Raw genomic sequence first — 72,089 nt, 5'->3', positions numbered from 1 at the left:
TTTTATTACACATGTCTCCCTTATTACATGAATACAAGGCCCTGCCTTAAACAAAAAGGGAAGGTGCTTAACATCGGTACATTGTATCCTCAACAGGAATCATCCATAAACATAGCAAGCTCACTGTTTATAGTCATGAATATATTTATTTATTACATGATTGCTGCAAACTTTCGATTACACCATGATAAGTAGCGAACTGAATATCACAAACATGGCTACTTATTCTGATTCTGGAGAGATATAGCTGGCATTGTTCTAGTGACTGCATCCTTGATTGGTTCTGTGATGATGTGATAGGACTGCATAATGCTATCATTCACAGGAGAAGCTTCCTTCTGATTGCTGGTTGAAGCGGATGACGGTCTTCTGCTTGGTATCGCCCTCCGGAGGTTGATTGCCCTTTGCTTGGCCTGGAGTAGGTCGGGGAGAGACACAACTTCTTCCATCGACGACAATTCTTTGCTGAGGCTGTCGGTGCAGAGAATGGTTGGTGCTAAAGATATTGTTGCTATGATTTATTGCAGAGTTAGGTGGAGCAGGAGGAGCATTGGTGTTGTGGATGATATCGTCGATGTTGCTGTTGGAGCTGACTAGCTGACGAGACAATCGTAGGGTCGTTCGTTGGATTTCTGCGGTCTTGGTCAACAACACACTGAGTTGGCAATCCTTGGGCACATGGTTTGTACCTTCGCACAGAAAACATGTGACCTTGCGGGTGGGACACTCCCCTGGTGGATGGTCTTCTTCACAATGAGTGCAGAGCGTGAGACACATGCTAGCAACGTGTCCAATTTCTCCACAACGGGTGCATGCTTTTGATTCCATCTCTTCCTCACCGAGATGTCGGGGAGACTCATCTTCATCATTCGAGGAGACTTGATCTGACCCTTCACTATCAGATACTCTGCCACCATGGCTTAGAAGGTGCTGGGTCAACTGTCGGGCACCTCGGAAGGTATTTCCTCTTTGACGTCTGGGAATAGTTATCCCTGCGGGAGGCCATTCGGTGCTGCTAATAGCCATCTTACGTACTTCTTCTTCAGTTCGCATCGGCGCTTTTCTCTTCTGATTCTTACTCTTCTTGCCTTTGGCTTGCTTAGTACGTGGCCCCACGTGGTACGAAAGGCTAGGAGGAAAGCAATTCCCGGGATTCCATGGATTCTCTCCATTGGGCTCTCTACTTTGCACACTAGGCTGCAAGCTTGTCTTGGTGTGAGGAGGCTGGTTTAGCGATGTCTGCCCTGCTAAACCAAAGGAAGGGGTTTCTTTGGCATATACCCATGGACAATTCAGGGCATAGTGTCCTGGTTCCCTACAATCGTGACAAAAGGGGACATCTTCTTCTGGCATTGGAAGCTCATTGACCTGGGTGGCAAATGCTCGATCAAACACATACTGATTTTGGTCTTACTTCCAACCAATGGTAGCTGTGAACTAAGCGGCATGCTTGGAATGGACCAAGGGTGTGCCCTGGTTAACTCTCTCGAGGCTAGTGATGGATTGAGTTGAAAACTTGAGTTACTTGAGGCATACCCGCTGACATTCTTTCCTTTTTCTCTGTTAAACATCTGTTACAGGGATTGAGGTGAGAGAGGAAACAAGCCAGGAAAGAATAGACCAGAACTAGGGACAGGACCTTAAAGGAACTAACTCTTCTTGCTGATGTGTTGTTTGTTTCACTTATTCTGCAAGTTGATTAAGCAAACAACCTAGCATGGTTACATCACCACCCACCGATGCAAACCACGCGCTACACACACAAGCAAGGAAACACACGACAAACGAAACACTAGAGGGTGGCTTAGGTTCTGCGACGGGTTCCCAAGATCTTCACTCCTTCACAGCTGGCTTCACTGCTTCCTTTGCTTCGCCAGCGGATCCTGCAGTCTTCCGGAGCTTCGGCAAACAACTGATGATGTCTTCTTCTTCACTGACCTGATTATCTAGTACTAGTTGAAATTTGAAGAAGGAAGAAAAGAGTAAACCTTTTGCAAATAGCATTAGGGGAAGGAGAAAAAGAGGAACTTTCGCAAATAGTTTTATTTATAAAATATGTCCTTAGGTTTTATCCACTTGGCTTATCCTACAGTCGAGATGGCTCTGATACCACCTTGTCGCGACCGGGAAAATTGCCTTTTCCCGAACGCTAGTGTATTAATCCCCGTCCCAGGAAAAGCCGGGGTACACCACACAAACATGATATAAAAGACACATCTTAATTATATCGATAATATTTACATTATTACAAAGGCACTTCAGGCCTGACAAACAAAAATAAACAGCAGCGGACTAGCGGGCCTACGGCTCCATCTTCACAGGCGCTCAACTGGGGTATAAGCCAGGACTCCACTTAAGACTTCTTCTCCAAAGCTTCTCTTACTGAAGGGGGGAGAAAGATAGAGCAAGAATGAGTACAACCACAGTACTCAGCAAGACACACCGGAGATGCATAATTAATGCAAGGGGGGGGTACAATGGGATAATAATATAGGGGTTAAGTTTTGCAGTAAACAGCATTTAAAAGTCACTTAGTTGTCCAAAGCCATTTTATAAACACGATCCTAGAGCTATACAATATTATTAATCAAGGTCGTGGACCCACACGAACCTGCCTTAACCCAAGGCCTACGATGATTCAGACCGAACTGGCAACCCGACCCTGGGTCCCAGCTCGTCCCAAGCCAACCCAGGCCAACCATTCCACATTTTAGTTGTTGAGCAAATTTTAAGAATTTGAAACACTGACTTGGGTACATTGCTCGGCTTGCCCATAACCGAGGGCGCGGCTATTCGAATAGATTATACTCTGATCAGAGGTGTACATCTTTACCCACAAGACACATCTTCCTCACGTGCAACCACGTGCCACATACCACCACGGTATACAGACGGAAGACGTGACATAGTTTCCAACCCATCCTAGCCATAGACAAGAGTACCGACCCAATCCCGCCTACGGCTGGAACCCCCGGGACAGGCAGGCAGGACTGAGCCCCAAGCAGCAGGGCACCAACCCTCTGCCACGACATCTCGACTACCGGGCCGCAGCTCGTGTAGCCTTCATTTGCCCTGGAGAATGTCCATCGACCCCCGACTTCATCCATCTCCAATCCGTGTACTTTTGTTTATAACCAGACTGAGCCACAAACTAAGCCTTACCCACTAGACATGTGGAAGTACGGTAGTGCTTTGCAACAGAGGCCCGAGCTTAATCCTTATAGTACCCGAGGTACGACTAGCAAAACCCAACCACGCACCTCGAGCCCAGCCTAAAACCAATTTGGGGATTTTGAATAGAAGGAGCGGTGTGAAGCCAATTCCACAATAACCAAACCATTCCATAGTGTCCAGGTGATATGAATATTCCCAAAGTCTAGAGTTGTAAAACCACCTAATGTTACCTAATTGAATTGCGAAGCATCTACCTAAAATTAAACTAGTGGTGCCATGAGTAGAGTGTCCACTAGTTGGGGTTTTGTTTACTCTAGGGTGAACAAGGAAATAATAACAATAGCAATAATAAGGTCATAACAAAGGTAAATAGGCATGGCTAGATAAAACAGTGATAACGCAGGAATTTAAATAAAGCGATAATGCATTAATTTAAATCAAAATAATTTTATAAACTGGGATTCAATATGCTCAAGGATGATGTGACTTGCCTTGCTCGCTTTCCCAAACGTCGGCTTCAACTTCCACGAAGAGCGGATCTTCCGAAGCTGCAGCGTCTACGCGACCGACGGAAAAGAAAAGGCTTTTACTCTAATAAACTCCATATAACAGCAGAAACAAAGCACAAAAATGGGTTCTTGACTTCTTAAGGAAAAATTAGAGACTTGAACGGTCCAATTCCGAGTTCAAATGGCCAAGTTATGGCCATTTGAAGTTTATATGCTCTTTAAATGGATATTTGCGAATTTCTTCATTTAAATTTTAATTAAAAACTCATTTATTGCGTCAGCCGGGAGAGAGGGCGCGCGGACCGGGTCCACGGGAGTGGGGCCCACGCGTCAGCCTCTCGGTCCACGGTGGACCGGGCGCACGCGGCTGACGCCGGCCGGCGCCGTGGGTCCCACGCGTCAGCCGCACCCACGGGCGCGGGCGGCTGACGGCCGGGCCCCACCTGGCAGCCGCGGGGCGCGCCCGAAGGCGGCCTCGCCGGCACGGCCGACGGGAGGCGGCGCGCCCGCGCCCCGATGGTCACCGCCGGCGACCACCGGCGCGACGGAGCGGCACCCGAGAGAGAGGAGGGAAGGGGGAAGCGTACGGAGCGGTCCACGGCTCACCCCGGTCGACGGCGACGACGGGAACGGCGGCCGAAACGGAGGAAGGCGGCGGCGCGGTTCGGGACGACGAGGACGGCGGTGCTCCGGCGGTCGACGGGCGAAACGGAGGCGCGGACGAGGTCGACGGGGACGCGGCGAAGCCGAAGGAGGCGACGCCGAGAGGGGAGGAAGTCCGGAGCGACGGCGGCGGCGAACCGGAGCTCGTCGGCGACGGCGGAGAGAGAGGACGACGGCGCGGGCACGATTCCGACGGGGAGAGAGAGCGGCGAGCGGCGGAAACGGAGGAGGGAGGCACGGGGAACGATTAAATAGCGTCGGGAGGGGGAGAGAGCGGCCGGAGGGGAAGGAATCGGCCGCGGAAATCTCGGCCGCCATTGATGCGCCGGCGAAGTTTGCGGGAGTGAATCCGGACGAATCCGAGGGAGAGAGAGAGGGAAAAGAGGGGGGAAAGAGGGAGGGAATCACGGGGAACGATTCCCCCCACTTTATGGCGCGCGGGGACGGCGGGAGGCGGCGAGATTCGCGGCGGCGGCGGCGCTAGGGCACGGGCGAGCGGCGGGAGCGGCGGGAGGAAGGCGATGACAGGTGGGCCCCACCCGTCAGCGAGGGTGGCGGGCGGGCCCGCCTGTCAGCGGCGCGCGCGCGGGGGAAGGCCGATGGGCCGCGGGGGAGAGGAGAGAGAGGGAGGGAGAGTTGGGCCGAGCCGGCCCAAGAGAGGAAGGGGGGGGAAGAGGACTTCTTTTAGGGTTTTTCTTTTTATAAAACCTTTTTAACTTTGTTTATTTCTTTTCATTTATTATTTGTGCTCTGAAAATTCCACTAAAATTTGAGGGCTCCTTTTAGACCAAGGAGAATTTAACAAAAATTCTCCGGGCCACATTTGAATTTTTCTTGTACGCATTTTAGTGTTTGCAAATTTCTTTTCGAATTTTAATTAATTCTATTATTCCTTTTAGAGAATGATTTTTAATTCGGGATGAATTTATCAGGACGTGACACCCTTTTTCGGCTACAATAAGGAGGGTTAGCGGCAGCCCGCCGAATATACATCGTTCGCCACTCCCGGCAAACACAAAAAGAAGAAGGGAAACTACAAAAATCTAAGGAAAGGGCACAGGGCCTCACACCTCTGGGTGATCCTGGGCATCACCTCCACCCCCTTTAGCCGCCGCGTCCTCTTCTTCGCACAGGTCTGCCGCCTCTGCCTTCGCCAGTTGCTCCAAAAGGCGCGCCTTGGCAGTGGACTGGCCATCCTTCTGCCAGAACTGTTTTCGCCACGCACGAAGCATGGGCCAAATGTTCTGCGCACTGATCTCCCAGTCCCCCTTCGCATAGTTAGGGAACTCGGTGACGTGCTCACAGCTGAACTGTGGCAGAAGACCCATAGTAAAGGCCGCCGATACGCGCGGACAGCAATCGCCGTACGCAGTGGCGCAGTCCGAAACAGATCCACCAGCCTGCTGGGTCCAGTCAAAGAAGTCGAAGGCCGAGGCATCTTCGGCAGGGACCCCTCGCACTTTTGCACCCATGTCAGTAAGGGCGAGGCGAAACGTTTGGCACGCTGTTCTCGCGGATTCGGTAGTTTTCGCCATCTCCCGTGAAAACCGCTGTGACTCCTCCACAGCGCTCGCTTCGACCTTGCTGACCTCCAGACGAAGAGCCTCCATCTTCGGCTCAGTAAGGTTATAATAATCCGTCAGCACGGCGGAATAGGCCTTTTCTTTCTTCAATTCAGCCTGGAGGCGATCAACCTCAGCTATGGCTTCTCTCCCTTTCTCCAGTTCGGCCTTGAGGCGATCGTCCTCGGCCCTAGCCTCTCTTTCTTTCTCCAACTCGGATTGGAGCCGCTTGTTTTTGGATTTTGCCTCTTTCAGGGTGTTGGCGAGGGCCTCCATCTCCAAGTTCTTGTGGCCTATTTCGTCATCCTTGGCCCGAAGACGGTTCTTAAATCCGTCAAGACGGGCCCGCACGGTTCGCTCTGTCGAACAGTGAGCTGCAAAATAGGAACGGGCGAAGAGAACAAATGTTAATTATGAGACATGTAAAAAAGAAGAGGAAAACCAACAAGAGAGAAAAAGCATACCCGAACCGCCAAGCTTTTAATAGCAGAACACCCCTCATCGAACTCATTCAGTTTGGTGAATAGGCTCGGGGTGCTGGCAGGTAAGACAAGATTGCTTACTCCCTCGACAAAGGGAATAAGGTTTGCCCGGGTCTCGAAATCGCCAGGGGCAAAATGGGGCGCCTCAAGGGAGTACTCTGAGGCAGATGTTTCGACGGCCGCACCCTTCCCGTTCGCCTTGACTAGCGGCGAAACAACCGGTTGACGCAGAGGGCTACCGAAGACCCTCGCCGCAGCTGTCACGATCCGTTCCGCAGAGGCTGAAGCCTTGGCGGCGGTGCTACCACCTGCCCCATCAGCGCCGAGTGAAATAATGGGGGCGGTCGAAAAGTCCAGGCTGCGGCCAGCGGGCGAAGTCGGAGTCTCGTCAGAAGACTCGTCGTCATGCTCTTCGACGTCGTCCGCGGCCTTTTCGGCCACGAGCTCCACCTCCTCCTCTTCCTCCCCTTCTTCCTCGTCGTCATGCTCTTCGACGTCGTCCTCGTCGTCGGCGTCGGAATCAGACGAAATAAGAACCCTTCACTTCCTGGGCGCAAGCTTCACTTGTCCGCGCGTTCGCTTTCGCGAAGGTCCTGCATCATCGTCGGCCTTGTGGGGATTCGCCCGGGGAGGCAATTCGCCGTTGTAAACCCGGTTCGCCCGGCCAGCTGCTTGTCGCATCAGCAGCTAGCTATACTCGATGACCGACACGTCGCTGATCATCCTACGGGCTTCGGCGTCAGCCTGGTCGAGGATCAACACTACAAAAATAAAGGGTGTAGCCACATTAAGCGTTGAACAAAGCAAAATAACAAAGAGTAGTCTTACCGTTCATCCCTTCAGGGAGAACCAACTTCGGCAAACCATCAACCTCCTCACCTTGCTCAACTGCGACTTGCCACGACTGGGAGAGGGGAAAGATGCGAAGCATGCAGAATTCCTCCACCAAGTCGCGGCAGCTAAGGCGGGAGCAGACCTTACACAGTAGAGCGAACCGCGCCTCCATAGCGCCGTCCACGGTGATCTTGGGTTTTCGGTTCGGCGCAATCGCCCTGCGCCGGCACCGAAGGGCTTTCGCGGAGTCAGAACCAACCTCGAAGGGGATGGTGTGGTAAAACCACCTCGCCATCCAATAGCGGTCCTACTTCGACATGGCGGCGTTCACCGGCCAGAGATCGGACCGCTCGGGGCGAATATTAAAGTTTACGCTCCCGAACACTATTTTCTTCGTTCCAGCCGGGGTAATCACCATCTTCGAATTCACGGTGGCGAAGAATATGGCACAAAAGAGTTCGGCGCTAGGCTCAAACCCAGAAGTCCGGCACGCCCAGTCGGAGATAGCAATCCGGACCAGCGCCGACGGGCTCAACTATGGGAGCTCCACCTGGAAAAGTGTCACGCCCAGAAATTCACGAACCAGAATTTCTAAGATGAATGTGCATTAAATCCCTATCCAGGACCAACCAGGGTACACAAACGACAATTGTTGACATACAGATCCACGTCTTAAAAAAATATAAAAGATTACACATGTAGTGGAAAAAGATAAAACGAACTAAACTTGGAAGCTTGACTTCTGCAGCGGGGCGACTCCACTCCATAGGCTATCCTTGACGGCAGCGACGATACCAACTTCAACAGGACAGCTCCCACTCGGAAGATCTTCAGCTCTGGTGTGGGGGAAAAGAGAGCAAGACTGAGTACTACCCACTATACTCAGCAAGTCACACCGAAGAGGAGGTATGGTGCAGGATATAACCAAAGGAGGCTAAGGGTTCATTTGCAATAAAGCAGGCTTTTAAAAACAGAAGTTGAAAGCAGTAAAATAGTTGTAGTAATTAAGCAATATTAACCAATCACTGTACAACACTACACCACGTTGCAACAGGCCCAACCAACCACCTGAACTACACCAGTTCATTAAGCTAAACTAGGGACGAGACTAATCACGGTGAATCTGGTTGATCGCCCATAACCACGGGCACGGCTATTCGAATAGTTTTACTCTGGCCAGAGGTGTACAACTGTACCCACAAGACACGATTCCAGACATGTTGCTATGCCCCGAAGTATCACCATGATACTGCAAAGGGGGAAATCATGACAAGACCCTCCGCATAACCCTCCCCTAACCACCCACACCACGCTAAGGTTTCACCCCCACCCCCAACGGGTAGTGGGCGGTCCCCTCTTGCGCCGCGGTGAATCCGGCAGCTGGACAACCGGACACCCCAGCCGACCCAACTCCATCACGCCCACCCTCACCAACGGTGCCTAGGAAAGGGTCGAGCTATACTTCAGATCAAGCAGTAACCCACTCCCGCTTGTGGTAAGCACGGTAAGTCTCCCAGGGTTTCCCGTGAACCGGTCCTTAATTGCCATGAGTGCGACCAGCAAAACCATGCACCCACAGCCCACCATTCAGTGTATTTTATTTAACTAAAACCATTGCGGTGGCACCAATCCAAAGCTATCATAATAGTCAAAGTCTATGTAATAATGTGATCCCCATTTGTGTACTAGTTGAGCTAAGCATGGATAAGCATTTCCTAAACCAACATCTAGTTATTTTGATACCCAAGTTATCAATGGCGTAGGGTAAACAATATATGGCTGAGTAATAGGACCCATCCCACATGACATTGTAAAAGAATGCAATATTTAATAGAAATGCGGGATATTTGTAAATTGGAAACAATATGATCAAATGTAAAGCATGACTTGCCTTGCTCTCGCACTGATGAGCCCACAGCAACGACTTCGTGGAACCACAGATCGACGAAACGGCCAAAATCTACGCGACAAACAAAGCACACAAGCAAAACATGCTATAAGACTACTGAAACAGGAAGCAAAGCCATTTTTAATGGATTCTAGGGGTTTTTATGAATTTACTGGGACTTGAATGGACTTAAACGGAGCTCGGATGAATTACTTATGAATTTCAGAAGATAAACTGTGTTTTTACTAATAAAGAAAATGCCTTAATTAATTATTGCGCAATAAATCCCAGGTTGACGTCAGCAAGGGGGGAAGCGCCGACAGGCGGGCCCCGCATGTCAACGGCACAAGACGGCCGATCCACCGTGGACCGGGACCACGCGGGTGGTCCACCGCGGGTCCACGGGACCGACGGTCCGGATCGGCCCGAGGCCGATCGGACGGTGCGGGCGGCGGCTTGGCACGGCTCGGCTCGGCACAAAGCCAGCCGGCCGGCCATAAGGGTGCGGCGGAGGCAGCAAGTGGCGATGGCAAGCGGTGGCGCGGGAGGCGGCGGCGGATGGCGCACAGGCCAGCGGCGGTGGCCGAAGGCAATGGCGAGCGCGCGGAAAGCGACGGCGCGCGCGGGAGAGAGGGAAGGAGGGAGGAGAGGGGCTCCTTACCGGAGGGTCGGCGGCGACCAGAGCGGAGGATGGAAGCGGCGGCAACGGCCGGCGAACGGACGGCCTGACGAGCAGCGACGACACCCTAGGAGAAAAAGACAGGGGTTAGGAATAGAGGGAGGAAGTCCACGGCGATCGCCAATGTCGGCCGGAGTGGGAGGGGAGGGAATTCTCATCGGCAACACGAGGGAAAAGGGGCTCCGGCAGCGATTTGCGGCAACTGAGCGGCAGATGAGGAGCGGACGGCACCGGGGATCGCGAAGGCGGCGGTGGCGAGGCTATACGACGGCCCTAGCGGCGGCTAGCGGCTGCCGGAGGCGGCGGTACGCAGCGACGCGTGGGGAGAGCGGTACGGCGACGGCGCACGGCAGGCGAGCGGTGGCCGATGTAGCTTTCACGGCGGCGGAGCTAGCGGCGGCGGCACGCGGCCGGAGATGGGCAGTGGCGGCGGAGCTCGGCGAGCGCGGCGCGACGGCAGTAGGGGTGTGGGAGAGGACGGTGAATGGGGAAAACGAGAGAGAGAGCTCGGGGGAGGATTTTTACGGGCGCTTGAGGGGCGGAAACAGCCGGGGATGGCCCCTATTTGGTCGGCGACGTGGGGAGTGGAGGGAGAGAGAGGGGGTGTTGGGGGATTTCAAATCCCCCACCACTCGCAGGCGCGCGCGCGCGCGGGAGATGCGGGGGAGAGGGCAGCGACGTGGATGCGAGGTGAGGGCGGAGTGGGGGCGCGGAGAAAGGTGGGAAATGGCGGGGGCGGCGGCGGTTGCCGCCGGCTGGAGGTGGAAGACGGGGCTGACAGGTGGGCCCCACCTGTCGGTGACCCGGGGAGAGGAGGGAGGCGGCTTGGGCTGGCCCAGCAAGAGGGAGGGGGCGCGGGAGAGAGATGGGCCGACAGCCCATCAAGAGAAAAAAGGAAGGAAAAGAAAAGAGAAAAAGGAAAAGGATTTTCCTGGGATTAAAATATTGCGCTTGCTCATTTTTAATTGGTTAAAATTATTTCCAAGGCTCTGAAAATTCCAATAAAAATCTTGTTAATGTATTGGAGCATGGGGAACTCAAGAAAAATTCCACCACACCGATTCCTATTATTAATTGCATTTATTAATTACGGATTTAACTCTAGGTTAATTAGAACAATTTCTTCGGACAATTTATTTAACAATTTTCAAAGAAAGAAGAAGGGGAAAACTTCAGGGCGTGACAAACCTATCCTCCTTAAACGGAATCTCGACCCCGAGATTCGGAAGAGCTGGCGAAGAGGTGCCTCTTTCCCAGGTGGCCTCTTCCTCTGAGTGATGGCTCCACTGAACTTCAATGTGGTCCTTCTCTCGCTGGTTTCAAGGATCCGAGTCGGCTTCTCCACATACGTTAGATCTTCCTGAATTTCAATGTGATCCGGACTTGCCTGTTCCTCAGGAACTCTCAAACATTTCTTCAACTGAAAGACGTGGAAAACATTATGAATTCCAAGCATGTTGGAGGGAAGCTCAAGCTGGTAAGCGACTTCACCTCTACGTTCCAAGATTCTGTATAGTCCCACAAAGCGTTTCCCTGACGGTTCTGACTTTTTCCTCTGCCTCGGTTAGCACTTCTGTCCCAAATAGTTGGCGTTCTCCTGTCTGATCCCAGAAGAGAGGTGTGCGGCATTTACGACCATACAACGCTTCGAACGGAGCCATTTGCAAACTGGCCTGATAGCTGTTGTTGTAAGAGAATTCTGCATAAGGCAGACTTTTATCCCAAGCTCCGCCAAAGTCAACTGCACAGGCTCGCAACATATCTTCCAATATTTGATTGACTCACTTGGTCTGACCATCAGTTTGCGGATGATAAGCCGTGCTGAAATTCAAACGAGTCCCCAGTTCTTCTTACAGTTTCTGCTAGAACTTTGAAGTGAATTGACTTCCTCGATCAGATACTATCTTCTTAGGCACCCCATGCAAACACATGATTCTTGAAAGGTAGAGCTCTACCAATCTTTCCCAGTATAGGTAGTGTGCACTGGAATGAAATGAGCAACTTTGGTAACTCGATCCACGACTACCCAGATTGAATCGTGCCCCGATAACGTCCTGGGCAGACCGGTGATGAAATCCATTCCAATCTCTTCCCATTTCCATTCCGGGATCAGAAGAGGTTGTAGCAATCCTGCGGGTCTCTGGTGTTCTGCTTTGACTCGCTAACAAACATCGCAGAGTGCAACGAATTCGGCAATTTCTCTTCTCATGTTGGCCCACCATAATTTCTCTTTGAGGTCCTGGTACATTTTAGTACTGCCGGGATGAATTGAATATTGAGTCTGATGGGCCTCTGTGAGTATCAGGTCTTTCAACTCTTTGTCTTTAGGTACGCACAATCTTTCTCCCAACCAGATTGTGTCGTGCTCATCCTCCTGAAAATCTCAGGCTTTTCCAACCCTCATATTCTTTTGCAGCTCAGCTATTTCAGGATCATTTACCTGAGCTGCTCTGACTTGATCCACGAGCGTAGGCCGTGCCTCTAGGGCAGCCACGTACCCAAGTTTAGACGCTCAAGGTCTTGCTGCAATTTGTCACACATGCCTTCAGTACATAGGGTATTGCAATAGCTCTTTCTGCTCAGAGCATCTGCCACCACATTTGCTTTGCCTGGATGATAGTGTATCCCCATGTCATAATATTTTATTAGCTCCAACCATATTCGTTGTCGGAGGTTCAAGTCAGACTGAGTGAAGATATACTTCAGACTCTTGTGATCAGTGTAGACTTCACTGTCACGACCGGAAATAACCCAACGGGCGTTCCTGACGTGCGTGCATTAATCCTTGTCCCAGGAGGCAAGGTACACCAAAAGTTGATACAATTCAGAGTTTAACAAGCGGAAGCGTAAATAGTTAACTTATTACATGGGCAGCGAAGGCCCAGCACACACAAAGACAAACGAGAAACAGCGGAAGACTAGGGCGACGACCACAGGCGCTTGACGGCAGGCACGAGCTAGACACCAAAGCCTTCATCTTCAAGGAGCTCCTCTTCTGGGCTTGGGAAAAATTGAGCAAGACTGAGTACAACCACCGTACTCAACAAGACACACCCACAAATGCAGAATAAATGCAAGGGAGTACAAGGGAATTATAATATAAAGGGTTAGGGTTGCAGTAAACAGCATTTAAGGACATTTAGTTGCTCAAAGCTATTTTGTAAACACGATCCTAGAACTATACAATGTTATTAATCAAGGCCGTGAACCCACACGTACCTGCCTTAACCCAAGGCCTATGATGATTCAGACCGAACTGGCAACCCGACCCTGGGTCCCAGCTCGTCCTAAGCCAACCCAGGCCAACCATTCCACATTTTAGTTGTTAAGCAGGTTTTAAGAATTAAAACACTAACTTGGGTACATTGCTCGGCTTGCCCATAACCGAGGGCGCGGCTATTCGAATAGATTATACTCTGATCAGAGGTGTACATCTTTACCCACAAGACACATCTTCCTCACGTGTAACCACGTGCCACATACCACCACGGTATACAGACAGAAGACGTGACATAGTTTCCAACCCATCCTAGCCATAGACAAGACTTCAACTTCCACGAAGAGCGGATCTTCCGAAGCTGCAGCGTCTACACAACCAACGGAAAAGAAAAGGGCTTTTACTCTAATAAACTCCACATAACAGCAGAAACAAAGCACAAAAATGGGTTCTTGACTTCTTAAGGAAAAATTAGAGACTTGAACGGTCCAATTCCGAGTTCAAATGACCAAGTTATGGCCATTTGAAGTTTATATGCTCTTTAAATGGATATTTGCGAATTTCTTCATTTAAATTTTAATTTAAAAACACGTTTATTGCGTCAGCCGGGAGAGAGGGCGCGCGGACCGGGTCCACGGGAGTGGGGCCCACGCGTCAGCCTCTCGGTCCACGGTGGACCGGGTGCACGCGGCTGACGCCGACCGGCGCCGTGGGTCCCACGCGTCAGCCGCACCCGCGGGCGCGGGCGGCTGACGGCCGGGCCCACCTGGCAGCCGCAGGGCGCGCCCGAAGGCGGCCTCGCCGGCACGGCCGACGGGAGGCGGCGCGCCCGCGCCCCGATGGTCACCGCCGGCGACCAACGGCGCGGCGGAGCGGCGGCCGAGAGAGGGGAGGGAAGGGGGAAGCGAAGGAGGCGGTCCACGGCTCACCCCGGGACGACGAGGACGGCGGAAACGACAACCGGAGCGGAGGAAGGCGGCGGCGCGGTTCGGGTCGACGAGGACGACGGTGCTCCGGTGGTCGGCGGGCGAAACGAAGGGGTGGACGAGGTCGACGGGGATGCGGCGAAGCCGAAGGAGGTGACACCGAGTCGGGAGGAGGTCCGGGGCGACGACGGCGGCGAACCGGAGCTCGGCGGCGACGGCGGAGAGAGAGGACAACGGCACGAGCACGAATCCGACGGGGAGAGTGAGCGGCGAGTGGCGGAAACGGAGGAGCGAAGCACGAGGAGCGATTATATAGCGTCGGGAGTGAGAGAGGGCGGCCGGATGAGAGGGAAACCGGCGCGGCGATCTCGGCTCCATCAATGACGCCGGCGAGGATTTCGGGAGAGATTCCAAACGAATCCGAGGGAGAGAGAGAGGGAAAAACGGGGGAAAAGGGAGAGGGAATCACGGGGAGTGATTTCCCCCTCTTTATGGCGCGCGGGGATGGCGGAATGCGGCGGATTCGGCGGCGGCGGCGGCGCTAGGGCACGGGCGGGCGGCGGGCGCGGCGCGAGGTAGGGGATGACAGGTGGGCCCCACCCGTCAGCGAGGGTGGCGGGCGGGCCCGCCTGTCAGCGGCGCGCGCGCGGGGGAGGGCCGATGATCCGCGGGGGAGAGGAGAGAGAGGGAGGGAATTGGGCCGAGCCGGCCCAAGAAGGGAAGGGGGGGAAAAGAAGACTTTTAGGGTTTTTCTTTTTATAAACCTTTTTAACTTTGTTTATTTCTTCTCAATTATTATTTGTGCTCTGAAAATTCCACTAAAATTTATTTACGCATTTTAGGCTTTTAGGAAATATACAAAAATCCTCCAAGCCTTATTTGACTTTTAAATTTGCACATTTTAATTGTTGAAGGCTTTCACATGAATTTTAATTATTCTCGGCACAATTTCGAGGATGTATTTTAGAGTCGTTTTGGGACGCGACAAACCTACCCCCCTTAAACGGAATCTCGACCCCGAGATTCGGAAGAACTGGCGAAGAGATCGGGATGGGCTGCCTTCAGCTCGTCTTCACGCTCCCAGGTAGCTTCTTCTTCGGCGTGGTTGCTCCATTGGACCTTGCAAAAACGGATTACCCGGTTCCTGGTCCTGCGCTCCATGGTGTCCAGGATTTTCACTGGCCTCTCCACGTAGGTCAAATCTTCGCGAACTTCAATTTGCTCTGAGTCGGCCTGCTCGGATGGCACTCGAAGACATTTCTTGAGTTGCGACACATGAAACACATCATGCACGTTGCCCAAGGAGGCGGGCAGCTCCAACTGGTAAGCGACTTCTCCGCGCCGAGCAATGATACGGAAAGGACCCACATACCGAGGTGCGAGCTTCCCTTTTGTCTGAAACCTGTGTACACCTCGCAATGGCGTGACCCGAAGATACACAAAGTCATCCACTGCGAATTCCAGGTCGCGGCGACGGTTATCTGCATAACTTTTCTGCCGGGACTGTGCCACCTTTAGATTATCCCGAATGATTCTGACTTTAGCTTCAGCTTCTCTCAGGATATCAGTCCCGAACACTTGGCTTTCTCCAACTTGGTCCCACAATAGTGGTGTCCGGCATTTGCGCCCATACAACGCTTCATAAGGTGCCATTTGTATGCTGGCTTGATAGCTGTTATTGTAGGAGAACTCGGCATAGGGGAGACTCTTATCCCAGGTCTTCCCGAAATCTAGGACACATGCGCGGAGCATATCTTCTAGGATCTGATTTAGACGCTCGGTCTGTCCATCTGTCTGCGGGTGATAGGCGGTGCTGAAGTTTAATCGGGTACCCAGCTCTTCTTGGAGTTTCTTCCAAAAGTGAGAGGTGAATTGGCTTCCCCTATCAGATACGATTTTCTTGGGAACGCCATGGAGACTCACGATCCTAGCGAAGTAGAGCTCGGCTAGCTTGTTCCCTCCATAGGTGGTCTTCACAGGAATAAATCGAGCTACCTTGGTTAATCGATCCACAACTACCCATATAGAATCATATCCGCCTTGGGTTTTTGGAAGTCCGGTGATGAAATCCATCCCAATTTCATCCCATTTCCATTCTGGTACTTGGAGAGGTTGGAGAAATCCGGCCGGTCGTTGGTGCTCTGCCTTGACACGCTGGCACACATCACAAAGGGCCACGAACTCTGCAATTTCCCGCTTCATACTAACCCACCAGTATTTCTCCTTCAAGTCTAAGTACATCTTTGTACTGCCAGGGTGAATGGAGTAAGGGCTCTCGTGAGCTTCCTGAAGTATCAGCTGTTTAAGTTCTCTGTTATCTGGAACGCATACCCGGTTTCCGTTCCATAGGGTTCCGTGTTCATCTTCTGTGAAACCAGCGGCTTTACCCTGTTTCATATTCTTGAGGAGTCCATGCATGTCCGGGTCGTTCTTCTGAGCCTCGCGGATTTGATCGAGCAAGGTAGGCTTGGCTTCTAACGCGGCCAAAAATCCACGACTAACTATGCTTAGGTTCAGGGCTTCCATCTGTTGATTAAGTTCGGGTGGGATGCCACGGACGTTAAGAGTGTTGCAATGGCTCTTTCGACTTAGAGCGTCGGCAACCACGTTGGCCTTACCAGGATGATAGTGAATTCCCACATCATAATCCTTGATGAGTTCTAACCATCTCCTTTGCCGAAGATTCAGATCTGACTGGGTGAAGATGTATTTCAAACTCTTATGATCGGTATATATTTCACAGCGATTCCCAATGAGATAGTGCCGCCAGATTTTTAGAGCATGAACCACCGCTGCTAACTCCAAATCATGTGTAGGGTAGTTGCCTTCATGAGGTCGTAGCTGACGGGAGGCATAGGCTACCACATGACCGTCCTGCATGAGCACGCACCCCAATCCTTGGCGCGAAGCGTCACAATACACCATGAAGTCCTTGCGAGTATCCGGCAAGATTAACACCGGCGAGGAAACCAGCTTTTCCTTGAGAGTTTGAAACGCCTTCTCGCATTGCGGGCTCCACACAAATTTCTCTTCTTTCTTCAACAACTGTGTCATGGGTCGAGCGATTTTGGAGAAGTTCTCGATGAATCTCCGGTAGTATCCTGCCAAACCTAAGAAACTGCGGACTTGAGTAACTGTCTTGGGTTGCTTCCAATTGGTGACGGCGGTCACTGTTTCGGGGTCCACAGCAACTCCTTTAGCTGATATCACGTGCCCTAAGAATTTGACTTCGGACAACCAGAACTCACACTTGCTAAGTTTGGCATACAATTGATGTTCCCGCAACTTTCCCAACACCAGACGGAGATGGTGCTGATGGTCTTCCTCTGATTGTGAGTATATTAGAATGTCATCAATGAAAACCACAACAAACTTATCCAAGTATTCCATGAACACTTTGTTCATTAAGTTCATGAAGAAGGCAGGTGCATTGGTCAAACCGAACGACATCACCGTGAATTCATACAGTCCATACCGCGTGGTGAATGCGGTCTTTGGAATATCTTCTTCACGAATACGTAATTGGTGATATCCGGAACGGAGATCGATCTTGGAGAATACAGTGGCACCTTCAAGCTGATCGAACCGATCATCGATCCGGGGAAGAGGGTACTTGTTTTTGATGGTGACTTCATTGAGAGCTCTGTAGTCGACGCACATCCTCTTCGTCTTGTCTTTCTTCTCTACAAAAATCACAGGAGCACCCCATGGGGAAGTACTCGGACGTATATACCCCTTTTCTTTCAACTCTTCCAACTGTTTCTTTACTTCGGCCAGTTCATTTGCTGCCATACGGTAGGGTCGCTTGTGCAGAGGAGTGGTTCCTGGAGCAAGATCTATTCGGAACTCAATCTCTCGCTTGGGTGGCATACCGGGTAGTTCTTCCGGAAACACATCTCCGAACTCCCTGACGATGGGGATTTCTGACAGTCCTATCTGATGCAGTTCTGAACTCTTGACAGAGGTTGGGGGTGCAAAGAAAACAACCGGTTGTTCCGGCCCTCGGTACAGAGTGACAGTGCGTCTCGCGCAATCCACTACTCCTTGGAATTGAGCCAACCAATTCATCCCAAGAATCACATCCAAATTCTTGGTGTCTAGCAGAATCAGATCCGAGGGAAAAGGAATCCCCTGAATTTCTATAGGGACGGCAGGGCTATAGTACTTTGCTGTCATAACCCCTCCAGGGGTGGTGATGAGCAGAGGGTTTCTAAGCCTTTCTACCCCCAACTGATTTCTCCCCACGAATGGCACAGATATAAACGAGTGGGAAGCTCCAGAGTCGAACAGAATGGTAGCAGGGATGGAATGAACGAGGAACGTACCAACGATGACGTCCGGAGTTGTCAGCACGTCCTCGGCCGCCACGTGATTCACACGACCCCGAATGACATCCTTCCCACCGTTGTTGGGGCGGGGAGGCGCTTGGCTTTGCTGACGCCTTGGCTTCGGGCATTTATCCGCATAGTGCCCGGGCTCGAAGCAGTTGAAGCACAGACGCTGCTGACCTTGAGCGTCCCTGCGGCCTTGACCAGGCTGCACAGTTGGCGTAGGAGGACGGGGCGCACGAGTCCCTTGTTGATTCTGCTGTTGCTGCGGCTGTGGGACGCGCACCACGAATTGAGGTCGAGGCGCGGAGCGAGGTTGCTGTTGCTGCTGCTGCGAGGAGGATCTCCCTGATAGGGATTGGTGTAGCGGACCCTTTGGTTAGCACCCTGTTGATTGCGGAAATTCGCCAAGCGGCGCTTGTGCGACTCCAGCTCCTTGTGCTTAGCTTCCAAGCGGATGCTCTTGTCCACCAGTCGTTGAAAATCCGGATAGTCCCCAGAGACTAGACGGACGGACAGCTCTGGGTCCATTCCTGCCAAGAACTTTTCTTGCTTCTCCTCATCTTCCAGCACATCCTCCGGGGCGTAACGGGCCAGATTGTTGAACTCATGCAAATACTCCATCACGGAGCGGTTGCCTTGCTTCAACTCTCGGAATTCTCTTTTCTTAAGGGCCACGACTCCAGCGGGCACATGGGTTCTCCGGAAAGCGGCGGTGAAGCGGGCCCAAGTGATAGGTTGCCCCTCTGGCTGCGTAGCCTGGAAGTGGTCCCACCAGAGAGATGCGGGTCCCTGCAGTTGGTGGGCGGCGAAGATGACTTTCTCCTCATCGCTGCACTGCACAGTGTCTAGCTTTTTCCCCACGGCATGCAACCAATCCAACGCATCCACGGGGTTGTTGGAGCTAGAGAAGGTAGGTGGGCGGATGCGGAGGAACTCGGCTAGTTTAGAGTGTTGGGGAGGTGGTGGTGGAGCATTGTGCTGTGGCGGATTTTGGAGGTGGTGAAGGAAAGCAGTCATCATGTTGGCCTGCTGGGCGAGGATTTGGGTGAGAATGGCGTTGGTGTCTGGTGGTGGGGGTGGAGGCGGAGGTGGAGGTGGAGGTGGGTTGCCCTGGTGGTTGTGGTTGCTGCCTTCGGGTTGGTTGCCATCACCGGTAACAGCATTTCTCCTGGTCGTCACCATCTGAAAACCCCACACAGAACCAGCAAACAGAGAAAGAGCTAACAATTAAAACTAACCACCCACGACTACTATAATTCTTGAATTTATTACAGCTATTAAATGGGTTCATTAATGTTCAAGTTGCTTAGGCAAATAAAATAAGACAGGCTCCGACATAGTTATACCACACACCGGCATAACCATGCCCCACACAACTCAAAAAGACAAACGAGAAAGAACACACGCACAAACCTACTAACTGCTCGTCTACCGCTGCGACGGGCCAGGACGGAAGGTGAGCAACAGCGCACCCTCCGTGCTACCAACGCCGGAGGCTTCCCCCTCCTGGGGAACCACGGGCGCGGGCTCGGCACGAGGGGTCTCGACGAAGCAAGTCCACGCCAGGGACTGACGAACAAGCTCGGGCCTGGAGGTGCTCTTGCGGGCGGTGATCTTCTGGCTGCGGCAGACGCGGCGACGCTTGGGGCGGCAGACCTCTCCCTGGGCGATCTTGAGCTGATGCAGCTGCGCCTCCACCGCGTCTAGGTCCTTCTTGAGCTGCAGGTTCTCCTGACGCAGCTCCAGGATCTTCATGTTGTTCTCGACCATCCCGCGACGTACCATCTGATGGAAGTCGATACGAGCCGCGTCGTACGCCTCCACCATGCGCGCCAGGTGCACGATGGTAGCGTCATCCTCCGAGCTAGCATCCCGGAAGGTGGCGTAGTCGCGGGCTCCTCCGCGACGAGGGTGGTAGCGGTAGGGCGAGTGCTGCAACTCGTCCGGGTAGCGCTGGTGAAGAGTGCCGATGGCGAGGAGAGCGGCGTTCTGGCAAGCGGCGGGGAAGGAATCTCCACCCGCGGTGACCGCCAGCAAAGTCCGCTCGGGAGAGCCAGAGAGGATCACTGCAGTGACCTCCCAAGCAGCGCGGGGCTCCGCGTCATCACCCTCCTGCTCCGGAAGCGGCCTGGCCTGGTAGTCCACTCCATGTGGATACCCTAAGACCACGCACATGCCCCGCAGCTCCAAGACGAAGCCAGTCATGTCCAAACCACGACGGGTGACGCTGCCGGCCATCTACAAACAAAAACAAAAAGAAAACAACATTTTAAAGGTCAGATTTTGGCGATAAATGAAGCAGCAAGACAGAGAGAGACTAGACAGTTTTCACAAATAACAAAGGATTTTTATTTTTGAAAATATTGCTAAGGCTTGGGATCTACGGCTCGTCCTAGGGTCAAGGGTGGCTCTGATACCAACTTGTCACGACCGGAAATAACCCAACGGGCGTTCCTGACGTGCGTGCATTAATCCTTGTCCCAGGAGGCAAGGTACACCAAAAGTTGATACAATTCAGAGTTTAACAAGCGGAAGCGTAAATAGTTAACTTATTACATGGGCAGCGAAGGCCCAGCACACACAAAGACAAACGAGAAACAGCGGAAGACTAGGGCGACGACCACAGGCGCTTGACGGCAGGCACGAGCTAGACACCAAAGCCTTCATCTTCAAGGAGCTCCTCTTCTGGGCTTGGGAAAAATTGAGCAAGACTGAGTACAACCACCGTACTCAACAAGACACACCCACAAATGCAGAATAAATGCAAGGGAGTACAAGGGAATTATAATATAAAGGGTTAGGGTTGCAGTAAACAGCATTTAAGGACATTTAGTTGCTCAAAGCTATTTTGTAAACACGATCCTAGAACTATACAATGTTATTAATCAAGGCCGTGAACCCACACGAACCTGCCTTAACCCAAGGCCTATGATGATTCAGACCGAACTGGCAACCCGACCCTGGGTCCCAGCTCGTCCTAAGCCAACCCAGGCCAACCATTCCACATTTTAGTTGTTAAGCAGGTTTTAAGAATTAAAACACTAACTTGGGTACATTGCTCGGCTTGCCCATAACCGAGGGCGCGGCTATTCGAATAGATTATACTCTGATCAGAGGTGTACATCTTTACCCACAAGACACATCTTCCTCACGTGTAACCACGTGCCACATACCACCACGGTATACAGACGGAAGACGTGACATAGTTTCCAACCCATCCTAGCCATAGACAAGAGTACCGACCCAATCCCGCCTACGGCCGGAACACCCAGGACAGGCAGGCAGGACTGAGCCCCTAGCAGCAGGACACCGGCCCTGTGCCATGACATCTCGACTACCGGGCCGCAGCTCGTGTAGCCTTCATTTGCCCTGGAGAATGTCCATCGACCCCCGACTTCATCCACCTCCATCCGTGTACTTTTGTTTATAACTAGACTGAGCCACAAACTAAGCCTTACCCACTAGACATGTGGAAGTACGGTAGTGCTTTGCAACAGAGGCCCGAAGACCGGTCCTTATATGGCCGAGGTGCTACTATCAAAACCATGCACCCCGAGCCCAGCCTAAAACCATTTTGGGGATTTTGAATAGAGGGGGAGGTGTGAATCCAATTCCACAATATCCAGACCATTCCAAAGTGTCCAGGTGATGTGAATATCCCAAAGTCTAGAGTTGAAAAACCACCTAATGTTACCTAATTAAACAGCGAAGCATCTACCTAAAATCATACTAGTGATACCATGAGTAGAGTGTCCACTAGTTGGGGTTTTGTTTATTCTAGGGTGAACAAGGTAATAATAACAATAACAATAATAATAAGGTCATAACAAAGGTAAATAGGCGTGGCTAAATAAAACAGTGATAACGCGGGAATTTAAATAAAGCGATAATGCAATAATTTAAATCAACATAATTTTACAAACTGGGATTCAATATGTTCAAAGATGATGTGACTTGCCTTGCTCGCTTTCCCAAATGTCGGCTTCAACTTCCACGAAGAGCGGATCTTCCGAAGCTGCAGCGTCTACACAACCAACGGAAAAGAAAAGGGCTTTTACTCTAATAAACTCCACATAACAGCAGAAACAAAGCACAAAAATGGGTTCTTGACTTCTTAAGGAAAAATTAGAGACTTGAACGGTCCAATTCCGAGTTCAAATGACCAAGTTATGGCCATTTGAAGTTTATATGCTCTTTAAATGGATATTTGCGAATTTCTTCATTTAAATTTTAATTTAAAAACACGTTTATTGCGTCAGCCGGGAGAGAGGGCGCGCGGACCGGGTCCACGGGAGTGGGGCCCACGCGTCAGCCTCTCGGTCCACGGTGGACCGGGTGCACGCGGCTGACGCCGACCGGCGCCGTGGGTCCCACGCGTCAACCGCACCCGCGGGCTCGGGCGGCTGACGGCCGGGCCCACCTGGCAGCCGCGGGGCGCGCCCGAAGGCGGCCTCGCCGGCACGGCCGACGGGAGGCGGCGCGCCCGCTCCCCGATGGTCACCGCCGGCGACCAACGGCGCGGCGGAGCGGCGGCCGAGAGAGGGGAGGGAAGGGGGAAGCGAAGGAGGCGGTCCACGGCTCACCCCGGGACGACGAGGACGGCGGAAACGACAACCGGAGCGGAGGAAGGCGGCGGCGCGGTTCGGGTCGACGAGGACGACGGTGCTCCGGTGGTCGGCGGGCGAAACGAAGGGGTGGACGAGGTCGACGGGGACGCGGCGAAGCCGAAGGAGGTGACGCCGAGTCGGGAGGAGGTCCGGGGCGACGACGGCGGCGAACCGGAGCTCGGCGGCGACGGCGGAGAGAGAGGACAACGGCGCGAGCACGAATCCGACGGGGAGAGTGAGCGGCGAGTGGCGGAAACGGAGGAGCGAAGCACGAGGAGCGATTATATAGCGTCGGGAGTGAGAGAGGGCGGCCGGATGAGAGGGAAACCGGCGCGGCGATCTCGGCTCCATCAATGACGCCGGCGAGGATTTCGGGAGAGATTCCAAACGAATCCGAGGGAGAGAGAGAGGGAAAAACGGGGGAAAAGGGAGAGGGAATCACGGGGAGTGATTTCCCCCTCTTTATGGCGCGCGGGGATGGCGGGATGCGGCGGATTCGGCGGCGGCGGCGGCGCTAGGGCACGGGCGGGCGGCGGGCGCGGCGCGAGGTAGGGGATGACAGGCGGGCCCCACCCGTCAGCGAGGGTGGCGGGCGGGCCCGCCTGTCAGCGGCGCGCGCGCGGGGGAGGGCCGATGGGCCGCGGGGGAGAGGAGAGAAAGGGAGGGAATTGGGCCGAGCCGGCCCAAGAAGGGAAGGGGGGGAAAAGAAGACTTTTAGGGTTTTTCTTTTTATAAACCTTTTTAACTTTGTTTATTTCTTCTCAATTATTATTTGTGCTCTGAAAATTCCACTAAAATTTATTTACGCATTTTAGGCTTTTAGGAAATATACAAAAATCCTCCAAGCCTTATTTGACTTTTAAATTTGCACATTTTAATTGTTGAAGGCTTTCACATGAATTTTAATTATTCTCGGCACAATTTCGAGGATGTATTTTAGAGTCGTTTTGGGACGCGACATTCACAGCGGTTCCCAATAAGATAGTGCCGCCAGATTTTCAAAGCATGAACCACTACTGCCAACTCAAGGTCGTGAGTAGGATAATTGCTCTCATGTGGACGCAACTACCACGAAGCATATGCGACCACTCTGCCTTCTTGCATCAACACACATCCCAGCCCTTGGCGAGATGCATCACAATAGACCTGGAAGTCTTTCGTCTGGTCTGGCGGAACTAGAACTGGTGCAGATACTAACCTTTTCTTGAGTTCTTCAAAACTTTGGTTACACTCAGCTGACCACTTGAATTTTTCATCTTTCTTCAGAAACTGAGTCATGGGCCTGGCAATCTTAGAGAAATTTTCAATGAATCGACGGTAATAGCCCGCAAGTCCAAGAAAACTCTGGATCTGAGAAACTGTCTTTGGTGAGGTCCACTTAGTGACTGGCTCCACATTCAACGGATCCACTGCCACACCTTGAGCAGTAATGACGTGACCAAGAAATTTGACCTCCGATAACCAGAAGTCACACTTGCTGAACTTGGCATATAACTGGTGCTCCTTCAATTTCTCGAGTACCAGACGGAGGTGTTGCTCATGTTCTTCTTCAGAATTTGAATAGATAAGTATATCGTCAATGAACACCACTACAAACTTGTCAAGAAACTCCATAAACACTTTGTTCATCAAGTTCATGAAGAAGGCCGGTTCATTGGTGAGTCCGAATGACATAACCGTGCACTCAAACAACCCATACCGAGTGGTGAAGACTGTCTTGGGAATATCCTCTTCTCGGATTCTCAACTGGTGATAGCCTGATCGCAGGTCTATCTTGGAAAACACTTTAGCTCCTTTTAACTGATCAAGGTCATCAATTCTTGGCCATGGATATTTGTTCTTGATTGTGACCTCATTAAGGGCGCGATAATCCACGCACATCCTCTTCGTCTTGTCCTTCTTCTCCACAAAAATGACCGGAGCACCCCAAGGCGAAGTACTCGGTCAGATGTACCCTTTCTGCAGCTGTTCATCAACCTGCTTCTTGACCTCTGCTAGCTCATTAGCTGCCATTCTGTACGGCCTCTTGTAAATTGGAGCAGTTCCGGGTGCCAAATCAATTCGGAACTCGATCTCTCTCTTGGGTGGCATGGCGATGGTAGTAAGGTCTTTAGGAAACACTTCAAGATACTCTTGTACTATGGGAATATCCTCCAACTTCTTGGGACTTTTCTCCACTATTTCTGTCTGATCCTCAGTAGCAGCCTGATTCAGACTTACTACAGACTTCTGTGGCACTGGACAACGGAAGGTGATCTTCTCTCCTTTGTCGTTGGTTAGGGCGATGGTACGACTGGCGCAGTCAATCACTCCCTTGTGTCTGGTCAACCAATCCATCCCGAGAATGACATCAAGGTCTTTGGATTTGAGAAGGATGAGGTCGGCTAGAAATTGTGATCTTTTGATCTCTATAGTCACTGAGGGGCAGTAGTGTGTTGTCTTCATGTCACTTCCAGGGGTATGAACCCGCATCGGTGTTTTAAGTTCCACTACTGATAATCCATGTGTCCCAGCAAACTTCTTGGAAATGAAAGAATGCATTGCACCTGAATCAAAAAGAACTATTGCCGGATATGAGTTCACTGGAAACGTGCCCAGCACGACCTCTGGTGCTGTCTGTGCCTCCTCTGTAGATGCATGATTGACGCAAGCCAGGATGAACCTGGGTCCAGCGCGCTTCAGCTTCAGACACTTGCCAGCAAAGTGACCGTGCTTGCCACAGTTGAAGCAGGGTCCTGGCTTTATTGCAGACTCCTTCTTGTGTTGTTCTGACTGAGCCGGCATAGCCGGCAGATCTGATTGAGCTGGTGCCATTAGTGGGGGTGGAATTGAGTTTTGGTGGTGCTGTTCACTGCTGTTGTGACTGCCACCGTTGTAGTCGTTGTTGAAGTTATTCGGGTGGTAAGGACGGTGTTGACGGATGATCAGGGTGGAGGGCTCACCCAGCTGTCCCGTCATGAAGCGAGGCTTCTGATTGTTCCCCTGAGGAGTCCTGAACTAAGCTGCCTTTCATTTACGGTCCATTTTGTTGCGTTGCTCTTCTTGACAGATAGCCTTGTCCACAAGCTTCTCAAAGTCCTCATAGACTCCGGAGATCAGCTGGTTAGTCAACTCATCATCAAGGCCAAACAAAAACTTCTCCTGCTTCTCGGCATCGGTGCGTATGTCCTCAAGAGCGTAGCGTGCAAGGCGGTTGAACTCGTGCAGGTACTTTGTAACTGTCCTGGTTCCTTGTTGCAATGCACTAAACTCTCTTTTCTTTTGTGCCATAATCCCCTCAGGAATATGTGCCTTCCTGAAGCTTTGACAAAACTCTGCCCAAGTAACCTCTGTTGCAGCTGGACGGGTTATCACATAGTTGTCCCACCAGGCAGAAGCAGGACCATGCAACTGGTGTGTAGCAAAAGCCACCTTGGTCATTGCATTGCAGAAGGTTCAGCTTCTTCTCAATAGCACGGAGCCTGTCGTTGGCCTCTATTGGGTTGGTAGTGCTTGAGAAAGTAGGTGGCTTGATACGGAGGAAGTCTAACAGTTTGGATAGGTGCGATGGTGGAGGACCAAACTGCTGCTTCTGCTGCGCCTGCTGCAACATCTGATGGTAATGTTGCTGCATCTGTTGCATCATTATTGTCATCATCTGAGTGATCGTTGGGTTCTAAGGCGGTGGAGATGAACTACTGCCAGATACACCACTGGTATGTGCTCCATCGATCTGCTCTTCGCTGCCACTGGCGTCGTTGGAGTCACGAGGATCATTCCTTGTCTTCACCATCTGGAGGGGGATAGGTAGAAATAAGAGAAAGGAAGAAAACAGATGGCTTAGAAACTAATCTTTCTTACAAATTTATGTGCAATTATCTGACTTGAATTAAAACACTAAAAAGGAGACAAGCAACTCCTAATTAAGGCAGTCATACCACTGACACATGATATCGACCGCCGACTAACCCACAAGCAACAAACCTAAACACAGAAACTAGCAAGCAAACAAAACTAAGAAAACGTTAAGGCTAAAGGTGGCGACTCTGAAGCTCGGAGCAGCGCTTGCGATCGAAGAACAGGTCTGACATCTAAAGAGGACAGAGGGATAGGAACCAACGCATGCTCAAATCCAAATTAAACAAAGCAATAAATGACTCAAGAACCTAGCCAAGCATGATGATTTTTATGCATGGAACATTATTCATGATCCCAAACAAAAGATACTAATGACACTGACTAAGCCATAACTTATTGCATGAAATTGATGCATGATAAGAATGATGCGCATAAAGATTACACCCCAACGAACCTAGACACGACTTAGTGCATATCACCTAATAAATTCCCGACTGACCATCGAATAAATTCCAAATAAACCTTCACTAAAACCCTAGACTGCCTCTAGCTGAGAAATCGATTAAATAGCGATCAAGATTTTTCTCCCAAAAATCAAAAGAACGAACCCCAAATTTTCCCAAACAAATCCAAGTGCAAGAGCATATGCAGATGAAAAGGTTTCAAAGTGCTCTTAGGGTTTCCAGTTGGCTTGTCCTACAGTCAACCAGGCTCTGATACCAACTTGTCATGCCTAGAAATTCATGAACCAGAATTTCTAAGCTGAATGTTCATTAAACCCCTGTCTAGGACCAGCCAGGGTACACAAACGACAATTGTTGACATACAGATCCACGTCTTACAAAAATATAAAAGATTACAAATTCAGCGGAAAAGGTAAAAGCGAACTAAGCCTGAAGACTTGACTCCTGCAGCAGGCGACTCCATTCCACAGGCATCCTTGACAGCAGCGACGAAACCAACTTCTTCAAGACGGCTCCAACTGGGAAGAACTTCCGCCCTGGTGTGGGGGAAAAGAGAGCAAGACTGAGTACTACCCACTGTACTCAGCAAGTCATACCGGAAGAGGAGGTATGATGCAAGGTATAACCAACGGAGGCCAGAGGTTCATTTGCATAATGCTAGCATTTAAAAGCAGTAGTTGAAAGCAGTAAAACAGTTGTAGAAATTAATCAATATTAACCAATCACTGTCCAACGCTACACCATGTTACAACAGGCCCAACCAACCACCTGAACTACACCAGTTCCATTAGCTAACTAGGGTTGAGACTAATCACGGTGAATCTGGTCGACCACCCATAACCGCGGGCATGGCTATTCGAATAGTTTTACTCTGATCAGAGGTGTACAACTGTACCCACAAGACACGGTCCTACGACACGTTTCCGTGCGCCGACATGCCACCACGACATACCAGAAAGAGGCCGTGACAAGACCCTTCGCATAACCCCTTCTAACCAATTGCACCACACCTCAGGTTTCACCCCCACTCCTCGCAAGGCAGCATGTAGTCCCCTCTCGTGCCACGGTGAATCCGGAAGCCGATCAACCGGACACCCCGGCCGACCCAACTCCATCACGCTCACCCTTGCCTGGGTACGTCGGCTAGAGGAAAGCTACACTACAAGCCCAGCCGTTGCCCACGCTGGCTTGTGGTAAGTACGATAAGTTCTTCCAGGGCATCCCGCGAACCGGTCCTTAATCACCATGGGCACGACTAGCAAAACCATGCACCCACAGCCCACCATGTAGTGTATTTTAATTAACTAACACCATTGCGGTGACACTAATCCAAAGCTATGCCAATAATCAAAGTCTATGCATTAATGTGATTCCCCCTTTGTGTACTAGTTGAACTAAGCATGGCTAAGCATTCCCTAAACCAACATCTAATCATTTTAATACCCAAGTTATCAATGGCATAAGGTAAACAATATATGGCTGAGTACGAGGACCCATCCCACATGATATTGTAAATCAATGCAACATTTAATACAAATGCAGGACACTTGTAAATTGGGTACAATATGATCAATTGTAATGCATGACTTGCCTTGCTCTCGCACTGATGAGACCACAACAACGCCTTCGAGAAACCGCGGATCGACGGAACGGCCGAAATCTACGCGACAAACAAAGCACACAAGCAAAACATGCTATAAGTCTACTGAAACAGGAAACAAAACCATTTTTAATGGATTCTAGGGATTTTTCTTGATTTACTGAGACTTGAATGGACTTAATCGGAGCTCGGATGAATTTTCTATGAATTTTAGAAGATTACCTGTGTTTTTACTATAAAAGAAAAGTCCTTTATCATTTTTTGCGCAATAAAGCATCCCAGGCTGACGTCAGCAGGGGGGCCGATAGGCGGGACCCACGGTCAGTGACTCAAGGGGGAAGGGAGAGATGCCGGCGGGTGGGCCCCACCGGGCAGCGGAACATGAGGAGGAGGAGGTGGCTCAAAGGGCAGCGGAGGGAGGCGCCTGGCTCGGCTCGGCTCCAAGCCGACCGACCGGCCATGGCGAGCGGCTGCGGCACGCGTGGCACGGCCACCGGCGGCGACCGGCGGTGCACGACGGCGGACGGCGGCATGCGACGACGTGACGGCGCGGCATCGAGGCGCGTCGACACGGCAAAAGCGGCGGGCAGCACGGCAGAGAGAGAGGAAGGGAGGGGAGATCCTCACCGACGACGAACGGGGTCGGCGAGCGACTGGCAGACGGCGACAAGCGGCGAACGGGCTTCGGAAGGGCCTAAGGAGAGACCCGAGAGGAGTTAGAGGGAGGGAGAAGGTCCACGGTGAGCGGCAATGCCAATCGAAGGTGGGGAAAAATGGGGTGCTCACCGGCGATTCCGGTGGGATTCCGGTGACGGGAGACGGCGGCCGAGGAGCGGGTGGCACCGGCGATCGCGGAGGCGGCGGTCGCGAGGCTAGATGGCAGCCCTAGCGGCAGCTAGCGGCTGCCGGAGGTCGGCGGCGGGCGGCGGCGCTAGGGGAAAATGGTGCGGCGACGATAGAGGGCTCGGGAAAGGGCGGCGAGAGCAAAAAACGAGAGAGGGGGACGCGGGGAGCGTTTTATAGGTGGAGGGGGGAGGCAGACGTGGCCGGGGGCGGCCGGATTTCTCGCCGACAACGTGGGGAGGTGGGGGAGAGAGTGGGGGATTCGAATTCGAATCCCGCTATTGTGGGATGCGCGCGCGAGTGGGAGGAGTGGGGAAGTGGGCGGGCGACGTGGGCGCGGGACGCGGGCAGAGTGGGGGCACGAGGTGGAGCGGAGAAAGCGGCGGCACGGGCGGCTTCGGCGACGGTTGCCGCCGGCTTGGGGAGCGGCGGCGGGAGGTGGAAGAAGAGGCCGACAGGTGGGCCCCACCTGTCGGTGACCCGGAGGGGGAAGGGAGGAGCTGGCTTGGGCCGGCCCAGCCGAGGGAAGGCCGGCGCGGGAAGAGTGGGCCGACGGCCCAACAAAGGAAAAAGAGGGAAAATAAAAAGAAGAAAAGGAAAAGGGATTTTCTTGGGATTAAAATATTGCACATGCTCATTTTTAATTGGTTAAAATTATTTATAAGGCTCTGAAAATTCCACTAAAAATCATGTTAGTGTTTTGTGACATGTAGAATGTCACGCCCAGAAATTCCCGAATAGAATTTCAAGCAAAATGTGCATTAAAATCCCCGTCCAGGACCAGCCGGGGTACACAAACGACAATGTTGACATTCAGATTCACGTCTTACAAACATTACAAAAGTCTTACATAAATGCAGCGGAAGAAAAGAAAGACAACAGGAGCTAAGCCTTGACTAGAACTGCAGTGGGAACACCACTCCACAGGCATCCTCGACGGCATGGACGAAGCCTACTCCTCAGAGACACCTCCATCTGACACATACTCGAACTCTGGGGTTGGGAAAAAAATAGAGCAAGACTGAGTACTACCCACTGTACTCAGCAAGTCATACCGGAATAGGGGTATGATGCAGGGAATTATCAACGAAGAGCTAGAGTGGTTCATTTGCATAAAGCGGGCATTTATAAACAGAATTTGAGAGACTTAAACAGTTGTAATAATTAATTAACATTAATTATCCACTGTCCAATGTTATCCCACATTGCAACAGGCCCAACCAACCACCTAACTATCCAAATTCAAAAGATTACACTAAGGTGAAACTAATCACGGTGAATCTGGTTGACCGCCCATAACCGCGGGCACGGCTATTCGAATAGTTTTACTCTGATCAGAGGTGTACAACTGTACCCACAAGACATAGCCCCACGACACTTTTCCGTGCGCCGACATGCCACCACGACATACCGGAAAGAGGCCGTGACAGGACCCTTCGCATAACCCCCTCTAACCAAGCACACCACACCTCAGGTTTCACCCCCACTCCTCGCAAGGCAGCGGGCAGTCCCCTCTCGTGCCTAGGTGAATCCGGAAGCCGCATAGGCCGTCGCAGGGCCCATCCAAACTCCATCACGCCCACCCTTGCCTGGATGCGTCGGCTAGAGGAAAGCTACACTACAAGCCCAGCCGTTGCCCACGCTGGCTTGTGGTAAGTACGATAAGTTCTTCCAGGGCATCCCGCGAACCGGTCCTTAACTGCCATGGGTGCGACCAGCAAAACCATGCACCCACAGCCCACCATGTGATTTATTTTAATTAACCCACACCAAAGCGGTGGCACTAATCCAACAGAACCATTAGAACCAACAGTCTAAACATTAATAAGATTTTCACCATTGTACACTAGTTGAACTAAGCATGGCTAAGCAATCCCTAGTCCAAACCCTAATCATGTTATAACCCAAGCTAACAAAGGAGCATGGTATCCACAAAGCATGGCTGTAACAATAGGTAACCATCCCATAGTAACATTATAAAACAATGCAATATTTGAAAGAAAACAATAGAGCATTTGTAATATCGGATCAACATGTTTAAGTGACAAGCATGACTTGCCTTGCTCTGCTGCTGGAGGAACCTCGGCGACTATTTCGAAGTACACCGGAGCGTCGGAGGAACCGGAATCTAGCGACATACAAGGCAAACATTGCAAACAGGCTACAAGACTACTGAAACAGGGAACAAAACCATTTTTAATGGATTCTACACATTTTTCTTGATTTACTGAGACTTGAATGGGCTTAAACGGAGCTCGGATGAATTAGTTATGAATTTTAAAAGATTCACTGTGTTTATTACTATAAAAGAAAAACTTAAATCATTTATTGCGCAATAATTCCCAGGGCTGACGTCAGCACGGAGGGGGTGCGGCGCCGGCAAGCGGGGCCCACTGGTCAGCGGCTCAGGGGGGGGCGGTTCACCGTGGACCGGGACCACGCAGGTGGTCCACCGCCGGTCCACGGGACCGACGGCCCAGATCGCCCTCGGGGCCGATCGGACGGGCGGCGATAGAGGCGGCCGCCGGGCTCGGCTCGGCATCAAAGCCGACCGGCCGGCCAGGGCTAGCGGCGACGGCATGCGCGCGCGAACGCGTTGCCGGCGACGGCATCCGGCGGTGGAGGCGACGGCGCAAAAGCGACGTGAAAGCGGCGGCAGCGGACGGCGGCAACGACCGAAGGCGACGGCGAGCGCGGGCGGCGGCGACGCACGGGGAATCGGGGAAGGAAAGGAAAGGGGAGGGAGTCCTCACCGGAGGGGACGGCGGCGACCGGCGACGAGGAACGACGGAGGGAGGTCGACACGCGGCGGACGGCGACCGGGACGACCTAAAGAACGAAAAGAAAGAGATTAGAGAGGAAGAGAGGGGCCATAGGAGACGGGAATGCCGGCCGAAGGCGGCGGACATGGCGACCCTCACCGTCGCACGATGGGAATGGCGCTCCGGCAGCGAACCTCGATGAAGGAGGGGTGGACGGGGTGGATCTCGGCCACGCGAACCCGACGGCGGCGATGGCGCGGTGCGGCGGCGGCGGGTGGTTGCACAGCGCGGGAGCGATGGGGAGCACGAGGGAGTTCGGCGAAATGGGGAAAAAGCGAGAAGGGGCGACGGCAGAGCTTAAATAGGGAGAGAGGGGGCCGGACGTGGCCGGGAGAGGCGGGATTTCGCCGGCCAACGTGGGGGAAGTGGGGGAGGAGAGAGAGGCGGGATTCGAAAATCGAATCCCGGCCATCTCGGGCGCGGGCGCGAGCGGGAGAGAGAGGGGAGTGGGCGCGGGGAACGCGGCGCACACGCAGGCGTGGTCGACGTGGCCCGGAGGAGGCGGAGACGTGGGCGCGGCGGCGGTTGCGGGCGCGGCGGCGCGGCCGGAACGGCGGGAGGTTGGGGAAGGACCCGACAGGTGGGCCCCACCTGTCGGTGACCCCGGGAGAGGAGGGCGGCGGGGCGGCCTGGCTGGGCCTCGGCCTGCGGCCGGCCCAGCAGGGAGGAGGGGGAGGAAAGGAGAGAATGGGCCAGCGGCCCATTCGGAAAAGGAAGGGAAAAAGAAAAAGAAAAAGGAGAAAAGAATTTTCCCTGGAATTAAAATATTGCTTGCTCAATTTTAATTGGTTAAAATTATTTCGAGCGCTCCGAAGATTCCACTAAAAATCCTGTTAGTGAATTTCGACATGTAGAACTCAAGAAAAATTCCACATGCCCACTCCGATTATTATTATTTGCATTGATTTAAAAGGGTTTACTCTTGCTTTGCACCGGTATTTTCTTAGGGCCTCTTATAAATTAAATTTTAGGCTTGGGAGGAGAACTTCGGGGTGCGACATAGAACCCAAGAAAAATTCAACATGCCATTTCCAATTATTAAATACATTTATTAATTAAAGAATTAGCTCTAGGTTAATTTAAACAATTTCTTCAGGTGATTTATTTAACAAATTTAAAGCAAGGAGGGGAACTTCAGGGCATGACAGTTTGCTTATGATCAATCTAGAGCTAGAAGCACAAAACTAAAATTGAAAAATATTAATGAGGCTAATGCTAATATAATGGATAGTTCTAAATCATTTGATGAGGAAAATATAAGCAACTGTGTAGCCAAATGGGTAGATAGCAAATCTGAACCATTAGTTTGCTTAGCTTTAAAACCATCTCCACAAAAGTGTCAGTTAAAGGAAAAGAAGTATACTTTTGATTGGATTATGTGCGATCATATTTTTGATGATTTGGTAAAAATGGTTATATTAAATTACTTGATCACTATGTCATGCCATCGCTTCCAGATTTAAAAGAACGAATTCATTGTAAGTGGCACAATTCGTTCGATCATTGTACTAGTGATTGTAATATTTTTCGTCAGAAAATACAATCGGCTATTGATGAAGGCCGATTGCATTTTGCAACTCCAAGAAAGTCATATGCTAAGGATGACCGTTTTGATAAAAGAAATAGGTCTAGGTGGTCTAGGAAGAAGTCTTCAGCACAGGCGGGAGGTAGTTCAACAAGGAAGCAAATCTGGGTGCCAAAGTCTAGAGGTCAAGAAAAGAGCCTAGCTGCTGGTGCACATGTGAGTGTACAAAATGCTTCAGTTCAGAAAAAGGCTATTGTACCTGGGGGCATGAACGTGTACAACAGGTAGAAAATGTACACCATGTGAATATGAAGTGAGAGGCATCTTCGGCAGAGTTAGTAACAAGTCAGAATCCGCCAAAGAGCTCGGGGGGTAATGGCAGCCAATCGAGACACTCACACGGCTTGTCAAATTGGCAGAAGAAGCAGCTCCACAAGCTAAGTGCAAAAAAGCTGAGGGAGAGAGGTATGGCATGGGTTCCTAAAGAAAGTGTTCAGGTGCAGAATGAAATAGATGTTAAAGTTGAAGTGGAGGCAAAGAATGAGAAAGGAGTTAGGAGGTGTGCTCCAAATCAACAGTTTGCATCTAATCAACAGTTTGCATCTAATCATCAGGTTCTTTCGCCACCATATTATATATATTCTTCACTTATGCCACCGATACCTATGTCATGGAATCAATTCTCAGGTACGTATGGTTATCCTTCATGGTTTTATTCTTATCCTTGGATGTCATATGGGTCTTTATATCATGGAGGGATGTTACCATATAGTTATGCATATTGACTAATTACTATAAATGTTGATATTAATTTTTAGAGACCGAAATAGTTAAGGGCTAGAGATATTTTGTATTCTTGTATTTATATATATTATTCTTTAGAATTTATTTCGGTCATGTTTTGTGTGGGTTGGCAAGGAGTTGGTACTGTTTTATATTCACCAAGTAATATTGCTTATGACACATCGGTCCCAATCAGTCCGTTTATAGTATCCTTGCATTTTAGACCGAGTAGATGCTCTATTATTCGGTTTGGAAAGTTTAGTCGTTGTTGGTGTGAGGGGTGTAGATGCTTTCGGTATTTTAATAGTCCAATAGATTAATTAATCTATTTCAGCATTTTCTTGGACTGTTAAATCATTATTTGGACCGGTGTTTAGATACATTGATTGGGAAAATTAACAACGGAAATTCTTTGGCATAATAGGATTCTAGTTATCAAGACAGTAGAGTGTGTTTTTGATAATAGATAAACCGGCTATAATTAGCAGTTTGGATGTAAAATATGCGAGCCGGTTTGTCTAGTGGTGAGGTTGTCGTGTGCGTGTTGTGTGTGGTTCTAGCAGCGATGTTAGTTTTGTGCATAATGGGTGTGTGCGGATGGTATGCATGTTTATTATGCAGGATAATGTTTAGATTTAATTGAATTGTATACTTATTTGGTAAGACAGCCATCCGGCTATTAGGTTATCAGGGGAGTGTTTTGCAAATGCAAAGCCGATGCTGCTAGTCGTCGTGGTTGAGAGTGATCCTAGTGCCCATGAAATTAATTCGGTGCCATACTATTCATATTTTGTACCGAATTACTTAGGAATAGTATTGTTCTGCACAAGTGTACTCTAGTAGCACTAGCATGGTGTGTGCGTGGGTTCATAGTGATTAATAATTTGCATGTGGAATTAATGGACTCGGTATCACATCGCTTTGAGTAGAGCAGTGGTTCGGCCATGGTGAGTTCAACAGGATCTAAGGCTTGTTTAGTTGATGATGCCGAACCATCATGTAGCAATGGCAGCGGGTGTAGTAGTAAAAATAAAAATAGGTTAATAGGTCTAGGAGATTCGGCATGGGGATCATCAGGGACTGCCGAGTCAGTAGTGACCGGATGATTAGAGTGAGTATTTGGTTGATTATTTGAAAAACCGGGTTAAATGAGAGGTTGAAAAGTTCGGCGATGCATGATTTTTAGATATACTTTTTTGGATGACGTATTATATTGCTGAGCTATATGATGAGTTGTTTTCAATGTATCTAAGTTTAGATATGTTGTTTTCAAAATATTTTGGGTCCAAGAATTGCCCGGAGTTGAGTTAATTCGGTTAGATGGATATTAGGGACAACCGAATTAATAGTAAAATTTGAACTAAATGGGAAACATTTGAGAAGATATTATCTTTATGCATGGTAGGAAGCTTAATGCTTTGAACGAATACTTATTTGAGTATCATTTTAAGAGAACAACTGTGGAAGGGCTTAGGACCGATACCGTGTGTGCAGTATCGTTCTGAGAGGACGATTGTGGTTTGGTTAATTTTATGGTGTTTTCGGTAAAACAAAATTTATACGTTTTACTTATACCGAAAATAGGGGGGGGCATGTGTTTGCATAATAATTTGGCTTTTTGTTAGTGTATCTGGGAAGGCCAAATTATTTAGAATAGAGTTTGTTGGAATTATTAAGGGGTTTGCTTTAGGGTGCTTTGGAATATATGTGGACAGGAATTAGCAGTGCATTATGGAGATAATGTGTGCAAATTAATGTGTACAGGGAGGAGACGTTGCATGCGTGCAAATGGCTGGGAGGCTGACTCTGTCAGTTCGGAAATCGTGGAAATAAGCCATGTCTTGTTTGCTTGATAGTTGATCGATCGACCTGAGCTGCTGCTGTGTAGATGCATGGTCTCCTGTATGGAAGACAGCGAGGACGGCCGGATAGTGAATGGCTTGTAATGGAGATATGTGTATCGTTGCAGTAGAGGTACGCCGGTGCTGATCCGAAGAAGCAAAAGCATATGATTTCGCATTGCTAAGGCACAGCCGTGTATGAGGATTGGCCCGGAGCTTCGGCCTTGGTTTCCATCTGATGAGGCTAATTAACGCGTGCAGCGGCGAGGAAGTTTTTTTTGAGAACAAAGAAAATTTGTTCATTAGAAAATTTATTCATTAGAAGCATATTACATGAAGGATCTTATCATTCTCAGCTGAAAGAGCTGGACAAAGGGCTGCCATTAAAGGGCAGCTATTTGGAACCAAGGAGTGAGTTACATTTTGGCAGATTAATTTTTTTAATTAACGCGTGCAGCGGCGAGGAAGTTTTTTTTGAGAACAAAGGAAATTTATTCATTAGAAGCATATTACATGAAGGATCTTATCATTCTCAGCTGAAAGAGCTGGACAAAGGGCTGCCATTAAAGGGCAACTATTTGGAACCAAGGAGTGAGTTACATTTTGGCAGATTAATTTTTTTTTTTAGAAACACAATACAAACGCAGGCGCTCACAACGTACTGGTTCCACCACAAGGAACCTAACCAGTTAAGCTATGCTCACTTCGCATTTTGGCAGATTAATTGAGCTGCTTGAGAATTTGTTGATTGTCTAGCCTTTTTTGAAAGAAAATCTGCCATCCTATTCAAGTTTCTAGATATCCAAACCACATTAACTGAATCTCTTTGAGTGCAGTCTTGAAGCTTAAGAAGTAACGGACGAATGCTCCAGTGATGCGGCTGTGAAACAAAGTTTCTGTGACGAAGAAGCTTGACAAGAGTCAAGTTATCTGAGAGAATCACCACACCTGAAAAATTTAACAAATTGCAAACACGAAGAGCCAAGAGAATAACTGCAAGCTCTGCTTGAGTAGCATTTGTGTGAATAGAAGAGCTTGCTTGAATAAACAGAGCTCTATGCGATTGAGGATCATGAACAAAGATCCCAAAACCTAATTTATCATCTTTCCAAGAGGCATCAACAAAACATCTGATTCCCTGGGGAATGTTAAACCCATAATCCATTGTGTGATTGTTATCATGAAGGCAGTCTTCAGCAGTTAAGTCAAGAATTTGAGAGAAATTGGCAGCCATAACATTTGCTGCTATGCAAACTTGAACAGGTTCCCAAATCTTCTTTTTGAAATAGAAATCACTCCTAGCTATCCAGATGAACCAAAGCAAAATAGAAAGTTTCTGCAAAGCAGAAGGAAAAGGACAAGTAGCTAGGATAAAAGCCAAAATGTCTGGAACCGAATTCATATTGTCGATGATTTGAATGTTCAAATTGAAATCAGATATATGCCAAGAAAGACGAGCAAAAGCACAGTGAAAGAAAAGATGAACAGATGTTTCAGTCATATTACATCTAGCACAAGAGTTTTGAATTTCAGAGATTCTGGCATGTTAGTTATTTGCAGTTGGAAAAGCATTTCGAAGTAATCTCCACATGAAGGTTTTAACTTTGGGAGGAATAAATTTTTCAGCCCAAGATTTTCTCAAAAGATTCAAAGTTAAAGAGGGAATGGCAGTATGAGTCATATGAGAAGCAGCCATCAAATGCTTATAAGCACTTTTAGAAGAACAATCACCTGAAGAAGTGTGCTTCCAGCAAAGTCTATCTGCAACCTGATCATTGTTTACCTGGATTTTCATAATGACCTGGACAGCCTGATCATCAAAAATTCCTTGAATTCTTTTTTCTGTCCCAATTCTTGTTTTCATCCCACAGTTGTTGAACCTTGAAGGTAAGTGGCTTTGCATAGCAGAAGACTTAATATGTTCATGAATGGATTCCCAAATAGGACATCAAGGTTGATTCCAAATCGAAATATTTCCTTGAGAAAGCTGCCAAATAGAGGAGCTTGAGAGATGTTGCCTGATTTTTAAAATTGAAGACCAGAAAACAGATTTTGAAATATTTTTTGAAGCATTCCAAAAGGAACAGTTTGGAAAATACTTGTTTTGAATTATTTGAGAAACAAGATCTGAGGGGTTTGAAATGATGTTCCAAGCTGATTGAATCAGCAAACTTTGGTTGACAAGTAACATATCTCTAATGCCCAGCCCACCCTGAGAGAGAGGTTTGCAAATATCTGACCAAGATCTCCAACAGATACCTTTCTTATCTTCCTCATTTTGATTGCCAGCCCACCAAAATTTCCTAATGATAGCAGTGAGCTTAGATAAAAGAGCTTTTGAATGTAAAATGGTGGACATGTAATAAATAGGAATCGAAGCAAAAACTGATTTGATCAGGGCCAAGCGCCCAGCATGAGATAGAGTGCGAGGTCACGTTAGAATGGACCCCGAACAATCTATCAATTTACTATTTTTCTCGTTCTTTACTTTTCTGTTATTTTCTATTTTGCTTTCATGGCTGAATTCTAGCAACCCTAGGATTTGGTTAATCATTACCGTTTTGCGCAAAAAACGGTCGTGCTTCTCCACGAAAGCGAGGAGGTTATCCTTTGCTAGTTTGCTCGGAAACTAGTCGTTCGTCGTCACGTAAGTACGATATTTATCCTCTTTGCTAATTTGCTTGTAAATTAGTCGCTTGATTCCGTGAAAGTGAATTAATCTCGAAATCGGTTTCACTAACCGATTTTGATCTATCGATTTTGGCGACTCTATTGTTTACACCGCAAATCGTTAGGTGATCTTGTGTCATGTAAAAGCGTCAACAAGTATATGGTGCTACAGTGCCATAGTATGCATATACGTGTGTCTACTGGTGTTAGTATCACTAGAAGGGATACCATCATCTCAATCGGGCAGTAAACCCCATCTCAATCAGGCACGGCGTCCGTCACAGGCTAGAAGTCACAGATGTGAAGAGTTATCTCAATCGGGCAAACGGCCGTTACGGATGAATCTATCTCAATCGGGCCCTAATTAAAGCCCGTCACAGATAGTTTTGACCCAGACGACCAGTCAAACTATAGCCCGTCACGGATGTCCTATCTCAATCGGGCCACAAGGGTCATATATGACGGACATTAACTATAGGGCAGGGCTAGCCAAAAAATAAAATTTATTTATTTTTGGATTATACTCATCTGTGACCGGCATTAGTTTTAACTAATGCCGGTCACAGATGAGTATAATCCAAAAATAAATAAATTTTATTTTTTGGCTAGCCCTTCCCTCACTCATGTGCACCCACGCGGGAAATTCAAACTTCCCGGTCGGTCACCCATCCTGAAAATTGCTCCAGATATCAAAGTTCTTTGGAGATTGGCTTCCGGAAAAATAGTTGTAACTTGTTGGTATGAGTATTCTATTAATCCTATTAAGCCCTAGGTCAGGATGTCAAATTGGGGTTATTAAAAGATTTCAAATGGAAAAGTCACCGAAACCAAAGTTGTAGAACTCATCGAGGTGCAAAATTTTTATTTTGGTCATTTCTCCATTTGGCTCTATTTAAACAATTTGAAATTTGAAATTCAAAGTTTGAAAAGTTCAAATAGAATTTTAGATCAGTGAACGACTTCAACTGAAAAAGTCATCAACAACAAAGTTGTATAACTCATCAAGATCTATAACTTTTATTTTGGTCATTTTTCTATATAATATTTTTTGAACCATTTGAATTTGAATTTGAAAATATGACAACTTCAAACAACATTTTCAAATATTAAATGATATCAACTGAAAAAGTCATCAACAATAAAGTTGAATAACTCATCAAGATCTAAAACTTTTATTTTGGTCATTTCTTCATACGACAAAGTGATAGTAACATTGTTCACAAAATTGACATATCTCTTATCTGGTTTTATAAACTATAACACATATATGTAAAATTTGTGAATAATATTACTAACATTTCGTCGGATGAAGAAATAACAAAAATAAAAGTTTTAGATCTTGATGAGTTATTCAACTTTGTTGTTGATGACTTTTTCAATTAAAATCATTTAGTATTTGAAAATATTGTTTGAAGTTGTCATATTTTCAAATTCAAATTCAAACTGTTCAAAAAAAAATGTTATATAGAAAAATGACCAAACTAAAAGTTGTAAATCTTGATAAGTTATACAACTTTGTTGTTGACATTTTTTTCATTTGAAATTATTTACTACCCGTAAAATTATTTTGACTCATAAAATAAATTATTATACTGCACTTAATTATTTTGCTATAATCAACCTACAAATATAAACATTTCATATGAAAAATGGAAAAATAGTCATCTGTGACGGGCTTTAGTTAATGCCCGATAGAGATTAAGTATATAGCCCGTCACTTATGAGTCATCTATGACGGGCCTAGTTGTTATCTCAAACGGGCCTCAAGTTGTGGCCCGTCACGGATGATGGCCACAACTTGAGGCCCGTTTGAGATATGGAATGCTATCTCAATCCGGCCTAAAGTTGGTGCCCGTCACAGATGACCATTATCTGTGACCGGCCGCAACTTTAGGCCCGTTTGAGATATGAAATGTTATCTCAATCGGGCCTAAACTACGGCCCGTCACTGATAGGTGTCATCCGTGACGGGCTTAAGTTTTATGTCCATCTAACATGTCTGTGTGACCATATCTCAATCGGGCACTTTTCGACCCGATTGAGATGACTTTCTTGTGACGGTCCGTTATTTCTAAGCATATTACACTACGCCAGATCCTCACACCTCTGACGGGATACCTGTGACGGGCAAACGAATTGGTCAGTAGTGACCATTACCTTTGACGGGTTATACGGGATGCAGTCACCGGTGAGGCATCTGGCCACGGCCCGTCACAAGTATCCCCTCACCTGTGACGGGCCGAAAGGAAAACCCGTCAGAGGTATACCAGTGACGAGTTTTTCATCCAACCCGTCACTGGTATCCCCTCACCTGTGACGGGCCAATACATTAGAAGCCGTCAGAGGTGATGGGCCGCCACCTGTGACGGCTTTAATTTCTGGCCCGTCACAGGTGAGATGATACCAGTGACGGGCCGTTGAATACAAGCCCGTCAAAGGTATGAGCAATACCTTTGACGGGCTTTTTTTATCTAACCCGTTTGAGGTGTGTTGGCTCTATAAATACCCCCAAACTGCCAACTGCTTTCCATCCCGACCATTGTACTGCTCACACATCGGTTGGGAGGGCAAGGGGGGCGATTTTTTTGCTAAAATTCAAGGTAAAAAACACATTATTCTCCATTCATTCTCAACATATCGATCATCATTTATTTTTCTTCATATGTTGTTGATTTCAGATGGATCGTAGATGGATGTACTATGCGCATCGTTCGTCTACCGAGTATAGAGAGGGGGTCACTGAATTTGTCACATTTGCGGATAATGACAGAAAAAGTAGGATGAGCATGCACATGTTGTGCCCATGTAGGGACTGTAAGAATGAACAGATGATCGAAGACAAGGATGAAGTGCATGCTCATTTGATAATGAATGGATTCATGAAGAAATATACCTGCTGGACCAAGCATGGAGAGCAAGAGGCGCCTGATGTCGCAGCTGAAGAAGTGTTGGATCAGGATGTAGAGAACACCGCCGCAGCTCGAGAAGGCATGTTCGTACCTTCTCCTTTAGGTGGAGAGACCATAGATTTAGACACTCAATGTCTATCTACAATGTTGCATGACATTGAAGACGCAGAGGACAACGACAGAGATTATGAGAAGTTTAGTAAGTTGGTGGAAGATTGCCAGATGCCGTTGTATGATGGATGCAAGTCGAAGCACAGCAAGTTGTCATGCGTGTTGGAACTCATGAAGCTTAAGGCTAGTAATGGCTGGTCGGACAAGAGTTTTACAGAACTCCTTGAGCTGTTAAAGGATCTGTTGCCAGAGGGGAACAATTTACCTCAGACGACATATGAAGCGAAGCAAGGATTATGTCCGTTGGGCCTGGAGGTCAGAAGAATTCATGCATGTCCGAACGACTGCATTTTGTATTACAAGGAATACGCTGACTTGGATGTCTGCCCTATCTGTGGGGCATCAAGATACAAACGAGCAAAGAGTGAAGGTGAAGGAAGTAAGTCAAAGAGGGGAGGCCCAGCAAAGGTGGTGTGGTATCTCCCAATTGCGGAGCGCATGAAGAGAATGTTTGCGAACAAGGAACAAGCTAAGCTTGTGCGCTGGCATGCCGAAGAACGGAAAGTCGATACTATGCTGAGGCACCCAGCAGATTCAGTACAGTGGAGGACAATCGATAGGATTTACCAGGAATTCTCAAATGACCCAAGAAACATGCGTTTCGCAATGTGTACGGACGGCATTAATCCTTTTGGTGATTTGAGCAGTCGTCACAGTACATGGCCAGTTCTGCTTGTTAACTATAACCTTCCTCCCTGGTTGTGTTTCAAAAGAAAGTACATTATGCTTGCCATGCTCATTCAAGGACCGAGACAACCTGGCAACGATATCGATGTGTTCCTTGAACCGATAATCGATGACTTCGAAAGGCTATGGAATGAGGGCACACGAACATGGGACGCATATGCACAAGAGTATTTCAACCTCCATGCGATGCTGTTTTGTACCATCAACGATTATCCGGCCCTTGGCAACCTTTCTGGCCAAACTGTGAAAGGGAAATGGGCGTGTTCGGAGTGTATGGAGGAAACAAGAAGCAAATGGTTGAAGCATTCACACAAGACGGTCTACATGGGTCACAGGAGATTTCTCCCAAGGTATCACCCGTATAGGAATATGAGAAAGAATTTCAATGGACACAGAGATACAGCCGGACCCCCGACAGAGCTAACAGGGACAGAGGTGCACAACTTAGTGATGGGAATAACCAACGAGTTTGGAAAAAAGAGGAAAGTTGGAAAGCGAAAAGAGAAGAGCACATCGAAGGAAAAAACAGAGGAGCATGTGGAAAAACAAAAGACAAAAGAGAGGAGCATGTGGAAAAAGAAGTCAATATTTTGGAGACTACCATACTGGAAGGATCTTGAAGTTCGCCACTGCATAGATTTGATGCATGTCGAGAAGAATGTATGCGAGAGTTTAATGGGATTACTGCTTAACCCAGGTACTACAAAGGATGGTCTCAACGCCCGACGAGATCTGGAAGATATGGGTGTTCGGTCGGAGCTACATCCCATAACCACGGAATCCGGCAGGGTTTACCTTCCTCCAGCCTGCTACACTCTCTCGAAAGAAGAGAAGATTGATTTGCTAACATGTTTGAGTGGTATAAAGGTTCCATCTGGTTACTCATCAAGAATCAGTAGGCTTGTTTCACTGCAAGATCTTAAGTTGGTTGGAATGAAGTCGCATGATTGCCACGTTCTTATCACACAGCTGTTGCCCGTTGCAATAAGGAATATTTTGCCTCCTAAGGTGCGACACACGATCCAGCGGCTGTGTTCCTTCTTCCATGCAATCGGCCAGAAGATCATTGACCCCGAGGGACTAGATGAACTACAGGCAGAACTTGTGAGAACCCTATGTCATCTTGAGATGTACTTTCCTCCAACTTTCTTTGACATAATGGAACATCTTCCGGTGCACCTTGTGAGGCAAACAAAGTGCTGTGGTCCAGCATTCATGACGCAGATGTATCCTTGCGAAAGGTACCTGGGGATCCTTAAGGGTTATGTACGGAACCGTTCACACCCTGAGGGGAGTATCATCGAGAGTTACACCACCGAAGAGGCCATCGAATTTTGTGTGGACTACATGTCAGAAACATCTTCAATTGGATTACCACGATCTCATCACGAAGGGAGGCTTGACGGTGTTGGTACTGTAGGAAGAAAGACTATTAGGTTGGATCGGAAGGTGTACGATAAAGCTCATTTCACGGTACTACAGCATATGACTGAGGTGGTGCCGTACGTTGACGAACACCTTGCAGTTATCCGACAAGAGAACCCAGGCCGATCAGAGAGTTGGGTCAGGAATAAGCACATGTCTTCTTTCAACGAGTGGCTGAAGAACCGAATTGCCAGGTTGCAGAACTTGTCTAGTGAAACACTTCAGTGCTTGTCACAGGGTCCTGAATGGAGTGCCACCACCTGGCAAGGATATGACATAAATGGATACACCTTTCACACGGTAAAGCAAGACAGCAAATGCACAGTGCAGAACAGTGGGTTACGCATCGAGGCTACTAGTGACGGTGGTCGTCGTGATCAATACTATGGTGAAGTTGAGCAAATATTGGAGCTAGATTACTTGAAGTTCAAAATCCCGTTGTTTCGTTGTCGATGGGTCGATCTTCGCAATGTAAAAGTTGACAATGAAGGTTTCACCACTGTCAACTTGGCTAACAACGCGTACAAGGATGAACAGTTCGTTCTCGCCAAACAAGTTGTTCAAGTGTTCTACATAGTTGACCCGTGTAACAAGAAACTACATGTTGTTCGTGAAGGGAAAAGGAGAATTGTTGGATTGGACAACATTGCAGACGAGGATGATTACAACCAGCACGTCCACGGCATAGGTCAAGAAATACCTCTAGAAGAGGAGGAAGAAGAAGATGAAGTTCAATATGCACGTGTCGACCATGAGGAAGGATTATTTTTGTAATTTATGTACGTAGTTTATGTCTACATGTCTGTTATCTGTATGACTCTAATATGTTCGCAATGATCAATAGTATATTGCTTATGAAATAGTCAAATAAAATAATCAAGTAAAGCACCCACTAGAAGTGAATTAAAATAATTAAGCAAGTATAAGCATTGGAACTAAAATAATTAAAGTAGTATAATAATGAAGTGCAATTACAACTGTTAGTGAAATAAAATAATTAAGTATAAAAAAATATGTAGTGTATGTGAAAATATGTTAAGGAAAATAAAAGAACTAAGTGAAATAAAATTGCTCTAGGCAAACTCACCTGTGACGGGCTCTATCTGTAGGGCCGTCACAGGTGACCTCACCTGTGACGGCCCAGAGTTTTGGGCCCGTCACAGGTGGTATTACCTGTGACGGCTCCACGGTTGGCGCCCGTCACAGGTGAGGCCACCTGTGACGGCCACATAGTTGGCGCCCGTCACAGGTTCATGTTCCGTTGTGCGAGTCCTGATCCGGTTCATGTTCCGTGCACTGGAAGCGTGGTCCCGCACACAGTACCAGAAGGACGGCTTGTGAGGCGACGTTAACGGCGTTAACGGATGTGAGAAGTTGCCGTTGCGCCTCGGCTTTTCCGTCAGAGTCAGGGCATCCAATGCTCTCGATCCCTCTTTCTTCCTCCTCTCGCTGTTGCTTCCGCGGTCGTCGATGCGACGCAGGCCTGGCGGAGAATCCCTCTTTCTTCCCCTCCGCTGCAGGCTCCCGTCCTCCCCTTTCGACTGTGGCTTGCAGGCCCGTGCCCCCCCCCCCAATCGATTCTCGTCCGCGCGTCGTCTTGCGGCAGCGGTCGGTTCAAGGTGCTCAAAATCGGGGGGAAGTGGAAGAGCTCCACGCCTGTCGAGCTGTCTGCGTCGTCCTCGAGGGGAGTAAAAGCTGGCCGGCGTGCTCGCTGTGAAGCAGCAAGCAGTCTGGCTGCCTGTGTGCTCGTCCTCTCTGCCTCTCGGGTCAGACAGTGCTGGCCTGAAGAGTCTCATCAAGGCATCCAAGCTGGCGGAGTTGAGGAGTCTCTATTTCAGGCCGAGCGTGTGCGTGGTCCGATGGAGACGACAGCGAAGAAGCGGAAGCGAGAGCGGGATCTATTGTCGATCCAAGAGGAGGGGACGATTGTTCAATCCCCTCAAACAGGGGAGATCTCTGTCCGCGGCGCCGATCTGGAGTCCGGCGAGGACTCCTCCGACTCTGTCACCTCCGACGCTGGCAGCGCCAAGGCTGCTCCCGACGACGTGCTTCATATCGCGCATGCCCTCTGCAAAGTTTGCGCCAAGTCTCCTAGAGCCGTCATCGACTTTGTTCGAAGAGTGAGCCCTGCCACCGTCGGCCGTTCGATTGATTGGGACGTCGTCCGCGAGGAAGAGTCATCTAAGGTATTGGTTTGTATTAATTTGTTCATTTCCGATTCAATTTTATTTGACTTGCACGGAGTAGATGGGCGATGGCCGTAGCCGGTGGACCGATATGGAGGTTCGTGTGTTTCTTGAGAGCTGCTTGGAGGAGATGGCAGCGTTCACCATCACCTCCAACTCCCCCAAGCCGCAGGCATGGCAGAACCTAATACACAAGATGTACACCAAGTGCAAGAAGAAGGTGAACAAGGCTCAATTGGAGTACATTTGGGGGCAGTGTAAGAAGCGGTACAACAGGTGGGTGTGGCTAGAATCGCATGCAAGCGGGCTGGGTCGTGATCCCCATACATCAGCCATTGTTGCCGATGATGAGTGGTGGGAAAGCAAGAATGCGGTACGTACACTTGACCATAAATATTTTGAACCAACAATTTTGCCTACAATTGGTATTATCTGAAATTTAGTACATGCATGCAATTATAAATACAGTTTTGTGAGGTGTAATAATTTTTTTGTTCAAATTGTGTGTGCCAACAAATGACTAGCTGCAGTAAAATGGAAGGATTGTGATCACATATGTTTCATAGTTGTTACTGTCATGTCGTTTTTAGTAATGTGTGCCATTCCCTTGTATTTAAGTTAACAAAATGATGTTTAGGAAAGATCTATATGTAGTGTATATGTAGTGTATCAGTAAATTAGGAAAGATCTTGTACAAGTCATTTAGGAACATGTTAATACATATTCAACTAGCTGTACACACCTTCTTTGTGATGTATATAGAGAGAATGAACAAAAATGTGCTCATCTACAAAGAATATAATATATGCAGTTTATCTTATGTTTACAATGTTCAAACTATCTTTCTTTCATTCTGTCAGATGTGTGGCCCATTGTAACATGTACTCCTGATTATATTTGATAACTTGGTACCAATGTGCACATTTACTGCCAGCATTTTAGTAGTAATGCACATTGGACTGCACATATTCATTATGTTCAATGTTTGCACAAGCCTAATGCACTTGCCTTGTACTAACTTATTTTTACTGTCTACTTATGTTGCAGCAAAATAAAGGTGTCTTAAGCTTCAGGAATGATCCTCTGAAGCACATTGACCTTCACCACGCGGTATTCAGTGGGCACACAGTTGTCGGAAACCACTCCGCCGTCGCAGGGGCAGCCCCACAGGCACCGCAAGGAGCAGTTCAGTGGCAGACCATCGACATGGCGCAGCTCGCTGCTGCTTATAGACCACCACCTCCAACTCCACCCCCAACGGCAGCAGACCGGGGCAAGGGAAAGAGGCCAGCAGCAAACACTACTGCCTCAGGGAGTTCTTCCAAGAAGTCACGAAGCGACTCCGCTGGACTGGCTTTGGAGAGGATTGCGGACATCCGAGAGCAGAGCTACCAGAGTCGTGTTGCTCAGATGGAAGCAGAGAAGTCTATGGGCCTTGATGCGTGCATGGAGTTGGTGGAAAATGATGGCCATGAAATTGGAGGAAGTGTGTGGTATGCTGCTTGTGCGCTATTCCGTGACCCATTCACCTGCAAATGCTTTGTTCGACTCAAGGACGCCGCTAGGCGCTTGGAATTTATACGCACTGGTGGTACTGGACAGTCATCTGGTGGCACCTGGTAGTTTGTGCACTGTACTTTACTTTGAGTTGTGATGGGCGATGTTTTTCAAATAAACCATTATTTATGTTTAGAACTCAGTGTGCTAACAATTTTTACATTCTGTGAGTCCGTAAACATTTGCGGCTTTATATCCAATTCGAGCAACTACGTATTCCATTGCATTGCTTTTATATCCAAATAATTCTTCGATTGCATAGATCACTGCCATTATTAATTTCTATCCTTTTGATTATGACAAACATTGCCTATTCTTCGGTTCTCATATGTTAAAGGAAATCGGCGATGAGTTACGGCGCGGGTGGATCGAGTTGGAATGGAGGCGGTCACACAAGCAGCGAAGAAGAAGATGCCATCATTGAGTACATGGCTGCTACCCTTGATTTCAATGAGAGGGCACCAAGGAGAATACCGGTGCAAACCGGTATCAGTTGGATGATGGACACGATGGCAAATCGAAGCCAATGCAGGGCAATGTTCAGGCTTACTGCAGAGGAGATACACAATTTGCATGATCTATTGGTCACTTCTTTTGGTCTTGTAGGAACAGCATGGGTCTGTTCCATGGAAAAGCTTGGTATTTTCTTGTACACGATGGGTGGAAATCGTCCAATCAGAGACGCGAACAATCGGTGGGTCCGCTCCAACTCGACAGTGTCGGTTCACTTCCACCATGTTTTGCAGGCTATGAATGATCTCGCTGGGAAAATATTGAAACCGGTTGATCCCAACTTCTTAGATTACAACCCTCAGATTCTGCAAGAGAATCCTTTCAAGCCTTTCTACCAATCAGTGGGAGCTGTCGATGGCACACATATTCCAGTTCTGCCTAATGCAGCTAGCGCTATGCAACACAGGAACCGTCACCACATAACAACCAGAAATGTTCTAGTAATATGTGATCATGATGGGAGAATTATTTTCTGTGATGCTGGCTGGCCTGGATCAGTTCACGACCAAAGGATTCTCAATGAGGCAGTGCAGGCTTACCCCTACGATTTCCCACGGGTACCGTTAGGTGAGTTGTATCGGTCAATACACTTTTTTTTATTGCCAAATGTCTTGATTTTATTTAATTCTATACATGTGCACTAATATTTAATTATGCGCCGTTAACCAGGCAGGTACCTACTTGTCGACTCCGGATTTCCTACCAGGATGGGCTTCCTTGCACCGTACCCACATGTACGGTACCACAGGGATCAACTTGCGGTCGAGGGAGCCCCGCCACCCGTAGGACGGGAAGAGACTTTCAACCATCGACACTCCACGTTGCGAGGGATCGTGGAAAGACAATTTGGCATCGCAAAAAAGATGTGGAAAATATTGAAAGAAATCCCTTATTACCGAGATGAGGACATCCCTGCACGCATCATTCATGCAGCTTTCGCTCTACACAACTTTAGGTTGGATAGTAAAGATCCGACCTATCGGTTCACTAATGCTCTCTACAACGGCAATCCAGTGCCGCTGCTGAACGATTCATTCGACCATATGTATTACGCAACAAATAGCGAGGCCGCTATGTGCATGTTGCGTGACTGTATTGCTGATGATGCGTACAATAACTACCATTAGGTAGGTGATGTTATCCATAATGCTTGTCGTATGTTCAGTACTTCAATTTTCAGGATTGTATGGTTTACCATTTATTTATGTCCGAATCTTCACATATTATGAAAATTATTATTAAAGAAATCACATGTGTGTGCATATCAAATATTTCTTTCACAATTGGTGCCGCGTAGCAAATATCTCTTTCACCCGCGTAGCAAACACCCATTAATTCGCATGCTACAGTACCTCCACTGCCAGCCCCTGCCCGGCATCGCACGGCACGGCGACGGAAAGTGTCGGCCATAGACGGCGTCCAGGCTGCCGCTTTCAATATTTTCCAGTGTCCCTGACGCCCTGACACTGCTACAGTGGTCTACAGTACTACATGTTCCCAACCCAAAAGTCAAGCTCCGATCCGGCACTTGCGAACGAAAGTGAAATAAAATTGCTCTAGGCAAACTCACCTGTGACGGGCTCTATCTGTAGGGCCGTCACAGGTGACCTCACGGTTGGCGCCCGTCACAGGTGAGGCCACCTGTGACGGCCACATAGTTGGCGCCCGTCACAGGTGAGTTTGACTAGGCTTGACCTAGGGTTGGACATCGATCCAGATCCGGCACCCACTCTCACTCCACTCTCATCTCTCGACCGCCGCCTCGCCCCTATCGACCTCTCCGCTACCCTCTACGCCCTCCTCTCCACCGCCGCCTCGACCTCTCCACCGCCGCCCTCGCCGCCGCCAAATCCGCCGACCTCTCTGCCGCTCACCCTCTCCGTCGACCTTCCCGACGCCGGCCTGCACCACCACCGCCGCAGTCCATCTCCACCGCCATCTCCACCGTCGCCTCGACCTCTCCGCCGCCCTCCTCTCCACCGCCGCCTCGACCTCTCCGCCGCCATCTCCGCCGCCCTCTCCACCCTCTACACCGCCCTCTGCACTGCTGCCGCCTCACTCACTCTCTCGACCGCCGCCGGGACCTCCTCTTAGTCGCCACGCCAGGACCGTCATCGCCGCCACCGGGACCTCCACGGTGAGCCCACGGCCCCCGCCTCCCCTCGTTTACTATTGGTCGCCGATTAACCCCCTCTTCTCCTCCTCAGCGCCGTCGTGCCAAGAAGCCGCCGCCGCGCCGCCGTGCCGAGAAGCCGTGCGCCGTGCGCCGGCCGGGACTCGTCGTCACCGTGCGCCGCCTCCTCTGCTCGTCGTCTCCTCTCCAAGTACCCCTCTCTCTCTGATGCCGATGAATGGAATGGTGCAGTTAATGCATGAATGAATGATGCAATGGAATGGATGAACGAATGATGAACTTTGGGGAATCCGAGGTTATCAAACCATCACAGAATACAAAATGCATGGGGAATTTTGGTGGATTGGTCAGTGTAGTCCATGGACGGAACCGACCTAGACACCAAAATTCTCCATGCATTTTGTTTTCTGTCATTCTTTGATAATGAAGGAACTTTATTAGGTTTAGGGTTTGAAATTTATATACCCTTGTTGATAGATTGGCCACAGATTACCTACACTTGTTGATTTATATACCCTTGTTGTCTATGAATAGGTGAATTGCATGAATTGTTGTTTATATACATGATTTATATACCCTTGCTGTCTATGAATAGGTGAATTGCATGAATTGCTTTTTATATACATGATTTATATAATTTTTTTTGATGCCTTGCTGTCTATGTTTGCCCATGCTGCTGCCTATGGTTGCCTGTCATTTTGTTTTCTGTCATTCTTTGATGATTTATATACCCTTGCTGCTGCTGCCCAATGTGTTCCTTATTAAATGGCCAGTGATGAATTGCTCAATAAGAACAGATTTTGTGCACTTGCTCTTTTTTTATGCATAAGAACATATTTTCTGCACTTGTTCATTTTTTTATCTACAATAATATATGCATGATTTATATACCACTGCTGTTGTTGCCCCTGTACTTCTTGTTAAATGGCCAAGGATGAATTGCTTAATAACATTCTATCTATACCTGTTATTTTCTTTATGGATAAGAACAGATTATCTACACTTGTTGATTTATATACCCTTGCTGTCTATGTGAATTTCCCTCTGCTGTTGCTATTTATGTGAATTTCCACCCTGCTGTTGCTGTTTATGTGAATCTCCCCCTGCTGTTGCTGCCCCTGTGGCATATATACCCGTACTGATGTTATATGGCCCTGCTACTGCTCTTATTGCTGCTATTATATGGCCATGCTGTTGCTACTGCTCTAATTTCCTGCACTTGCTCTTTTCTTTATGGATAAGAACAGATTACCTACACTTGTTCTATTTTCTTTGGGTTGCTTTTTTCTCCTAGTAGCTGATTTCCTCTTTTTTATCCCTTCATGCAAATGATTGTAATTGATGCATATTTCTCAGCAAAACTGAGGCCATATCTTTCATAGTATACCCCGTATTACATTGGATCTAATGCTATTTAGTCTAATGGTAGGAAATTTATAATCTTTTTCGCGAAAGTTAAACCATGTCAACGCCCGGCGCAAACCCACCCTCCCCAACACCTGCGAGGGTCCAGGAAGAAGCAAACCCAGCCACAGAGGCAGTTGCCGAAGGTCATCCCGCGACAACGGCGGTCCAACAACACGAAATTCATGGTAATTTATAGGATAAATTTTCACCACATGACCACATAAATTTTAGCTAGCACCCCTTAGCAAATATTGCCTTCTGTTTGTGCTGCAGAATTGCCGCATGAACAACATACGTCGATGTCGGGCGGGACAAGTGCAAGTAGGTCTAGTAGAAATCCGCGGTCACATAATATATGGCCGACCACAGTGCAAGTTATAAGAGAGGTTGACGCTAGTGGTAGGCCCACGGCGCCCAGGACTGTCATTGGAAGATGGTCTAACTGCTGCGGGATAGCGGCACGTGAGAACTTCGGGATCCTCCATAAAGATATCGGGAAGGTCACAGAAGCCGAGAAAGAGCGAGCTTGGACGGCAATGGAGAAATGGTTCACATTTCCAGCCGAAGCAAAGGATAGGCTCAAGCGGAAGGCATTCCAAAAGATGGGCAAAGCTTGGAAGAATTGGAAGTCGAAGCTCTTCACCGAGTTTGTCAACCCGCCCGGCAATCATACGCCGTTCGATGAATACCCTCAAATAACCGAAGCGGTGTGGGAGGAATTCTGCTCTCTCAAGACCACCCAACAGTTTAGGGAATCAAGCGAGGCACATCGCGTACTGCAACAGCGGAATGAGCACCCGCATCGGCTGGGCACCGCAGGGTACATCGGCAAGGAGGCAATATGGGCCCAAGAAGATGCAGCCGCTGCAGCAGCGAATGTCCCTGCCCCGTTTTCAGACATCCCTGAACAAAGAGCTCGCAACTGGGCGCGGGCAAGGGGTAAGGTCAACCCGGACGGCTCTGTCACATTTGAGAACAAAAGTGATGCCGTCGTCTATCAGGAACTGGTGAGTTCACTACTTAACCTAACTAATTTCCGTTCGTATAAAGTACAAGTTCGTATAAACGACTATCTTCTTTTCTAGTTGGGCTTGGTTGCTGAACAAGCTTCACAAAGCGAGGTTGAGTCCGCGCCGAAGAGGCGCGAAGATGACATCCTCACAAAGGCGCTCGGAACCAAAGAACATCCTGGCCGAACTCGGGGAATTGGTAGCGATGTGCCCTGGAAGCATGGACTCCCTCAGTACAGATCCCAATACAGGAAACGGAAAGTCTCCAAGGAAGAGAGGGACGCTCGTTTGAAGGCCGAACTTAAGGTTGAGGTCATTCAAGAACTAGAAGCTAGCATGGATGCAAGGGTGGAAGAAAGGGTTAACAAGGTCCTTGCCGACATGAATATACCCCGAGTCACAACACCTGCTGTGCAACCAACTCCTCGTGTACAACACGACGCGAGTCCGTCACAGCATAGGAGTAGTTGTGCATCCACAGAGGTGCCGGCCCCTGGTCTCCCTATCGCACCACTAGCTGCAGTGGACCACATCGAGGTAATTGTTGTTATCCGATTCATATGTAATAAAAGACATGTACACATTCCAATATTAAATTCAAACTTTCACCTTATGCAGGGCGCAGCACAATGTGTCCTACTAGCGAGAGTCCACCCAACTTTCGCTCCTGAAGTCGCTGAGGGCATGGCTTTCAAGCCCTCGGTTACAGACAAGGTCCACGGCGCAGACCTGCTAGCTGGGTATGCCAAGGTGTCCATCGATACAGTAAAGGACACCTGGTCCGGCTATCCGCTGCCCGTGCCCCCAAATGATGAAATCATGACTTTGGGCGATGCGCGCAAGACGTTCATACAATGGCCCAAAGAAGACATAGTTGTGAAGATGACTCCTCGTCCAAGTCGACCGACGGAGCTTACACCTCCCAACTCTAAGCTATCAATTGAGGCTCCCCGTGGACCGGCATTGTCAGTACCTCATTCTCCCGGTGGAGCTGATATGGACTTGGCAGATATAGCTCAAAGCTTGGCTCCAATAAAGACCACAAGAAAGGCCGATAGCTCCCCACCACTTGTCAAGGGCCAGAAGCGTGAACGCGGCAAGGGGAAGGTCGGGGAGTTGGCGCCGGAGCCAAAAAGGGGCAAGGCTGCGACGTCGATGCCGGTGAGCAAATCGGGGAAGGTCGTGAGGGCGCCAGCCCAATTTGAGCTAGGCATGCCATTGGTGGAGGACAATGTGTTAGCTGTGATGGGTATTGCTTGCCGAGAGCTACATAAGCAATACATGGAGCTAAGCAATGCCAAGCGGAAAATGAGGGAGTCATCCATAGTTGGACATCACGACCACCAGCCGTTCCTATCGTCGCCTGCATATATAACTATAGGCTTTGATGACCTCTTCGACCTTTTCAGGATCCGGAAGTTGGACACTGGTCTTCTAAAATGCTACTCCTTGTAAGTGCATACCTTCTATACTTGTGATATGACTGGACTATATCTCCTAATTAAATTAGTTCTAATACGTACATATTTTAAGGTTGTGTTGGATCGAGAGTCGTCGCCATGGTAATCAGGTTGGGTTCCTTGATCCATCCATGGTGAATGAGGTTAATTTACGACAGAGCTTCACTGAGGTGGTTGACTATGTCAACCGGTGTTTATGGGCCCATCAAGACAAGGAGTACATCATGTGCGCACACAACCAAGAGTAAGAGGACAATACCCTTCGTGTATATTGTTTTTGAAGTTAAGGTTCTTAGTACTAACGCTACATAACCACTGCGCAGGCGACATTGGATTCTCCTAGTCATCGTACCTAAGTGGAGTAGGGTTACCTACCTTAACTCCAATAAGTCCAAAGATTATGATTTCAGTGAAATCACCAAGGCCTTAAATATGGCTTGGGGCCCATATGTGGAAAAGGGTGGTAGGCACAAGGAGGGCAAGAATGAACTTTATCATGACACCAAGTTTGCATGCGCACAACAGATCGGAGACCAATGTGGTTTCCACGTGTGCCACAACATGTCAACACTTGTAAGAGAGGTGAAAGATTTCGACCCTGAGGTTGTTGCTAATGGCGAATAAGCTCATTTCAATATCTACATTGCTATTCAAAACGTGCTAATTAACCTCTTATTTATTAAACAGAAAGGTAGAGCTGGCTTGAAGATCTCACCCATCAACCCCCCCGCTATCAGAGGCGAATTGTGCGCCTTTATTCTTGCAGAAATAATGAACAAGAAAGGACGTTTTCATGCCAAATAGACTCATGAACTTGGCTAGATAATTTATTGTGATGTAAAAAAGATGTTTTTATAATTTCTGGCGATGTAAAAAATTATGTTTTTCATAGAGTGCAATGTAATTTACTTTCATATGTGCAATATTTATGGTACTTTACTAAATTGTCATCACATTTGATCAACTACGATTTATGTTGTACTATTCATCTGTTTTCTCCTTTTTTTTCCTTATTGACAGGTTGTGCAGGTCGATGACATTATGGCTTTAATCCATTTGGTAAGTATATATGCGGTTCTATGAGCAACGACCGAAATTGTGGCTTTCAAGGGGTGTGAATTTGCTGTGCAAAATTGTGGCATTTGAACTGCATATATGTGTTGTTGGGGATCTGTGATGTTATATTGGGGGGGTGATGTATCTGTGATGGATCTGTGACTGGAATATATCTGTGATGTTTCTATTTTTCAGAGGGCATGGCTAGCAAATCCTGAGGCTAGCCAATATTTAGCATTTATTTTTTTTCTGGAATTAACTCATCAGTGACGGGTCGTGTCACGTCCTGATAAATTCATCCCGAATTAAAAATCATTCTCTAAAAGGAATAATAGAATTAATTAAAATTCGAAAAGAAATTGGCAAACACTAAAATACGTACAAGAAAAATTCAAATGTGGCCCGGAGAATTTTTGTCAAATTCCCCTTGGTCAAAAAGGAGCCCTCAAATTTTAGTGGAATTTTCAGAGCACAAATAATAATTGAGAAGAAATAAACAAAGTTAAAAAGGTTTATAAAAAGAAAAATCTTAAAAGAAGTTCTTTTTTCCCCCCCCTTCCCTCTTGGGCCGGCTCGGCCCACTTCTCCCTCCCTCTCTCTCTCTCCTCCCCCGCGGCCCATCGGCCTCCCCCGCGCGCGTGCGCCGCTGACAGGCGGGCCCGCCCGCCACTCTCGCTGACGGGTGGGACCCACCTGTCATCGCCTTCCTCCCGCCGCGCCCGCCGCCGCCGCCCGTGCCCTAGCGCCGCCGCCGCCGCGGATTCCGCCGCATCCCGCCGTCCCCGCGCGCATTAAAGAGGGGGAAATTATTCCCCGCGTTTCCCTCCCCCGTTTCCCCCGATTTCCCCTCTCTCTCTCCCTCGGATCCGTCCGGATTCATCCCGTAATCCTCGCCGGCGACATCTATGGAGCCCGAGATCCCCGCGCCCGTTTCCTTCCTCTCCGGCCGCGTTCTCCCCCTCTCGGTGCTATATAATTGCTCCCCGAGCTCCGCTCTTCCGTTTCCGCCGCTCGCCGCTCGCTCTCGCCGTCGGATCCGTGCTCGCGCCGTGCTCCTCTCTCTCCGCCGTCGCCGCCGACCTTCGGTTCGCCGCCGACGTCGCTCCGGTCCTCCGCCCGACTCGGCGACACCTCCATCCGCTTCGCCGTGTTGCCGCCGACCCCGTCCGCCGCTCCGCTTCGTCCGCCGGCTGCCGGAGCACCGTCGCCCTCGGCATCCCGAACCGCGCCGTCGCCTTCCTCCGCTCCGGTTCGCCGCCGTCGTCGCTCCGGTCTTCCTCCCGGCTCGGCGCCACCTCCCTCGGCATCGCCGCATCGCCGTCGACCTCGTCCGCGCCTCCGTTTCGCTCGCCGACCGTCGGAGCGCCGCCGTCATCGTCATCCCGAGCCGCGCCGCCGCGTTTCTCCACTCCGTTCGTCGTCTCCGCCGTCCTCGTGTCTCGGGGTGAGCCGTGGACCGTCCCTTCCGTTTCCCCCTCCTCTCCGCTCTCTCGGGCGCTGCTCCGCCGCGCCGATGGTCGCCGGCGGTGACCATCGGGGCGCGGGCGCGCCGCTCCCGTCGGCCGGGCCGGCGAGGCCGCCTGCGGGCGCGCCCTCGCGGCTGCCAGGTGGGCCCGGCCGTCAGCCGCCCGCGCCCGCGGGTGCGGCGGACGCGCGGGACCCACGGCGCCGACCGCCGCCAGCCGCGTGCGCCCGGTCCACCGTGGACCGAGAGGCTGACGCGTGGGCCCCACTTCCCGTGGACCCGGTCCGCGCGCCCCTCTCCCGGCTGACGCAATAAATGCGTTTTTAATTAAAATTTAAATGAAGAAATTCGTAAATATCCATTTAAAGAGCATATAAACTTCAAATGACCATATCTTGGCCATTTGAACTCGGAATTGGACCGTTCAAGTCTCTAATTTTTCCTTAAGAAGTCAAGAACCCATTTTTGTGCTTTGTTTCTGTTGTTGTTTGGAGTTTATTAGAGTAAAAGCCTTTTCTTTTCCGTTGGTCGTGTAGACGCTGCAGTTTCGGAAGATCCGCTCTTCGTGGAAGTTGAAGCCGTCGTTTGGGAAAGCGAGCAAGGCAAGTCACATCATCTTTGAACATATTGAATCCCAGTTTGTAAAATTATGTTGATTTAAATTATTGCATTATCGCCTTATTTAAATTCCCGCGTTATCACTGTTTTATTTAGCCATGCCTATTTACCTTTGTTATGACCATATTATTATTGTTATTGTTATTATTATTACCTTGTTCACCCTAGATTAAACAAAACCTCAACTAGTGGACACTCTACTCGTGGTATCCCTAGTTTAAATTTAGGTAGATGCTTCGCTGATTAATTAGGCAACATTAGGTGGTTTTATAACTTTAGACTTTGGGAGTTCTCATATCATTTGGACACTATGGAATTGTTGGATTATGGTGGAACTGGACATACACCTCCCTTCCTCTTTCAAAACCCCTAAAAACCTGTTTTCGGTGGGGTTTGGGTGCATGCCAGTTGTGGGAAGTAGCACCCCGGCCACTATAAGGATTAAGCTCGGGCCTCTGTTGCAAAGCACTACCGTACTTCCACATGTCTAGTGGGTAAGGCTTAGTTTGTGGCTCAGTCCGGTTATAAACAAAAGTACACGGATGGAGGTGGATGAAGTCGGGGGTCGATGGACATTCTCCAGGGCAAATGAAGGCTACACGAGCTGCGGCCCGGTAGTCGAGATGTCATGGCAGAGGGTTGGTGCCCTGCTGCTAGGGGGCTCAGTCCTGCCTGCCTGTCCCGGGTGTCCCGGCCGTAGGGGGATTGGGTCGGTACTCTTGTTTATGGCTAGGATGGGTTGGGAACTATGTCACATCTTCCGTCCGTATACCGTGGTGGTATGTGGCACGTGGTAACACGTGAGGAAGATGTGTCTTGTGGGTAAAGATGTACACCTCTGATCAGAGTATAATCTATTCGAATAGCCGCGCCCTCGGTTATGGGCAAGCCGAGCAATGTACCCAAGTCAGTGTTTCAAATTCTTAAAATTTGCTCAACAACTAAAATGTGGAATGGTTGGCCTGGGTTGGCTTGGGACGAGCTGGGACCCAGGGTCGGGTTGCCAGTTCGGTCTGAATCATCGTAGGCCTTGGGTTAAGGCAGGTTCGTGAGGGTTCACGGCCTTGTTTAATAATACTGTGTGGCTCTAGGATCGTCTTTATAAAATGGCTTTGGGCAACTAAGTGACTTTTAAAGGCTGTTACTGCAAAATTTAACCCCTATATTATTATCCCCTTGTACTCCCTTGCATTAATTATGCATCTCCGGTGTGGCTTGCTGAGTACTGTGGTTGTACTCATTCTTGCTCAATCTTTCCCCTCTTCAGTAAGAGAAGCTTTGGAGAAGATGTCTTAGGTGGAGTCCTGGCTTATACCCCAGTTGAGCGCCTGTGAAGATGGAGCCGTAGGCCCGCTAGTCCGCTGCTGTTTATTTTTGATTGTCAGGCCTGAAGCGCCTTTGTAATAATGTAAATATTATCGATATAATAAAGATGTGTCTTTTATATCATGTTTGTATGGTGTACCCCGGCTTTTCCTGGGACGGGGATTAATACACTAGCGTTCGGGAAAAGGCAATTTTCCCGGTCGCGACAAGATGGTATCAGAGCCATCTCGACTGTAGGATAAGCCAAATGGATAAAACCTAAGGACATATTTTATAAATAAAACTATTTGCGAAAGTTCCTTTTTCTCCTTCCCCTAATGCTATTTGCAAAAGGTTTACTGCCTTCTTCCTTCTTCGGATTTCAACTAGTACTAGATGGTCAGGTCAGTGAAGAAGAAGACATCGTCGGTTGTTTGCCGAAGCTCCGGAAGACTGCAGGATCCGCTAGCGAAGTGGAGGAAGCAGTGAAGCCAGCTGTGAAGCAGGAGTGAAGATCTTGGAGAACCCGTCGCAGAACCTAAGCCGCCCTATAGGGTAGTGTCGTTAGTTGTGTGTTTCCTTGCTTGTGTGTGTAGCGCGTGGTTTGCATCAGTGGGTTGTGATGTAACCATGCTAGGTTGTTTGCTTAATCAACTTGCAGAATAAGCCTAACATACATCATAACAGCAAAAGACTTAGATCTGTTAAGGTCCTATCCTTAGTTTCTAATCTGTCTCTCCCCTTTGTTTTCCCTCTCTCCCTCTCCAAACCTTTGCAACAGATGGCTGACAATGAGAAAGGCAATAAGGTCAGAAGTCAGGACATTGGTACCTCAAGCTCCCGAGTGGATGAAGCACCAGACACCAGTTGTGTGACACTGGTCCAACACCTGATTAACCAGAACCGATTGCTTATAGAGATACTACAGCAGCATCAGACGCCAATTCTGAACCTGAGTCAAACACAACCTCAAGTGCAGTTGGAGGCAGTCCAAGCACTCACACCACAAGTCAGCATGCCGCCAGCATCCCGAAGGACCCATGGTGACGTGCCACATGTTGACCCAAAAGGAGCAAGTAACATTTGCTTTATGTGTGATGAGCAAGGGCACTATGCAAGGGAGCGTCCTCAGCAGAAAAGAAAAACACCAATGCGAACCGAAGATGAAGTCCGTAAGATGATCATTACTAGCACAGAGTGGCCTCCACCAGGAATGACCAGACGTCAGAGAAGAAATACCTTCCGAGGTGCACCACAGTTGACAGAGCATCTTTTAGCTAATGGAGGTAGAGTGTCTGATAGTGAAGATTCAGATCAAGTCTCCTCAGATGATGAAGATGAAATGGAACGTAAGGCATGCTCTCGTTGTGGAGAAATCGGTCATGTCGCCAGCTCGTGTGCCACTATATGCGTTCATTGCGAGGAAGACCATCCACCCGACAGGTGTCCAACGAGCAGGATCACTTGTTTCTTTTGTGAAGGAACTGATCATGTACCAAAAGATTGTCAATTCAGTTTTCTGCTGACGAAGAAGATGGCTAACCAACCCGCCAGTTCCAACGGAGAGAAGCATCAAGGCAACACCAATCCTCGCCAAGATTACAGTTTCAGCCTAACTCCAGTGCCAGGACAGAGGAATCAAAATGAGAAAAGAAAATGCCGAGTCCGGGAAGATATCTGTTGCTTCAATTGTCAAGGAATGGGTCATTTCGCCGACAAGTGCCCAAAACCGAGAAACATAGCTGCCGGCACGTCAGTCCACGCAGCTCCCTGCAATCAGAAGCTTGCTCCTCAGCGAATTGTCATCCATGCATCCCAAAGCAGTCCTATGGCTCGCGTTGCAACAGCTCCAACTCCAGCGAGTGCATTACCACAAGGTGTCAATGCTCACTTTCAGCCCCAGCAAAGAATTGTCGTCGATGGAAGAAGTTGTGTCTCTCCCCGACCTACTCCAGGCCAAGCAAAGGGCGATACCAAGCAGAAGACCGTCATCCGCTTCAACCAGCAATCAGAAGGAAGCTTCTCCTGTGAATGATAGCAATATGCAGTCCTATCACATCATCACAGAACCAATCAAGGATAATGCAGTCACTAGAACCACGCCAGCTATATCTCTCCAGAATCAGAATGAGTATCCATGTTTGTGATTTTCAGTTAGCTACTTATCACTGTAACCGGGAGTCTACAGCAATCATGTAATAAAAAAAAATATATTCATGTCTATAAAACAGTGAGCTTGCTATGTTTATGGATGATTCCTGTTGAGGATACAATGTACCGATGGTAAGCACCTTCCCTTTTTGTTTAAAGCAGTGCCTTGTATTCGTGTAATAAGGGGGGAATATGTAATACCGACAAGTTCTAAGAGGATTCTTTTGGAAGATGCGGATATGTGATCATGTGTGTAACTGGTTACTGACAAAGGAGACCTAGGGTCTCGTGTCAGAGGAACTATATTCTAACCTCGAGTTAATAACCAACCTGTTGATGGAAAAGAAAACCAATTACACTGTGTTGGGTTAAAAAGCTAATGAGACAGTAGTTGGGGATAAGAGTTTGGATACGCTTTTACAAATCAAGATAAGGATTGTTGGATGAAACCCATAAGGGTACCCGCCATGCCTCTACATTGATAAGTTCGGATATACCTGCAAACAGTTAAGAAGATCCAGGAGACATCAATATTTGAGAACATAATAGTCGATGGTTGGTAATTAGTCTATCAGGTATCAGAAAAGGGTCAAAGGTGATAGGGCAGAAGGACAATATGGATGCTCCCCATCTCGAGGGAGCACTAAAGATGACCATCGGCAATTAAACCTTAGTGGCATAGATACAGATAGCAAGCAATGTATTTCCCTGAAGGTAGTCAGTGCAGCTTTTTGACAAACCACATCAAGGTTTCACCGAAAGGCAGCGAGCCAAAGGACCTCGTCGTCCCCAGAAGCGTCCGCAATCCACATTAAAGAATACCACCTGTTCGAGATAAGCCAAAAGATGATCGATAAAAGAGATTGGCAAAGATGTTCTCCAGCATGAGAGAAGTAGGCCGAAAGGTGATTGATAAACAGAAACATACTCTGCACCGCTCAAGGAAGACCCCTGATTGTAGTCCAATGGGGAAGAACACATCAAGGCTGAATGTGCACAGGAATACGTTGAATGCTAAATGATGACAACATGAAGAGAATAGCGGAAAGTAAACTGAACATGAAGAAAGTGAATCTGAGTTGCTTGTTCGTGGGAGCTATTCCCAGTTATGAACCAAGTGATATGTTCGCAGATAGTCTACAGAGGTCAGAGTAAAATCACATCTAACCACGAAGCTTCAAAATTTGGCCGGATAACGATCAGACAATAAGAAGTCCAACAGTAAAACCATTTGGGAAGACGTTAAAGTATATCAAGTGGGATAAGTTGGTTCTCTTGGGAAGCATAATTCAAAGGCAAAGTTATCGACCCTCGAATCGAATAGCAGAAGTAGCTAGCACCCGGAGACCAGGAAAGCTAATATGAGGCAGTTAGGGGCAAGTTGCCAAACATGATATCCTAGTAATGACAAAGCTGATGTCGACGCATGACATGAAGTGGGTAACTTGTATGAGGTTGACTCCAAAGATATGAACTATGCAAAGCTCTGGAACTGAAGCCCCATCTTCAAGTGCCGCAACCCAGTCGAAGTCAGCTAAAGGTTCAACCAGGGAAAAGTCAGGTGAAGAGAAGATTCCATCTGCAACAGGAGATTGAGCCAAGCAGTCCAGAGTGGAGAAGTTTTGCTAGGCAAGTTTGTTATAAAAGATGCGACGGAAGAAGTCAGACAAGAAGAAAAGACCGCCCAACCTATCTTCTTGCTAGCCTCCTCGAATCTCGGGGACGAGATTCTTGTAAGGGGGGTGGATTTGTCACGTCCTGATAAATTCATCCCGAATTAAAAATCATTCTCTAAAAGGAATAATAGAATTAATTAAAATTCGAAAAGAAATTGGCAAACACTAAAATACGTACAAGAAAAATTCAAATGTGGCCCGGAGAATTTTTGTCAAATTCCCCTTGGTCAAAAAGGAGCCCTCAAATTTTAGTGGAATTTTCAGAGCACAAATAATAATTGAGAAGAAATAAACAAAGTTAAAAAGGTTTATAAAAAGAAAAATCTTAAAAGAAGTTCTTTTTTCCCCCCCCCCTTCCCTCTTGGGCCGGCTCGGCCCACTTCTCCCTCCCTCTCTCTCTCTCCTCCCCCGCGGCCCATCGGCCTCCCCCGCGCGCGTGCGCCGCTGACAGGCGGGCCCGCCCGCCACTCTCGCTGACGGGTGGGACCCACCTGTCATCGCCTTCCTCCCGCCGCGCCCGCCGCCGCCGCCCGTGCCCTAGCGCCGCCGCCGCCGCGGATTCCGCCGCATCCCGCCGTCCCCGCGCGCATTAAAGAGGGGGAAATTATTCCCCGCGTTTCCCTCCCCCGTTTCCCCCGATTTCCCCTCTCTCTCTCCCTCGGATCCGTCCGGATTCATCCCGTAATCCTCGCCGGCGACATCTATGGAGCCCGAGATCCCCGCGCCCGTTTCCTTCCTCTCCGGCCGCGTTCTCCCCCTCTCGGTGCTATATAATTGCTCCCCGAGCTCCGCTCTTCCGTTTCCGCCGCTCGCCGCTCGCTCTCGCCGTCGGATCCGTGCTCGCGCCGTGCTCCTCTCTCTCCGCCGTCGCCGCCGACCTTCGGTTCGCCGCCGACGTCGCTCCGGTCCTCCGCCCGACTCGGCGACACCTCCATCCGCTTCGCCGTGTTGCCGCCGACCCCGTCCGCCGCTCCGCTTCGTCCGCCGGCTGCCGGAGCACCGTCGCCCTCGGCATCCCGAACCGCGCCGTCGCCTTCCTCCGCTCCGGTTCGCCGCCGTCGTCGCTCCGGTCTTCCTCCCGGCTCGGCGCCACCTCCCTCGGCATCGCCGCATCGCCGTCGACCTCGTCCGCGCCTCCGTTTCGCTCGCCGACCGTCGGAGCGCCGCCGTCATCGTCATCCCGAGCCGCGCCGCCGCGTTTCTCCACTCCGTTCGTCGTCTCCGCCGTCCTCGTGTCTCGGGGTGAGCCGTGGACCGTCCCTTCCGTTTCCCCCTCCTCTCCGCTCTCTCGGGCGCTGCTCCGCCGCGCCGATGGTCGCCGGCGGTGACCATCGGGGCGCGGGCGCGCCGCTCCCGTCGGCCGTGCCGGCGAGGCCGCCTTCGGGCGCGCCCTCGCGGCTGCCAGGTGGGCCCGGCCGTCAGCCGCCCGCGCCCGCGGGTGCGGCTGACGCGCGGGACCCACGGCGCCGACCGCCGCCAGCCGCGTGCGCCCGGTCCACCGTGGACCGAGAGGCTGACGCGTGGGCCCCACTTCCCGTGGACCCGGTCCGCGCGCCCCTCTCCCGGCTGACGCAATAAATGCGTTTTTAATTAAAATTTAAATGAAGAAATTCGTAAATATCCATTTAAAGAGCATATAAACTTCAAATGACCATATCTTGGCCATTTGAACTCGGAATTGGACCGTTCAAGTCTCTAATTTTTCCTTAAGAAGTCAAGAACCCATTTTTGTGCTTTGTTTCTGTTGTTGTTTGGAGTTTATTAGAGTAAAAGCCTTTTCTTTTCCGTTGGTCGTGTAGACGCTGCAGTTTCGGAAGATCCGCTCTTCGTGGAAGTTGAAGCCGTCGTTTGGGAAAGCGAGCAAGGCAAGTCACATCATCTTTGAACATATTGAATCCCAGTTTGTAAAATTATGTTGATTTAAATTATTGCATTATCGCCTTATTTAAATTCCCGCGTTATCACTGTTTTATTTAGCCATGCCTATTTACCTTTGTTATGACCATATTATTATTGTTATTGTTATTATTATTACCTTGTTCACCCTAGATTAAACAAAACCTCAACTAGTGGACACTCTACTCGTGGTATCCCTAGTTTAAATTTAGGTAGATGCTTCGCTGATTAATTAGGCAACATTAGGTGGTTTTATAACTTTAGACTTTGGGAGTTCTCATATCATTTGGACACTATGGAATTGTTGGATTATGGTGGAACTGGACATACACCTCCCTTCCTCTTTCAAAACCCCTAAAAACCTGTTTTCGGTGGGGTTTGGGTGCATGCCAGTTGTGGGAAGTAGCACCCCGGCCACTATAAGGATTAAGCTCGGGCCTCTGTTGCAAAGCACTACCGTACTTCCACATGTCTAGTGGGTAAGGCTTAGTTTGTGGCTCAGTCCGGTTATAAACAAAAGTACACGGATGGAGGTGGATGAAGTCGGGGGTCGATGGACATTCTCCAGGGCAAATGAAGGCTACACGAGCTGCGGCCCGGTAGTCGAGATGTCATGGCAGAGGGTTGGTGCCCTGCTGCTAGGGGGCTCAGTCCTGCCTGCCTGTCCCGGGTGTCCCGGCCGTAGGGGGATTGGGTCGGTACTCTTGTTTATGGCTAGGATGGGTTGGGAACTATGTCACGTCTTCCGTCCGTATACCGTGGTGGTATGTGGCACGTGGTAACACGTGAGGAAGATGTGTCTTGTGGGTAAAGATGTACACCTCTGATCAGAGTATAATCTATTCGAATAGCCGCGCCCTCGGTTATGGGCAAGCCGAGCAATGTACCCAAGTCAGTGTTTCAAATTCTTAAAATTTGCTCAACAACTAAAATGTGGAATGGTTGGCCTGGGTTGGCTTGGGACGAGCTGGGACCCAGGGTCGGGTTGCCAGTTCGGTCTGAATCATCGTAGGCCTTGGGTTAAGGCAGGTTCGTGAGGGTTCACGGCCTTGTTTAATAATACTGTGTGGCTCTAGGATCGTCTTTATAAAATGGCTTTGGGCAACTAAGTGACTTTTAAAGGCTGTTACTGCAAAACTTAACCCCTATATTATTATCCCCTTGTACTCCCTTGCATTAATTATGCATCTCCGGTGTGGCTTGCTGAGTACTGTGGTTGTACTCATTCTTGCTCAATCTTTCCCCTCTTCAGTAAGAGAAGCTTTGGAGAAGATGTCTTAGGTGGAGTCCTGGCTTATACCCCAGTTGAGCGCCTGTGAAGATGGAGCCGTAGGCCCGCTAGTCCGCTGCTGTTTATTTTTGATTGTCAGGCCTGAAGCGCCTTTGTAATAATGTAAATATTATCGATATAATAAAGATGTGTCTTTTATATCATGTTTGTATGGTGTACCCCGGCTTTTCCTGGGACGGGGATTAATACACTAGCGTTCGGGAAAAGGCAATTTTCCCGGTCGCGACAGGTCGGAACAAAAATCCGTCAAAGGTAACATAACCTGTGACGGACTAGCAAATAAAGGCCCGTCAGAGGTGACCTACCTGTGACGGGCCTTTACTTTTGGAGCCGTCACAGGTAGATCACCTGTGACAGCTTCTAACTACGGAGACCTCAACCTCTGACGGCCTTTATTTAAAGGGCCGTCAGAGATGAGTCACCTGTGACGGGTCCTAACTCGCTCAAGGCTAGCGGAGACCAACACCTCTGACGGACTTCTAGTAACTTGCCCGTCAGAGGTGGGTGTCACCTGTGACGGCCGGCCACCCGTCAAAGGTGACTGGACTCACCAGTGACCACTGATCACTGACCATGCGCGAAGCCGTCAAAGATGAGGGTTTGGGCCCGTCACAGGTGACCTTGGCCAGTGTAGTGTTAGAGCCCGTCACAGATAGAAGAATCTGTACCAGTGTATGCGCATGTGTGATCGATACATGCATTGTAGCATGCATGTGTGCTGTACGGGTGCAGGTACAGAGATGCATGCAGTATGCATGTATGTTGATGAATGATGGCCTTTGATTGGCTGGCTGGGAAGGAAAGTCAAGCAGCCAGCAGGTCGGGTCGGCTCGGTTGGATGGTGTCGGCTTGGGAGGCACTCGGAGGCACCGCGCAGGCCGAGTCCGACTCGGTTGGGCGGCTGGAGGTGGCTGCAGTATTTTGAGAGGAAAATACAATTTTGGTAAATTGTATTTGATTTAGAAATGGAGGGTTTAGTTTTATAGTTCATAGGAGTTCTACACTACTTTGTGTACTAGGAGGACTTTTGGGTATAAATAGATAAGGGGTTGAGGCCAGAAAATATTGACTTTTGGGAGAGAAAAGTTAGGGTTTGTTTCGAGGTTTCAATCCTAGTTCCTAGTTCGTGAGTTGAGAGATGAGTGTTTTAGATGCACTTTGTAAACACATATTGATAAAATAAAGTTGATCCACTATCAAGAGTTTCGTCAATACGTATTATCCGGATCTCGACGGTTTGACCGGAGTTTACCGAGCGGTCTAACCGGCGGCGTAGCAGCGGTCACACCGGCGACAGGGAGGCGGTTCAACCGATGACAAGGTGGCGATCAGACCGGCGGCGTGTAGGCGGTCCGACCGGCGGCGACAGGACTACGTCAAGATCTTCATTGATTTGAGGGTAACTTTTATTTCCGCAAAAAGTTTTTGGGTTTTGGTTTTTCCTACCATTCACCCCCTCTGGTAGGTTTGTTTGGTCTCGTTCGATCCTACACAATATATAATTGAAAAGTGTTGGTCACTCTTTATTGATCAAATGGAAGTAATCTAACTCGTTCATTACAAAATTGGAAATGTACATGAATATAGTTAGGCATGTATACAACTACAAGAAAGCTCTTGGCTTGTTTCATCCATGTTGCGAGTCCTGCAAAATACAAGGTTTAAACCAATCAATACATAAATGAATTATGATAACAATATGGATGCATTACCGAGCAAATCTAAGAATCCAGACTAGCTTATAACTGATCCTAGAGGAAACATTGGAAATAACATAACTGGACACAAAGTAGTGTCTTTGCATGTGAGATGTCAAGCTGGAATCTCATCCATTTTAACAAGAGAAGGAGCTCTGATACGAGGTGTTGAACACAATTCCTTCTTTCTATATAGTTAAGACCTAAAACTGATCCGTGGTTAAGCCACGTCACCTGAAATTACCACAGCCATTAGATGAAATAGCAACGGTTCATATTGCAGTCCCTAGCTTCCCTTCCGTTAACAGCAGCCTAATATACATGGGCAAGCCCAATCCACTGCCTAGGCCCAATTCGCCCTTTCCCACTACACTGCCGAGCGTTCCCATCTGCCGCGCCACCCGAATAACGGCCAATGCGCCGGCTCCCCACCTCCCGTGCGCCTCCCTGGCTCCTCGAAACTGCTCGCCTCCTTGGTATTTGGAGAGACAGAAATTAATCGCTGCCGCACATGGAGTAAAATTTCATCACAAACCATCTTCCTCAGCATAATAGTCTGCTCTGATTACTTCGATTGTTTTCCTACTTCGCCTCCCTCACTGGAAACGGCCTCTCCCTCCCACTAAACCTTGAGCAGTTCGTTCCTACTCCTATTGCCTACTATCATTGTAGCAGCAGTTATGGGCTATTACTGAGGTCACTACCCATAACATTCCCATCCAAAGCAGTGACTGATTGGGTTTTTCCATATGATTCCTCTATCAAGAAAATATCCCAATATATAGGTACCTCATATTCATTCATGGTCACTGGCTTTCAAGATATTATTATATAATCATCCTACGATATCTTCTTTGCAAGAGGTACTAAGTATTCATGTGTATACTATCATAGACTGCAATTGCAAGGTCATGTGTGATTATTTTAACAATGAACTTAATTTAGGTACATATATTGATTCCTGGATCTGGCATGCTATCCTTCCTTACTATATGATGTTTCTACTATAAGTTCAGGATTGTAAGCTACAATTTCGTGATTGATGTAACTTTATTCTTCGGATTTTGTTTTGTCTGAGGTTTCAATGTAGTCCAAGAATGTAAATCGCATCAGCTGATGTGATCAACCACAAAACAAAAATGCCCTTGATCGCCATCGGCAGTAATGCATATAATAATTTGATTATCCCGGTGCTCAAAACTTTTTCTCGCCAACTTCTAGATCTCAGTTTTTCTAACCCCCATATGGTAAGTTTATTGATATTATGGTCATTAATTTCTGTTTATGCTACATATTGCTTTCTCCTTGCTTTCCAAGTCATCCGTCAGATATCACATTTTCTCTTTAGTTCACTAAAATTGTATTAAGGCACAATGTTGTATTAGGAATAATTTCAGTTATATATCTGTTTAGTCAGTAAAATATATATGTAGTGCTCAAGTATGAGGTAAAACTGACCCTTTCAAAACATGAAAATATTTCATGGAATTGTACTTTGTTTTGTTGTTATTGCCGTATGTTCTACATGTTGTAGGCACCTACTTTTTGTGTCATCTTAACACGGTGTTTCATCCGAAGACTTGCTGCACTGCTCCAACTCCACAGACCGAAGTTAGTACTTTAGATGGCAGTTTAATTAGTTTTAAGGCACTAGCCTAGAGCTAAAAAAAATAATTACAGTTTAATCTGTTTATTCCACTCAGACATGATTTAATAATATAATTCACTGTAAAAAAACTATTTCCTTTAATAATCTAATCTATATATGCATTAGATTATACCACAGCATCACCAGTCGTTTGCACCCATGAATGGTACTTTGATGCTTCAGACTATCACATAATATTTATGTACTATATGAATCATGCATTTTCTTATTACACAAATGTACTTTTGATATACTTTTTAAGTTTACACATATTACACATGAGTATTCCACAGCAACGCGTGGGGTATCATCTGGTTTTAATAAATCTTAATGATACCAACTGTGCTCAGCTACTAATACTTACATTGAGCACAAAACAATAATGGAAAATTCATCTCGTTGCTTAAGAAGGTGTGGCGGAATACAATAAGGCCATGTTTAGATTCCAACTTTTATCTTCAAACCTCCAACTTTTCCGTCACATCGAACTTTCCTACACACACAAACTTCCAACTTTTCCGTCACATCATTCCAATTGCTTCAAACATTCAATTTTAGCGTGGAACTAAACACAGCCTAAGTTGAATATTGATGTGACCATGGCTACTACGGATACAACCATTGCTCATGTCATGGATGAACAAGAATATATCAAGAAAGTCCTCCAAATGCTGGAATCTGATTCGGCCACCTGTTACACTGCTAACTTCAAACAGTCGCCGAATCAGCATACGACTTCCGTTTTTAGCCCATGAGTATTTGATGGAAAGCTATCGGAGCCCTCTTTCCAACGGATCCAGCTTCATCACCAAATTCCATGTCGTTTGGCCACAATCACATAAACAAGGTGCTGCGTCACCTGTCTTTAGCCTCTGGGCTTGTAACTTTGTTTGGGACTCCGGCCCAAGTGGGGCCCATGTGGGGTGCGCCCCAACCAGGTGGAGAACGACCCTTGGCACCCTTTCGTCATCCTCCCGCCCCTATAAATAGGTAGGTACCCCTTCAGGATTTCTGGGGTTTTGATAGATTAAAGTTTAGCCATTGCTACTTGCTTGCAGCGCGCGTGTCGGCTAGACCGTCTGTCTGCTTGTTCTTCGGAACCCCAACTTATCAGTTGTATTCAACTCTTATTTGCAATATCAGATTGCTTTTATCTTGTTCTTACTTGTTTCTCCGATTTGCTTGCAGGAATAGGGTTGATTTGCACCGGCAAGATCAATAACCCACGGAGAGGTGTATCGATCGCTAAGGCACAACACAACAACGTCTCGTACGGTTGTAGTCGGGTCGTCAACGTTTCTCCCAAATCGTAGTTACCTTCAACTCACCGAAAGATTGGGTCGAGTCGTCAACGTTTCTCCCAAATCGTAGTTACCTTCAACTCACCGAAAGATCAGGCCAACAACAACCTTGAGTGTCAAGTGGAACTCAGGGTTCATCAAATATGTTAGAAAAAAAGATCAAGTGTGTGCAAGAAGCCATAATGATAGTACGGATAGATAAATGATGGATTGAAAATGAAATTACCATTTTGTCAGTAGTGTAAGGGCCATCCTATCTTGTTAACTGAAAAAAATGAAACTGAAGAGCCATGTACCAGAGTATTTTCAGTGAAGAAGAGCTTACGATCTGTTAACTAGGGGTGAAAACGGTACGGAAACGGACGGAAACAACCTTTATCGTTTTCATTTTCATATTTTTTTTCGGAATCGGAATCGAAATCGGAAACCCCGGAAACGAAAACGGAAACGAATATTATCGAAACCGAAAACGGAGCGAAAACGAACCGGCGCGGATACGGTAACGAAAATTTATCGGAATACATAAACCCCTCAAACTGAGCCTCACAGCAAAATATATTCTTCTATAACTTCATATAATTTGCATAACAAATATTCTAAAAGAATACAGCAAAACAGAATGGTATAAGCCTATAAGGTATACACAATTCAGGTGCTATACTGCTATCAGCCTATCACTCCAGGAAATGGGTTTGAGAACAACAACAGAACATCAGTCCATCAACACTTAGTTCATCAATCATCACAGAACAGCAATAGTTCATCAATCATCACAGAACAGCAACGCACATCAGTCCATCAGTGTTTCAGTACTTAGTTCAATCACAAAACACATCACCCTATAAATACATAGTTCATCACAAAACATAGTTCAATCACAAAACACATCAGTACATGGTTCAAACATATCTCATCCACTTGTGCAGCAGGAGTACACTAATTTGAAATGGAAACTTGAAATTAGATGTAACTTGAAAATTAAATTGACCAACATTTTCTTCAAACATCCATTGGCGCTATGTTGTCCCACTGCAACATAGCATTTCCACTGCCTCATGATCTGTTTCATTGGTCTTCAACAAAAAAATTATCAAGCATTAGTGAAAGTATAAAGTGAGCCACTATAAACATATGTTAGTAATACAAGCACAAACCAGGGACAACAAGGCACAAAAATTTCGCTCCAGGTTCTCCATGTCCATCTCAGTTAGGATAGACCCAACTACATTTCCACCTAAATGTTCATAATCATAGATTAACTCAAGAATT

General features: G+C 48.5%; 2 protein-coding genes across 2 annotated transcripts; one reads left to right on the top strand and one right to left on the bottom strand.

Annotated features, from left to right (window-relative positions):
- Positions 1–24,816: 24,816 nt before the first annotated feature.
- LOC136353508 (uncharacterized) lies at positions 24,817–25,830 on the bottom strand. Its single transcript, XM_066304507.1, has one exon. The coding sequence runs from the start codon at positions 25,828–25,830 to the stop codon at positions 24,817–24,819; it is 1,014 nt and encodes a 337-aa protein (XP_066160604.1).
- Positions 25,831–45,996: 20,166 nt separating this feature from the next.
- Positions 45,997–48,371, top strand: LOC107279159 (uncharacterized). Its single transcript, XM_015758462.3, has 2 exons — positions 45,997–47,008; positions 47,683–48,371. The coding sequence occupies exons 1-2, from the start codon at positions 46,697–46,699 to the stop codon at positions 48,256–48,258; spliced, it is 888 nt and encodes a 295-aa protein (XP_015613948.1). The 5' UTR covers positions 45,997–46,696; the 3' UTR covers positions 48,259–48,371.
- Positions 48,372–72,089: the final 23,718 nt, after the last annotated feature.

The sequence above is a fragment of the Oryza sativa genome, chromosome 10 (assembly GCF_034140825.1).
Source record: "Oryza sativa Japonica Group chromosome 10, ASM3414082v1".
Lineage (NCBI taxonomy): Eukaryota > Viridiplantae > Streptophyta > Magnoliopsida > Poales > Poaceae > Oryza > Oryza sativa.
The sequence above is the reverse complement of the archived record's forward strand: the minus strand, read 5'-3'. Positions and strand labels throughout refer to the sequence as shown.

Bases quoted from the DNA above. Each gene is read 5' to 3' on its own strand.
- LOC136353508 (XM_066304507.1), bottom strand. From the start codon at position 25,830: ATGACGGGACAGCTGGGTGAGCCCTCCACCCTGATCATCCGTCAACAC.
- LOC107279159 (XM_015758462.3), top strand. From the start codon at position 46,697: ATGGGCGATGGCCGTAGCCGGTGGACCGATATGGAGGTTCGTGTGTTT. The intron at 47,009-47,682 runs GTACGTACACTT...CTTATGTTGCAG, and splicing joins GGTGGGAAAGCAAGAATGCG to CAAAATAAAGGTGTCTTAAG.